Here is a 72,089-nt window from a genome sequence, read left to right on the forward strand (position 1 = left end):
CGTGTGGCGATTGGAAACATTATAACCCACTTGCCACCTGGCCTGTTGAACTGGGATCACCACCTAAAGTATTGAAGCAAATAAGAAGCCTCAGAATGACCATGGATGCCAAGCTATTGATGAATGCCCAAGTGTATAAACAAGCAAGATCACATTTTGTCACTATAAAAACACTGCAATGAATCTTCCCCCATTTGGGATTTCCACACAAGGTCCAAGCTAACATCACCCTTGATCTGTCCAAACACGATTATGCCAATAGCCTCTACCATGGATCACCTTTAACAAGCATGAAAAGACTACAACGGATTCAAAACTCGGCTGCCAGACTACTCTTGCATAGCAAACCGCAAGACCACATCTCACCTGCCTTGAAAGCTCTGCATTGGTTACCGGTTGCCAGAAGATCCACGTTCAAACTGCTTTGTATCCCCCACAAAGCGTTACATGGAATGGGACCGCTTTTCATCAGGAATAAAATCACCAAACACATTCAACAAAGGAACCTCCGCTCTAAAGTGGCACCTCCCAACAAAATCCCAAGTTACAAGAAAAAAACATGGGTGGCACATCCTTCTCTGTTAAAGCAGCCAAACTATGGAACTCTTTACCCCCAACATAAGATCCACGGACAACCACCTTATCTTCAGAAAACTACTCAAAAATTGGCTCTTCCCCACATAAGCACCATAAGCAAAAAGAAAAATACAGCATATCCCTCTGTATATAAGCATTTCTATGTATTACAGATATGTACCTATCTTTGTGTATTGCTTTGTTTAAACATGTAGAATAATTATGTTGTTAAAAATAAATACAATCATTTTTTAAGTACAACACTTGAAAGCCAGAGTTTATCTAATGCATCTTTAATCTACATATACTTACTTCCTTTATGCATCTAAATATCTTCCATGTACTTGGATCTATATATTTATTACTTTTCTCCTAAAGAAGCATATTCAAGGCACTACCCTATTTCTCATCCTATACCTCTATCAATATCTTTAATCTACATATACCTACCTCCGTTATGCATCTATATACTTTCCATGTACTTATGGATCTATATATTTATCACTTCCTTCTAATTCAGCATATCCAATGCACTACCCTATTTCTCACTCTATACCGCTCTCAATATATCTTCTACCCCAGCTTCCTGACTCATCTCAAACTTCTTTCTACTACTCTTTCCAATGCACTACCCTATTTCTCACCCTCTACCTCTATCAATATATCCTCTACATCCACTCTCTCATTAATCCCAAACTCCATACCACTACTATGATCCCCCAAAATATCCCTTTCTATACATCCCCTACTCTACCCCTCCTTGCATCATCTGACACCTCTTTTACTATACCGATCCCCCAAAACAAGCCTTTCTAAATTCTTTCCTCAGACTCTTCCTCTCCGCATCCCTTTTTACTCATCCCAAGACTCCTCCAACTACGACCTCCAAAACGAACAACTACAAAAAGTCTAAATCCTTCAATCTTCTATCCCACCACTATCCTTTTCAATCAAAATAACAGACTAACATGTCCACTTCTCAAATTTCATATTTCACTCTACTAATTCACCACTAATCCTTTATGGGTTCCGGAGTAGTGTGCTACTCACCAAAAATGCGCTTCAACATCCTTTCAGTGGTAACAAGCCCTATATAAATGCAAACCTTTTTCCCTCTTCTATCCCTCCGCTATCCTTTTTACTGAAAATAACTAACTAATATTAGGGTCGGACTGGCCATAGCGGGCACCGGGCGTTTCCCCAGTAGGCCGCTAGGGTGGTGGCCGGTTTTGGGCCCCGAGGGGGGCGTTTTTGTTACCGGGGGTCGGAAATATCAGCCCCCTGTAACAAAATCAGCCGAAACCAACCCTCGCAAACTGCTCAGCTGCACTCCCCCTCACTCCGGGGGGGGGTGGGGGGGGGGGAGGTTGGGCGTGATGGCTGAACAGTTTGCCAGGGCCAGTTTCTGTTCCCAGTCCGGCCCTGACTATTAAACACCACTCAAGTTACTTTCATATTTCACTATACTAATTCATCACAAATCCTTTATGGGTTTCCCGAGTAGCATGCGACTTGCCAAATAAGCGCTTCAACACCCCATCATGGGTAGCAAGCGCTATTTAAATACAAACCTTTGTTTCCCCTCTTCTATCCTTCCGCTATCCTTCTGAATCCTAATAACTGACTAACATATCCACCACTCAAATTAAGAGGCGCTGGGGGGGGCGGCTGAACAGTTTGCCAGGGCCTGATTATTATCCACCACTCAAGTTACTTCCATATTTCACTATACCAATTCAACACTAATCCTTTATGGGTTCCGGCGTAGCATGCTACTCGCCGAAAAACCACTTTGACGCCTTGTCAGGGGAAGTAAGTGCTATGTAAATGCAATTACAATACAATACAATACAATGCATTATACTGTTTTGCCCCTTGCTCGATAGATAAGGGTCCTTCAGGCCAAAAGTTCTAACCCTGATAAGAAAGCTCAGAGACTTAATGCACCTGTTGCAGAGAGTTGTGACATTTTGGTCACAGGTCCAAATTGTAGCTGGATAGGCCAGTAGGGCTAATGCGCCTGCCGAAGAGCTCTGTGTATAACCTCTATATCAGACGTTTCAATCCTAGTAAGATAGGGCCCTCCGAGGAAAGCTCTCATACAGTGAGCCTGTAATCACAATTAAAAAGTGTAGCTGTTTTTTTAACGTTAACATTGTATGCTTTCTAACGAAATAATAATACGTTTAACTGTCAGTAAAGGGTGCAGTTGGACCAAGTGCTTTATATGAAGTTACTTGTAGGATGAAGAACCCCTGAAAATAGTTACAGTACAATTTGTTCGTTGTGGCCTCAGACCTCAGCCGCACGTGCATCGACCCTGCCCCCTCATTGCACTCAGCATCACTACGCGCTTGTGTTTTTCATAAACCACTGGTGTTATTTGCACTTCTGAACGATGACGCTGCGGACTGCTTTGGTAAATTATCCGGCCGGGGGCCTGGGGTAGGGGAACAGGAGCTTGCCATCGAGAGTATGACTACAGGAGAGCACCGTGGAGACAGCCCACCGGAGAACAGGGGTATTCATGTACCTTTCAGCAGGCTTCTGTCAGCGCAATGATGCTGACAGAGAAGGCGCTGGTCTGGAATTACAGGAAACCGACACAGAGCGGCGTAGACCAACGTGACGTGAGGATAGATGTCAACATTGATACCTATGGCCTAACCTTTAGCCCTCCACCGCCCCCTATTGACAGATGGTTGTCTGGCCCTCACTGAGGTCAGTGTCAACCACGCTTTCGGCCAATGGCAGGCGGACCGCAGATTCCTCTGAGACACTTGTGTCCCACCCCTTCCGCTTCCTTGACACCTAGTCCCCTCACGCGGCTCGCGGGGGTCTTTGATGAGCCGCCTGGATGTGCCACGAGTGTGGGGGCGGGGGCTGTGTGCAGCGCACAGTCTCAAGCGGGGGGCGACTCCTCCACCGTATCACCGCGGTTTGTAATTTAGCAGCTGCAGGATGTAAATTACCACTTCATGGGGACAGAGGACTGTGGGATACGAGGAGAAGAGGTGGGGGCCGGAAAGACTGCTAGAAATGGAAACGAGGATAATTGCAAGAGATGAAGAGTGTGAGGCACCATGACACATGTAACACTACTTTACTGAAGCCCCCGAGTCCCGATGAAACCTCCTGCCACTCAAACCGTTCCTTCCTCTATCCTCCTCACACCTGCCACCCAGCTTAACGGCAGCCCTAAGCATCTCAATAGAATTAGAGCAAGAAACCTCAAGGAACTCTAAGGCAAAAGGTCCCAACAACACTACACCCAGCCACCCACATACACACCGACAGCCGGAAGGATGAGAAGTATGATATTATTCTAAGTTCACTTCCTGGGTAGGCTGATTTACAAAAGGACCCTGCACAATGACTCAATGTGCACAAGGACTAACTAATAGCAATGTCTTTATATTGTCAAGGGGAAACCAAGGTGCGTCCAATTCTTTGACATTTATAATTTCGTCATTTTCCTTATTCCTAGTACTCAAGTTCTTCTACAGTTGCCGAGATGGTCGTTCCATTTGTTCTTCCTTTATAGCTCTGTCGATGGATAAACCACCCTCTTCTCCTGGAAATGACTCAGAAGAAACCGTTCCTTCACAACATGTAGCTTCAATACCTTTTGAACTCTGCAAGGACTCCTCACTTTCCAGCGAACTCGTAGCTCCAAACATCCACTTATCTTCTAACCACCATTTATCCTCACACTCTTTGAGGTCATCCTTTTTAGCGCTACCAATGCACCTTTCACTTGGCCTGTAAGCTCATGTTCCACACCTTCCGGTAACTAAGTTCAGTGGATTTGAACACACTACTGCACTTGCAAACTTCTGCACTCTTCTTGACACATACCCACACTCCTTCTCTTAGCACACATTACTTCATACCATGTGTTGCGAAATGGGTTCTGCCATGCAGTATGCCCAGATGTTTTGCCTTTTATCGATCACCATTTTTGGATTTTCTACTGTGGGTGAGTATCACTACATATGTCTCACTCACAGTAATCTAACGGTAAACGGTCTGCTCATGTTTACTGCCATTGTCCGCCTTTTAAGATAAAGCCACTGGGACACAGCTATTGTTATGTTCATTTGCTAGTTGCATGTGAGAAAGTGTGCCCAGACGTGGGCACATGTGTGCTGGCTGTGCATGTAAGATTACTGTCATGTGCAGGCCAATAACTGAGCACAGGTAGCCTGGGGCAGAAGTGATTCTACAGGGTTACCTATTGACCTGGGGTAGGCCTTAAAATGTTAGTGGACACTTATAGAGAAAGTCAGTGTGATATACTGTTTTGTTTACAGTGACACCTTATTATATACATAGAGGAAAATCTGCCTTTAAGTGCAGTTTCGCTTTCCTTTGGCCTACAAAGTCCATCAAGATATCAAATGAAGTGAAACGTGTGTGCCAGATGGATTATGCAGGTCCTAAACAGATATATGTACACCTTATGGGTCATTCAGAATTGTCATATTTCTCTGGCTCAGCTCAGGATCAGAGCCCGGCCTATTATCACCCTGCTGGGCCACCTTAATTACATTTCTCTTCAGCAGAAGCAATAAAGGACTCCCCTCACAAAGGGACCAATTAACAGTGCTTTACTCAGCTTTTGAGGAGGAAGGAGTGGGCAAGAATATCTGCATCCATTAATTGGCTATCACACTGTACTAGTGTTGGGACTAGCCCCAACCCACTTAATAAACAAGGGAACCAAGACCTCTAGAGTCAACATAGGAGGGGGTCATCTTTAAAGTTTTGGTGGGAAATGCCCTTGCAGTGATGTCATTGAGGCCCCCAGAAAAGACGTGACCAGCAACTCCTGGATGGTACAATCTTGAATTGTCCCAGCATGCTGTTCAGGAGAGTTGTTGCAGGGCGGAGATGTGACGTGGCACCCTAGGATCCAGGTGCCTGGATTGTAGAACTTTCAACCCCCACTTAAAAACCTCTTTCACAAGGGGGAGAGAGTGGTTTTCGTTGGAGCTGGACAATGGAACTAGACTGCAGCTGCCATTGACACTGGAAGGAGGAGTCCCAGATGTCCTCTTGGACTAAGCACTGTGCCTACAATGAGCCCCCAGGATGAGTGGGTCTCTCTCCAGGACCAGGAAAGCCAATCTCCTTAACCCCCCCAAGGACCAGTTGGGGGAAGAACTGGAGTTCTGGACCCACACAGGAAGAGAAAAGCGCCAGAGGACAAACATAACGAGAAAGTCTGGCACAGGGAGACAGTGGAACCAACTCCCTCCAAAATATGCCACCATAGAGGTTAGGATGCCTGAGGAAAAGGCTCCAAGTAGTTACGGCTTGCCACTCATAGCAAAATGAGTCAGAGATTGAGAGAATTAACCCAACTGGCCCAAGATATGCAAGAAAGAAGGATCTGGCCTTTGCCCCCCCTTCCCAGTCAAGAATCAGAGGGCCTTGGAGCTCAGCTGCCAAGTCTTCAGACCCCCCCACCCCAGGGTGTTCCATGGCCCGGGGTCTGATGCAAGGATCATCTATATCTTTTTTATTTTTTATTAATGTGTTTTTATTTTAAAAACAATGCCATAAAATACAGCATTTGAATGATAGCATCTTCCTCTGGCAAGTTTCACATATCGCATTGTGTATGTGCAGACAAACAACTTAATTCCTTCCTTCCACTCCCTACCCTCTCCCCTGACACAACAAACACAGCTCACATTGCTTTGTAAGCTTGGCTCCAAACATAGTCCCCCAAACAGCATATATAGATATGTCCCTATCTCTTTGAGGGAAGTCCAATCAGCTTCTTCCATTTTCCTCTTATAACTTTAATGAGTGGTATTGCAGCCATATACCCCATACCTTGTGAAATTTTCTAGGACATCCACTACTGGCTTATGTTATTTTTTTCAGCAATCATATATATCCATTCTCTGCTTCCACTCATACCTTGTTCGGGCAGTTTTGCGACCCCCATTATCTAGCGATATCCCTTTTGGCTGCAACCAAACCAAGGCAACAGAGAAGTAGCTGAGCTCGAGGCATGTCAACATTATTGGGGATCCCTAGGATTAAGAATGTAGGGTCTAATGGGAGTTGGATTGAGAGCACCGTTCCAAGTTCTCCTATGATGCCCACCCAGTTTCCAGGATCAAATGGCAGCTCCATATCGTGTGGAAAAAGGAACCCTCCTCCTCCCGGCATCTTAGGTACTGTGGTGTCTGTGCCCTTCCAATAGCATGCAGACATCACCTATTGTAGTAGACTCTGTGTAGACGCAAGTGAGTTTTAATTGCCACCTCCCTTGGGTGCATCAAGACAGTCTCCCAGTCTATGTCCACCATCTCCCCTACCTCTCCTTCAGAGTCATGTAGATCAGGAATGCCACTCCCTTTCCTAATTCCTCAGTTAGGAGTTGGCCTTCAAGAGGGGACGACACCTGGATACCCTCCTCAGGGAGTCCCTCAGCAGGCCATGCATGTCTTATTTGCGCGTATTATAGAAACTGGTTGGCGTTCATCCTAAATTCCAGCTGGAGAGAGGCAATCAGCATAATGTCACCACCCTCCAGCAAATCTCCACTTTAGATAGGCCAAGCAAGTCACAGGGATTGAATCCTTGCAGCTTCTGCATCTCACGAAGCCATTTCCCCTCTCACAGCGGTGTTTCTCTGGAGGGCTTTCCATGGCACTATCGATTTCAATGCCCTTTCCCATGCCACTACTGTGACCTGCCTTGCTGGGAGAAGGCACCCTGATCCCCTCCCGTACAAATAGTGGCAAAGGGACCCACCCCTCCACTGTGCCCGCTCCAGCCTAAAAGTTGAGTTGCCCTCTGAGACAAATAATCAATCATTGATATTAACAAGGTGTGCTGCCCAATAGTAAGATTGTATATCTGGCAGGGCCATCCTACCATTATACTGGTTACGGTGTAGGGATTTCACGGCAATCCTGTGGTGTCCACCTTCCCACAATAACTTCCGCATGTCTCTGTCAATGAATTGAAAAACCTCAGGGAGATCGTATAATAAGTATTCTGTAGAACGTTGAGCAATTTAGGTAATGAAATCTCCTTAAACATAGCTGGCCTCCCATAAGTTTGAGGGGCAGCCTGCTTCATCTCTTCTTAACAGGATCAAATCACCACCCCGAGGTTCTGTGTATAGCAAGCTTTCTGTTCTAGTGTCATAAATATACCCAAGTACTTGAACCCAAGGGAGGTGTGTGTCAGATCTCGGTGCAGTGGGGGTATCTCCAGTCTACTTTGCAGGAGGAAGAGCACCGATTTATCCCATTTAATACAGTAGCTGGAATGTGTCCTGTATTCCTCACAAACCTAGAAGGTTTCAGGGAGCGACAAGGATGGGTCAGTCAGATACAAAAGGACAGCATCTGCATATGGGAAAAAGAGGAGACAGGACAATGGGCAGCCCTGCCATGTACCTCTACCAATGGGAAATTCCTTGGAGATCACTCCATTGACGCTGACCACCAACGCTAAGGCCTGATATATCAACCGAGCCCACCCCTTATAGCGGGGGCTGATCTGCGTTTCATACAATCTCTCATGCACACCTGCACTATTCATAGGAATGATTATCTGATCTGCGTATTAATCCCCAAAACAGCAACTGATCGCAAGCTTTTTCAAAGCAGATATGTAATTGTCTATAATCTTAGTTTTGCTTTATTTCCGCTTTAAAAAATTGCATAATGGCTATGCACACTCTGGCCGAAAAATACGAGTCTAAGTCTGCAAAGTGTTAAAAATACAGCTCCCTATCTCAACTGTACTTGCTATGTGAATAGTGTTTTTTAAATATAATACGATTAGAAGAAACAAGGACCAATATCTGTGTTCCCATTCCAGGATATCTTGATTTTTTTATCACTGCCATCCCTCCCCTACTCCTCCATTGCGGAAACAAATGGTTTGAAAATGTATATTGCAACACAATTGAATTGTAAAATCGTGGATCTCAAATGTAGGTGTGAGTTTGTGCAAGCACTAGAGTTGACGCTGGTTTTCAGCGATGAAAGAGGATTAGGTGGAATGTTAAGCTAAAGGTTAGCATTACTATTTGGGCGTCACAATCGAAAATACTACGGAACTTTGACCTGATGTGTGATTCAACATGCTCTAAAACAGACGCATGTGTTACTTGGGGTGATCTGACTATTTTGCTTCTGGCATATTTAACAACCAATAACAAATGGGGGAATATTACTCCTAATCTCCGGGAACAAGAATGTCTCTTTGACATGAGAGAATAGAAATCAATAGAGAAATTAGAAGGGTAAAGAAATTGAATTGACTCACATCACATCTAAAATAGGTAAATTATTGAAAAAGAAATATAAAAAAAATCTGGGGTTGTAAATTAAGATTTACGGTAGTCGTAAAATAGGCAACTCTAGATGATTTTGACAACAGATCTATAATCTGAAGGGAAAAGGAAATGGCTCCATCTCCCAAGACGCAATGATTTCATAAGGATTGTATTCTTTCCAGGCCCAGCAGATTAACCCTGCTTGGCCCATCCCTGATTCATGCATTGATGAGTACCCCCTTCCAGTGATTGCCCTCTCCGACCACAGTTTGGAGACCACGCGCCCTTCTGCTCCTCAAGTGCAATGATTGGGCCACTGATGATAACCCGCCCCTCCTCCTCCTACACTCCTGTCCTGAGGAAGACCCCGACGTAAGTGACACACTTACCTACCACTACCATGGGTCGAAAGTTCGACATCTACTACAATAGCCAGTTTGATCAACAGTAATTCATCACTATGACTTTGTTTGGAATCATGGCTATCTAACATTTGTACCTAAGGTGAATAACTTGGCTCTTGTTTGAGCCCCTTTTTGTTTTGTAAAATAACTGGTTACATGAATTGTACACTGTTTCACTCACTTCCTTATCCTCACTTCATTCACCATACCCTCACCCTTCCTTCCTGGGGCACTGCTTTTAATGTGTCAACAAATGCAATGAATTACCGGTTGTTCAGTGTGTTTAAATAACACTGTACATCAAGAAAAATATGTTTTACTCAATTTTTGTTTAACTCATTGTAACTTTGTGGTTCTTTTATACATCCTTGTACTGGGACCATTGTTCTAATGTACTGCAGTTATAGTTTAGGGCATATCACAGAATTCTGTGAAGGAAAAGTATTGCAGCCAAATGCTCTTGCCCATATGAGAGCCAGCAGCTTTGCCAATGTGTTTTAGCTATGTTGTACACCAGCATGACTGTTGTTTAGCATGGCTAAAAGCTAGTGGCATAGAGGAGAGTGGTAGCGAGGAGTAGCATAAAGTGGAGTGTTATAGAGTGGAGTGTTGTAGAGTGGAGAGGCATAGAGTGGAGTAGAGAGTTGTAGAGTGAAGTGGCATAGAGCGGAGTAGTGTCAGAGAGAGGAGTGCCTTAGAGGGTTGTATAGTGGAGTGATGTAGAGTGTCGTAGACTGGAGAATTGTAAACTCAAGTAGAGTTTTGCAGAGTGGAGTGGTGTTGAATGGAATGGCATAGAGTGGAGTGCCTTAGAGTGGAGTAGAGTGTCATAGAGTGGATTGTCATAGAGTGGAGTGACGTAGAGTGGTGTGATGTGGAGTGTTGTACAGTGGCATAGATTGGAGTGCATGGAGTAGAGTGTCACAGAGTGGATAGTGTAGAGTGAAGTAGCGCAGAGTGGAGTGGTGTAGAGTCAAGTCAAGTCAAAGGATCTTTATTCGGTTATAAAAACAATCCATAAAAGTACAGGTACATCACAACAATTCATCCTAATGAACGAATAAAAACAATCATACAAAAAGCTGATAGAAAGTGGCACAATTAGTTACATAAAATAGGCTTCCAGTAACGTTATATTAGGGTACATCGTGTATTATGTTTAACCATGCATATGCTACAATAGAGGCAATACACAAACTAATTAGCTATAATATGTGCAAAAATAATACAACCGCTAGTGCAAATATACAAGAGTGCAAACTATGCAAAAGTAGTGCAAACTTTATCAGACCATGTTCATTGATGCTCGAGAACGAACAGCGGATTGGAAAAAGCGGCTAACTCTGAAGATTACATCATCAGTGCCTAGCATCATTAAATCTCTAAATGCTAAGTTAAATTCCATCAGGGCATTCTCTCTAAAATATGGGATTAGGTAATGCTTAGTATATTTTACATAAAAACCACAGAAAAACATAAAATGTAAAAGGCTTTGTTTACCACCAAAATTACAAGGACAGCTTAAATTTTCCAAGTTTTTATTAAAGCCTAATGGGAAGCAACGTAGATTTTTAATGCTACCGTCCCTGAAGCGAAACAACAAACTCCTATTCCATCTGCCCAACTTTTTCCGCAAGTAGCCCTGGAGCATATTATTAGGCTTACCAAATGTTTCAAAAAGGGAGATGTACTTTATGATAGTAGGCTTTACAAGCTCGGTCCTTTCCCTCTCCTTTCTGTACTGGTCATACAAAGAGTGGTGTAGAGTGGAGAGGCATAGAGTGAAGTGGCATAGAGTGTAGTGGCATTGAGTGGAGAAGAGTGCTATAGAGTGGAGTGGTGTACAGTAGAGTAGAGTGTCATAGCGTGGAGTGGTGTTGAGTGGAGTAAAGTATTATAGAGTGGCCTAGAATGGAGTGGCATAGAGTGGAGTGGCATAGAGTGCAGTAAAGTGGCATGGAGTGACATTGAGTGTTGTAGAGTGGCGCAGCATGGCGTGGAGTGGAGTAAAGGGGCATGGAGTAGCATAGAGTGGAGTAGTGTTGCAAGGAGTAGAGTGTCATTGAGTGGACTATCATAGAGTGGAGTGTTGTAAAGCGGAGTTGTATAGAGTTGAGTAAAGTGGTGTAGAGTGGAATGGCATAGAGTAGCATGGAGTGGATTGATGTAGAGTGGAGTGGCGAAGGGGGAGTGGCTTAGTGTGAAGTGTTGAGGAGTGGCATAAAGCAAAGTAACCTGGTATGGAGTAACATGGAGTATGGTGTTATATAGTGAGCTTAAAGTGGCGTGGAGTAGAATGGTATAGAGTGGAGTAGAGTGTCATAAAATGGAGTGTCGTAGAGTAGATTGGGATAGATGAAGTGGCGTGGAGTGGAATAGAGTGTCATGTGAGTTGAGTAGAGTGGTATACAGTGGAGTGGCGTGGAGCAGATTAGTTTCATAGACTGGAGTGACAAAGAGTGGTGTGGAGTGGAGTACAGTGGAGTGGTGCACAGTGCATTAAAGTCGTGTGGAGTATCGTAGAGTGAAGTGGAGTGTTGTTGTCATTAGGGTGGCATGAAGTAGAATGGAGTGGTGGAAAGTAGAGTAGAGAGTTATAGAGAGGAGTGTAAGCATGGGCGGAATTTGCGGATTCGAAATCCGCGAATTTGCGGATTTGCGTATTTGCGGATTGCGAAAATTCGCAAAATCCGCGATTTCTCGCGGATTTGCGTATTTTTTTTGGGGGGGGGGTGTTCGCACGGGTTTCTGCAAGTTCGCGAGGGTTTTGTACAATTTCGCAAATTGCGAACTTACTTGTCGGGTCGCCAGTTTTGCGAACTTGTTGTTTCTACGAGCCCAGCCTGTTTGCAAGGCTTTCTTCATCACTGCCACCCTCTGTCACCACTGGCACTCTCTTTGGTCACCCATGCCACCCTCTGGCTCACCCATGTCACCCTCTGTGTCATCACAGCACCCTCTGGTTCACCAGTGTACATTATTGGGGCAAAGCAAAGCACTGCCATCCTCTGTCAACACTGGCACTCTGGTTCACCCATGCCACCCTCTGGCTGGCACACCCATGCCACCCTCGGTGTCATCACAGCACCCTCTGATTGACTAGTGAGTGTACATTATTGTGTCAAAGCCAAGCACACCTGCACTAAGTTTTGCAAACAACACCACCTGCCCTGCCCCAACTGACATTAATGAAGGCTGGCACCTGCTTGTCTGCTCCCTTTCCTTTTTGTTGCAATAACAGGATGCAATGGCATACTTGTAACTATTCTGTGACTGTCAGAGCAGGGTCACACAATAGTTGCAAGTAGGCAACCGGATTCTGGAGGGCCCCTTCAGGAAGCACTACAGGTAAATGGTTACAAATGATGAGCTCGAACTTTTGCACCTGCTCGTTGGTTTTGCTTTTGCAAAACTCGTTTTTCGGTAATTTCGCCCTATTCGCGAGGCGCGGCGTCGTGCGAACTCGACCGTGGAAGCCGCGAACTCGTGCGAGTTACCCCAAGGTTGAGTATGGGCGCCACCATTTTGTTTGCGTGACGTATTTCCGTTTCCGCCCGCTATGTGTAATCTCGCGCAATGAGCGCCTTGCAAATGCAAGTTCGCACGAGTTCGCGAGAGAAATTGCGTGCGAACTTACTTACGCGCACGTGATCGGGCCGCCATCTTGTTTTTCATTCATTCCTATGTGTCTGGGTATGATGTTTCTATCCTCTGTATATCTCTGCCATCCTTTGCTTGTTTTAATATTTTTTTGATCTATTTAACTTATTTTCTATCCCTCTATTTTTCTAGATCTATATTTTTGTATTTTAGGCTACTTTTGTTTACTTTTCAACTACTTTTTTAAACTTTTATTTCCTTCTTCCCTACTCTTATTCTTTTTCATTTTGTCTCTTCTTTACTGCTAACACCTGCCCAGAACATGGTCAAGACAGCTGTCAAGCTGCCCAAGACGGGCACCGCAGCCCGTGCCCGGCTCCCGTGTGGTCGCTTGAGGGCGAAATGGTGGTGCCCCGGGAGATCTTCAGCCCTGAGGAGGTGGGCGCACTTGTTTTTTATGTGCAGCGCCGTCTCCCCAGGACCATCGCGGCAGGCGGCAGGATCGCTGCTGGTTACACCAACAGCCAGGAGCGACGGAAGCGGTGGGGGCAGGTGTGCCAGGCCCATTTTAAGATCACGGGGGTCCAGCGCACCTACAATCAAGTCCCCCACCGCTGGACCGATATCCTGGACCGAGAGCGTGACCTGCTAGACGTGCTGGGAGTGGAGGTCCCCGGGCTTGGTGAGTAGTAGTAGCAATTTTTTCATCACTCACTACTCTGTTTTTTCTCCTGCTCTGTGTGACTGTGTTATATTGCAAATGTTTGCTTTAATTTTTTTACGAAGAGAAATAATGCTGCTGATTACATTGATGAGAGGTAAATTAATATTTCAAAATCTTCTGTGCATTTCAGGTGCACTGTTCTCCTTCTCTGTGGCGGTGCCGCTGCTTATTTGTTTTCTATTTTGTGTTCATTTAATTGGGCTGAGTAATGTATGAGTGTATTTTACAGAACTGCGTAATGCTAGACACAAAGGGGCAGATTTACAAGCCCCTTGTTCCACGTTTACGCTGCCTTACCTGACGCACAGCGACGAAAACGTGACGCATCCCTGCGAGTCATGTACAACGTGATCCATCTAAGGAGATGCGCCACGTGAAGGCCTGGGCCTGCGCCACAATGGGTGCGTTCCCACGCAAGGGGGGGGGGGGTGGCGGTCAGGCAGCTGTGCGCCTCGCAAAAGTGCCTGCGTGAAATCTACAAGATTTAACGCAGGCACTTCCGCGACGCTGCTATGTCAATTCTTTATGCCTGCTTGCTTGAAGCAGGCGTAAGGACTGATGCGGTATGTTGAGTATTGGGCAGCCCTGAGCATTGCTATAGTTGCATCGCGCCCGCGACGCGACTCTAGAGATGCGCCCCTCTTTCGTCACGAGATGCATCACGCATCTGCCTACCCTTGCGCCAGGGTTTGCCGCATTGTAATAGCGGCGCATCTGCCGTGACGCAAGGTTAGTTTTGGGTTACGCATTTGTTCTGGTGCACATCTGGAGGTGTCCAGCTCAGAACTCGTAAGTATGCCCCTAAGTGTCAGATTAGCAATTACCTGCGCATCCCTGCAAAGTGTGCGGCACGCCAGCACCACCCATGGTGCGCCGTATTTACAATGCGGCACACCATGGTCCCAAAACATCACCGAAGCGTTACGCATCGGTGCCGTAAAGGCGGCTCATTGATGGAGTTGCGTTGCAGCGATGGCGCAGCTCCAGCAATGCTGCGTCAAGCCGTAAGTCTGCTTCATGCAGGCGCAGGGTTTCAGTGACGCATCATTGTCCTAAATGACTGATTGAAATTTTATATATTCCCCATAGCCACTTTTAGCATGCGTTCCTGCGCAGGAACGCCCTCCCTTGCGCTGGAACGCTCCCTAATGGCGCAGGGCTTTAGAATGGGATGCATCTCCCATATGCGTCACGTTGTTAATATACGCCACACCATGGCGCCTCTCTTGTTGTGGCGCTACGTCACAAAATTGACGCAAGAATGGAGCAAAAGAGCTGCAAGGGGCTTGTAAATCTGCCCCTAGAGTAGAGGCTCAGGTGCAGTCCTTCCTTTGTAGCCCTCATTTTGGATGAAATAGTTGGTTCTTGTTCTTTCTAAATGTTTGATTTGGTTGACAAGGACATCGGCAAGCAGCAATCATCAATGTTTTCTGTTCATTCTTTCATGTTGTACGTCAGGTCCGCCCAGGGGCAAGCGGACCGAAAAATCGGATGCAGTGGCTCCAAAGGAGGAGGATGCAGGCCAGGGCGGCGAGTGCTCCTTTGCTGGCCCCAGTAAGTTTTCATTTAAATATAGAGGACCTATTGTTGTCCAAGCGTTCCTAATTTAATTGTTTCAAAATAGTGTTTAGATAGGAGCAAAATCAATAATCCTACTGTTGCAGGGACAATTCTCCACAAACCGAACTATGGACACCAAAGACCAGAGTAATAATATTTCAGAGTGGCGTGTTTGGCACACTGTATAAACCTGGTAGTGTCAGCGGCACGGACTCCTCCTTGCAAAAATTGCAAAACTTTTCGCTCAGTCACTCTAGTCTGGAGGACCAAAAACCACAGAGTCTATTCAAGTTTAAAAGCTTTATTAAAAGTTTAAGTAAACACATATATTAAAATAAAGTTAGTTGGAAATGGAAAAGTGCTTGGTGCTGAGTTGATGAGTAATGGAACACATTTCTTGTGGTCGAGCCGAGCTTTCACCTGGTTTGAAGTTGATGTTGCTCTTGTCCTTAGAAGTCCAGTTTCTGTCTGTTCAGAGAAAAATGGTGTGTGTTAAAATTAAGCAAGCATTCAACAATTGTGACAAAAAAGTGAAGCAAGACAACAGCCTTCCCTGGAAGGAGGGACATTTTTACTTTAGACTAGAGTAGACAGTCAATTAATTTTTCTGTTGTTTTCACATTTTTTCATTCATAGACCAAATACTAGTGAGTGGTGTAATCTAACATTCTTAAATCTACTTTGTAGGTGGAACATCTGGTGGCGGGGCCAGCTCGGATGTGGTGGTGATCATTGACTCTGAGTCCGAGGATCACTCTGGGGAGGAGGCGGCGCTAGAGGAGTCGGACCAAGAAGTACAGACTGTGAGGAAGGAGACAGTGGCGGTGGCGAGTACAGGTAAGCTGGATCTGACTCTTAGATAGGATATGATGTGTATCCAGTGGTGGCCCAGTGACAAATTACAATATGGTAATTACAGCAGGCTGGGACCGACAGACAGATAGAGGCAGAGACAGAGAGAGAGGAAGACAGAAGGAGAGAGAGAGAGGGAGGGAGCCAGAGGGAGGGTGAGGGAGGGAGCCAGAGGGAGGGTGAGGGAGGGAGACAGAGAGAGAGAGACAGCGAGGTAGAGGGAGACACAGGGAGACATAAAGAGGGAGACAGAGAGAGGGAAACAGACATATCGCCTGGGCTTCTGCCAGATCTCTTTCATATGAAAGAGCATCAAACCAAGGATACAAGTGAGTTGTGGGAAGGGAAATGGTGATTCAAGCGCCCCCCCCTTGCCCCTCCCTGCGGACGCCCATGATACTGGCCTGAATAGTTTTGTACTGCGCTGGCTAGTTGCTAGTTGTACTGTGACACAACTTCCTGCTGAATTATTTTGTGTTAATCATATTCTTAAAGAGCATTGGTTACATATCATGTCTTTCTTTCTTCATATAGTTGGCAATACTAAAACCTCAAAACCGACGAGGAGTATGCTGGCTGTACTGGCCCGGCAATGGAGGCTGGAAGCAACTGTTGCCGAATATCGGCGGCTGGTGGAACTGGAGGGGGACGACACGCACTCCAGTGCATCAAATCTAACATCTACATCCTCCTCCGTGACCCCATGTTCTGCCGGTAAGCGCAGTGCTCCAGCGAACCGGAGCCGTGCTGGAAGACGCCACCGCCGAGCAGCAAAGGCTGCACCTCACAGTACTGTTAAGGCTCGCTTGCGCCGTGCACTCCGCAGAGTGTCCGACCTAGAGGCGGAGGTCCAGAAATGGAACGAGTATCAGAATGTGGTGGAGGGCCTCCGCCTAGATCACGCCACCCTCCAGGAGAAGTATGATGCCCTGGCCCTAAGGCATGATGCCCTGGAGGCCAAACTCAACACCTTGCATCCCTAGAGTGTCCCTTGCCCCTTTTTTAGAGACTTTTGGGGGGTGGGAATTGGGAGTTGGGTTTTTTGGGGACTTTTGAAGGACTATTTATTTGTTGGGGTTAGGGAGGGTCTTGCAGGAGATTATTTTGTTAGGGATATAAATATACTTTTTCAAACTTTATCTGAGCATACCTGTTTTTTTACTACTTTTGAGCTTGGTGGGTGGTGGTTTTGCAGTAAGTTCATTTAACTGAACACTGTCATCGTGTTGGTTCACGTGCAATAGGCCAAATGTTTTCCAAAGTAAATGCCTGTCACAGAGTTTGTTAATTCAAGAGCCCTAGGACTTTACTACTAGTACCACTGTCACTCTCTCGCCTCTCCGAACACTCCATTATATTACCTCCCATCCAAACGCTTATCTTACCTGTAATTTGTGTTTGAGGGCTGGCTCCACCTGGAATTCACAGAGTCCTAAAGCGTTCTGCAGCAGGGCCACAACTGGAGTTTCCCGGCGTGGATTTTCTGCAAAACAAAAGCAATCAACATTAGAAATGTGGCAGCGGTGCTCGCACACCACAAAAACCTAGAAGCCCCACAGACAGCACCCCTAAGACAGGCAAGCGAGCAATAATAACGCCTAAACGTTCACGTGCAATAGGCCAAATGTTTTCCAAAGTAAATGCCTGTCACAGAGTTTGTTAATTCAAGAGCCCTAGGACTTTACTACTAGTACCACTGTCACTCTCTCGCCTCTCCGAACACTCCATTATACTACCTCCCATCCAAACGCTTATCTTACCTGTAATTTGTGTTTGAGGGCTGGCTCCACCTGGAATTCACAGAGTCCTAAAGCGTTCTGCAGCAGGGCCACAACTGGCCAATTTCATCCCTTAATAGACCTTGCCAGCAATGGCCCAGCCAAGACCCGTAAACCCAAGCGCAAACAAGTTTGACAGTTGACACCCCCAAACAGCCAAAAATGCAAATCGGGGAAAAAAAGTCACACTTAGCAAAATGTATTAAATGAGGACTCACTACTTCCAGTCCCTCTTTAGGGGACTCAACGTAAGTTTCTTCATTGTGCAGAATCCAGGCATCAGCATTACGGGAAATGGATAGGATGAGTGGAGGAGGAGGATAGACGACCAGGACTGAGTTCTTGTCAACTAACTGTTGTGAACATGAGGAATGCTGCGGCATCAAAATCAAGACAATTCTGCTGATGGGCTTGTTGTTGCTTGTGATGGGGTGATTACAGTTTTGTTGTGAATGTGATGAAGCACTTGATAAACAAAGAAAGACAGACACACAGGAATAAAAGTGAATAAGGAGGACTAAATTTACAGTTAATGAGTCATTGACTCATTTTCAGAACTCACTGTCAGGGAAGCAGAACTCGTCCTCATACTCTGCTAATTCATCACTCGGTTGTACTTCTGGTAACTGAGGAGAACTTTCCTCAGGTAGGTCGGTGTCCTCTTCTTCCTGCGTGCATTCTCGTACTTTGTAATCTGGTGGTATGAAGTGCTGGTTCATCTTTATCACGGTGAGCCGCTCCACATTTGCGGGCAAGAGGCGGGACCTTTTGCAAGTCACAATGCCACCAGCAGAACTAAAAACACGTTCTGAAGACACGCTTGCGAGTGGGCAAGACAAGTAATTGATAGCCAGGTTGGTAAGCTCTCGCCATATTTTTCTTTTCCCATGCCAATACGCCAATGGGTCCTCAGTAATATTGACCGCTGTGGAGTCATCCAGATAGGCCTGCACCATTGAAATAATGTCCTCCCGCATTCCTGTACTTTGCACTTCTGTGTCCTTTCTGGGACAAGGAAACCCTAGCTCACTTAGCCAATCCGCTTCAGACATATCGCCTGGGCCTGGTGCAGAATCTGATACGGTTGCTGGTGTGGTTAACGGCTTAGTGGAAAAGTCACTCACTTCTGCCAGAGGCACAGATGCAGAAGTGCTTTTTTGGGACGCCTGATGGCCTGCTGATTCACTAGTAGTACTGTCTTCTCGTACAGTTTCCTTCCGCTCTCTTTCAAAACGAATGGCTGACTGAGCTAGCCAACCTTTGTACTCTGTAACATCTGATGTTTCAAAAGGAATTATTACTTTGCCAAACAATGGCTTTTTGTAACGTGGATCCAGAATAGTAGCACAAATGTAGTGCTGTTGTTTCTTGATATTTACAAGCCGTTTATTGCTAACTAGGCGTTGTAATAATCTCTGCGCCAACTCATATGCTTCATTCTTTCCAGCATCTTTTAATTGTGAAGACACCACCTTGACTTGGTGCTCGAGCTTCAGCAACAATGGGATAGCTTTGCTCAAAGAACAGTCCTACCTGCTGACGTCACGCGTGAAGACCTCAAAAGGACGAAGCATGTCTGTCAGGCTTTTAACTAGCTGCCATTGCTCCACCGCTAGCATCATTTCTGTCGTATCACCACCCAGGTTTTAGAAATACTCATTGAGTACTGGAAACAGCTCATGCAGACGCTCAAGCATGTAGAAGGTTGAGTTCCAACGTGTTGCCACCTCCTGGATAAGTGCTTTCACTGGCATACTACGTTCATTTTGCTTGCGCCTCAGCTCCTTCCGGGCCTTAAACGAATGGTTAAAATGTGTGCATATTCTTCTGCAGATGGTCAGTATTTTGTCGACTGCAAGTTCTTTTTTCAAGAACTTTTGCACGACAAGGTTCATACAGTGCGCCAAACACGGCACTCTGAAATAGAAACCGTCCTCCATGGCCCTAACTACATTGCTGCCATTATCAGTAGAAACATAACCAACCTTGCATTTTCTTGGGGGCAGCCATTGCAAGACCTTTTTGTTAAAGTCATCCAAAATGTTGGCTGCAGTATGACTTTTCTCCATGCCAAACATGGCTAATGTTGCATGTTTACGAGCACCCTTAAAAATCTCGACCAAGTCACCACCTGCATTTATCTGTTTTGTAACCCCTGAAAAAGAGACCCAGTGTGCAGTGATGCACATGTAATCAAGGGCTTGGCAACTGGTCCACATGTCGGTTGTCAGGTGTATAGTGTGAACAGCACTCTTCTGCAAAGCGGCCCCAACCAACTCAAGCACCTCTTTATATAGTGCTGGAACAGCAACCCTGGCAAAATAGAACCGGCTAGGAACCTTCCATTTAGGGGCCAGTGTTGCCACGAGTTCAAGGAAACCCACACCTTCGACAAACGAAAAAGGGAGAAGGTCCACCGCTAGCATTTTAGCCAGCTTAGTGTTATACAGGCGTACAATTGGGTGGTTGCGTTGAAATTGCACATCTGAGGAGAACATGGCTGAAATGGTGTGCTGGACAAATTTACGGGATGATGCTGATGCCTTCTTCGACCCACTTCTGATCAGTGTTGACATTTTCCGCATTGGTGTGTCTCCCAGACTCTCAGTGTGCCTCCTATGTGTTCCGGAGGGTGTGGTGCTGCCAGGGGTACAGGGTGCAACCGGACACATGTCTGACGCTTCTTCTACCTCCCCGTCATCTTCAGATGAAACACCTAGTATGGGTATATTTTGGCCACTTGCCCTTTGGGATTGCTTTCCCTTGATGTTTGCTAGGTGCGCAAACCATTCGACAGCGTGCCTTCTTTCAAGATGACCTATCTGGCCTCCGGTTCCATAGTTGGTACCAGTCTTACCACGGCTAACGCTAGTCTTACAAATGCAACAAACGGCTATGTTATCATACTTTGCATGGACACTAAAAAAGTTCCAAACTGGGGACTTGAAACCTCTGGTTTTGGCGCACGAGATGATACTGCCAATGCCAGATGAAGCAGTGGTGGATGAGCCTTGCAGACATCTACTGGGTTGTGCAATTATTTCAGCAACCCTACTTGAGGGAGTCGAGCTGGATGGAGTCCCCCTCTGGGGAGAAAATATGGGAGCTGTAGGTTTTGTTGAACTTTTTGTACTACTTGACTGCATTGGTGGTGCTACCAGTGGCACGTCGCCATGGTCACGCTCAGCCTGACGTCGGGATAGGGTATAAATGTCTGTCTGCTGCATGGCCGGTGTGGCTGGAATGACGTGTGTGATGACTAGGTCATTGCTGTCATCCTGTTCATCAACATCAGAATGAACCACTTCATCAAGTCCGACGTTCGGATCCATAAGTATGAGCTTTCCGGGGCCCTTCCTTTTAACATTTGATACCTTTCGCAGCTCATGGTGTGCCTCCCTCTCAGACGTCGGAGATGGGTGCCAATCTAGATCCAGATCATCATCTGATGGAGCGGGGCTTGAAGAGGAACTTCTACACACACTCCTTGATCTTTTCTTTGGTGGGGAGCTGGGAGAAAATGAATCATCAGGAGGAGTGCCTTCGTCTTCCTGACATGATACCCCGGCTCCAAAGTCAATTTCCTCCTGTGCCCCTACTTCTGGAAGAACAACCATTGTGGGCACTTGCACCGCTCCATGCGCCGCTACATGGGCCTCTTCACTGATCGCTACTTGCAACTCTCCATGGACCTCTCCTTCTCGGCCTTCTCCTTCTCGGCCAGCTCCTTCTCGGCCAGCTCCTTCTCGGACAGCTCCTTCTCGGACAGCTCCTTCTGGGACAGCTCCTTCTCGGACAGCTCCTTCTCGGACAGCTCCTTGCGCATGTACTTGTGCTTGTACTAGTAACCCATACAGTTGTTGTTGCGGCTTTGGTTGTTGAATAGTACTTGTGAGATGAGTTACAACCTGTGTTGATGGTGTGCTGCTACTTTCTTGCGATGAGCCAACATCACTGGTCGTTGGTGATGTAACCACTAAACAGGCTACCTGTGCAGCACTCATGGTGGGCCTTTGTTTTCCCCACAAAAATTTAGTGGTGGTGCCACCAGTCTCCTTGGTAAGTGGTGCCACTTGCTTCTTCTTCTCCTTAGTAGAGACATCTTTCTTGCTAGAGGACCTACGGGCACCTCTTTTTGGAGCCATCTTCTTCAGATGTCGGAACAACAGGCCGCAGCAGGACTTCTTCCTGGCACTGATGCTCAACAATGATGCGGATTTATTGACTTTATGCACCTACAAGCAAACGAAGACAGAGGAACATCAGTAAATATATGTTGCATATGTAGCACTTCAATAAATAGTTTGCAAGTAGGCATTTATGAATACACTCGTGCACACCACACAATATGGAAATTTCAAAATTAAGAATTGCTAAATTTTTGGGAAACAGGAACTTAATATTGATCCAAGAGAGCACACACAGAGAGGGTTATAGTTTCATGTACCACTGACTCCCCCTGGGCACAATGGGTGAAAGCAAGGCAAAATGGGTGCAGGCCTATGGCACAAAGCTCACTGCCTGCCTTCAAAATGGCCGCTTGACCCCCATCCACATGGCCAGGACCATGCCTCAAAATGGCCACCACCAACATAGCCAGCCCCCAACCCCTACTCCAAAAAGTCAAAAAACACAACACAAATCAAATCACCACAATCCAATGCCATCCATGAAGTTTCAGAAGGCTTATGCTGCCTGCTGGTGGTTTTCTGGTGCAAAATTGCAATTTTTACAATTTCGCGAGTGCGAGATTGTTGCTTCTCGGCGCGAACGTGCCGAAAAACCAGCAAAATCCGCGAACAGACCGATTCTGGGCCCCCTGGCCATAATGGATGAAATCAGAGCACACTGGGTGCAGGCCTATGGCACAAAGCACACAAACTGGCTTAAAAATGGCCTATAGACCCCCACCCACACGGGACCAGGCAATAAAATGGCCCCCACCCACATAACAAGCCCCCAACACCACCCCAAAAAGTCGTAAAACACACAAAAATCACCACAATCCAATGCCATCCATGCCCTGGCCAGAATCATGTTAAAAATAAATTTCAACAAAACAGTTGTATCATGCATGCACCCATAACTAAGCCTGGTGGTTTTCAATTCATGTGCAGAATTGTAATTTTTACAATTTCGCGAGTGCGAGATTGTTGCTGCGCGGGACGCGAGCAGTGCGAACACAAGCAAAAAAATCCTCAGCTCGCGTACTTGCAGATTTTCCCCTCCAAAAAGTCGAAAAACAAGCAACACACACAAAAATCACCACAAACAAACAACATCAACTTACTTCCTTGTGAAATAAAATTTCGAATCCAAAAGTAATCCAAAAGGCCTCAAATCCAAATATCCAGCAGCATCCACAAAAAGTAATCCTTCCCAGTCAAGATCGAAATCAAAGTGGCCAGGAAATGGACTAAGCAATGGGAGGAGCTTGCTGGACAGGAACAGGAAGTTGGAGACTGGGGCACTTCCTTCACCCCACCCCTATGGGAGGAGCTTGCTGGACAGGAACAGGAAGTTGGAGACTGGGCCACTTCCTTCACCCCTCCCCAATTGTAATTTTTGTACTTTCGCGAGTGCGAGATTGTTGCTGCCCGCGCCGCGGACCGCGAGCAGTGCGAACACAAGCAAAAAATCCGCTTCGCACGGATTTGCGTATTTTCGCCACATCCGCGAGAGTTCGCGGATTGCGGATTTGCCGAAAATCCGAAAAATCCGCAAGCGGAACGGATTTTGCGCCCATGCTTAGAGGAGTGGAGCATGGAGGGGAGGGGACTGACATTGAGTGGTGTAGAGTGAAGTTGCATAGAGAGGAGGAAGTGTCATGGAGTAGCGTAGAATGGAGTGGCATGGAGTGATGTAGAGTCTTGTAAGGTGGAGGGGTGGAGGGTAGCATAGAGTGGGGTAGAGTGTCATTGAGTAGAGGGACAGGCAGTGTCATAAACTGTTGCAGAGTGGGGTGATGTGGCGTGGAGTAATGTGGAGTAGCACAAAGCAGTGTTGTGTAGAGTTAAGTAAAGTGGCATACAGTGGTGTGGCGTAGAGTTAATTGGTGTAGAGTGGATTGGTGCAAAGTGGAGTGGGGTAGTGTGAAGTATGGTGGAGTGGAGTGGAGTGGAGTGGAATAAAGTGGAGTTAAGTGGCATGGAGTGGCATGAAGTAGAGTGGCATATAGTGTGGTGGCGTACAGTGGAATAGAGTGAAGTGTCGTGGAGTGGAGTGTTGTGGCGTAAAGTGTTGGCATAGAATGGAGTTGAGTAGAGTCTCATAAAGTGGAGAGCTGTAGGGTGGGGTAGAGTGTTGTTGAGTGGAGTGACGGACAGTGTAAGAGATTTTCATAGAGTGGAGTGACATAGACTGGAGAGGTGTAGAGTGCAGTTCGCCACTTATACAATCAAAATACGGGTTAGTAGCGAATAGTCCAAAAGTGACTCTTCCATTTGTTTTTAGTGGTAGCCTCCGAATATGACTGCTAGTATCATTAGGCTAACAGGTATTTTATCATTAGGTTCAAATACATTCCTAGGGCAAATTTTCAAAAATAGTCAAGATTTCGAGAATTGTCATAGGAGATTTGACCATTTTTAACTAGAAATTTCATTATGTGGTGAGATGTTATTAATGGGATATTGATGGTGATTTGAAATAATTAAGACAAAAAAATAATTAACTGAGCCAGGAGGTTAACCTTTAGGTCCACTCCTTCACACATCCCAGGTATATAAATGTGTGCAGTATGGAAACTAATGAATGCTGGAGTGAAAATATACTGGAAGTACTGGAGGCGTTAGTAGGAAGAGTTATCAAAGCAACAAGCAAATTAGCAAGTGGCTAGCAACCCGGTATGCTGAGGAACAGGTAGAACGCAGATCTGAACAGCTGATCTTTGAAGTAAAAAGAGCCCCCACAAACTACTAGCCCCAACATGGCTGCAATGCAAGGCTGTGCAACATTCCTTGCACGATGAGGAAAGCAGAGCATTTAGTGTAATTGGCTCTAAGCAGAGGCTGAGAAGGACATATCTTAGCAGCCAGATGGGTCACAAGCCTTGGAGCGCAATAACAAACAAGGTGTGTATTTGCTTAGGACAGGAACTGAGGAAGCACTTGAAGTGTAAAACGTGAATGAAAAAAGAGGAACTTACAACTGGTCCTTTAGTGATAACCACAAAGCCGTACCCCAAGGCAGGAGCCCCAGTATACATATGGGCAGGGGCGTAGCTGAGCGCTATCCGGTGAGTAAATCATTTCCCAACTAGAAAAGTGGTGAGCTGAAGTGTGGAGGGGTGCGATAACTAAGGTTCAGGATGGACTGTTCCCATGAGGAGTAGTGTCAGTACTGATTTGCATAAGGTGGGCCTCTGTCTACAGAGATTCAGTGGGCGGAAAATGATGAGGTGGATTGCTACCCAGAGCGATTGCCACTGCTTAGACTATTTGCAAACATTCATCCCATTACCTTTAGGGTGCTTGAATGATTGCCATTAGTACACCTGGAAAGCTAATACTGCCGCAGCTTTCTAAGCCTACTACTGCAATGTTTATGATTTCCAAAAAGTGGTAAATCTGCATCTTCCGAGGGGTACTTCTAATGGTGCAGGTTTACTACTTTTTGGGAAACCAGTCACTATATTTATATATATATTTAGGATTCTGCTCCAAAAAAATGATCTAGTTAAAAGCTCTTAGTGAAATGAGAATGATTAGAAAAGCCGACACAGATATAGCAGGCCCGACATAGGGCCCCCTAGACACAACTACCAAGCCGGGAGTGCATCCAGGGAGTGTCACTACCAGTACACCCCTTGAGGCTATGCACTTGCCCATCCCACCTGGGCCTGGTAGTTCACCCCTGGAACTCATGACTACGCACAGCACAACGGCCTGGCGTCACTGCCCTGGGATCAATTATTTTTAATGTATTTTCACCACACACACTTCTTCGTCTCCGCTACAAGAAACCTTGATGACAGTGTTGTCAAATTGGTGCATGTAGGCAGGGATCATTGCTTTCATTCCTTGTCTTTTACAAATCATTTTAGCAATTGGCTGACAGCCCTATGTACTAACCCCGAGTCACAATTAGAGGTGGATGTGCCCAGCGCCATAGTTTGGTAATTTCAACTGGGGGTGTGAACTTCAGATTTTCCAGCACTCACTCTGGCTTGAAATGTTAAAGTACATTATACACAAGCAGGGCGCATGAACAGGGCTGGAGAGGCATTGGAAAGGGAGAAGAATATTTATCTATTTTCTAAAATTTGTAAAGTACATAGCTGGCCCAGTGACTGGACTTCCCAGCGCTACCTAAGCATAAGTGCTGATAGACCACTCCAGCAGATGGAACCACACTATGCTGGGAAAAGCCAGGTCTTTATAGCCTTTCGAAATGCCAAATAGTTCTGAAGGCCTCTAATTGAGATCGGGAGGGAATTCCAAAGGAGAGCCGCCTGGAGCTTGAAAGAACGGCCACCTGCTCTGGCTTTATGAAATCGGAGGGTACAAACCGAACCAGAGTTGGAAGAGCACAGAGGACGATTTGGCACATATTGATCTAGCTGATCCGCTAAAATCGGCGGGCCTTGTTGTGTCAAAATGTTGTGGGCTACACACAAAGACTTAAATGTAATTCTTTTAGCTATTGGCCGCCAATGGAGCTTAGGCAGAAAATTTGAAACCGAACAAGATTTAGGAAGTGCTAGCAGGGCACGAGATGCAGCATTCTGGATTCTTTGGAGGCGAGAGATACAAGATTTATTGGTGCCTAAATAGAGGGATTTAACATAGTCCAACCTCGCTAAAATTGTAGACTGAAGAATAGTTTCATGGACCTTTGATGCAAAGTAGCCAAGTAAAGGTTTCAGCCCCCTTAGGAGACCAATGCAAGATCCCGCCAAGGCCTTGGATTGTGTGTCAAATGAAAGCTCACTATCTATCCAAAAGCCTACGTTCTTTACTGCCTTTTTCGGCAGAGGCGCAGGTTTTAGCTTGACAGCCACCATTGTCCAGACCAGAAAGCCCTGTTTCTCCCCATCACAAGAATTCTGATGGGTGGTGGTGCTGAGTGAGAGAAAACACAATATTTAGTCAAATAACCAATACTGTTGAAGATTTGCAAAACAGAAAGTGTGTGTGTTTTTGCCTGAATGTAAAACAAAATTGTGAAATTTGACAGACAACTCTCCATACCCATCTGAAAGCACCTGTACCAAACTAATTACCAGAAAATACATTTATGAGGGGAGAGTAACACCCTAGACATGCCCCCTAAAGCACAGCAAGTAAAAGGGCAAGCTAAGCCAGAGCAGAGTCAAGGGCATGCCTTGGTTATGAGAGACCATGCATGAGCCATGCCATGAAAAGTTGCCACGTATATTGTGCAATAAGTATTAGGTAAAAATATACTACAGTCTCTTCATAATTTAAAAAAAAGTGTATTTCTTTAAAATGCGAAAGCTTTTCACCTTATTAAATCAGATTATATCTCTGCATAGTCAGACATTTATTAAAACATGAACTTAGAAACATTAATGGCTCACCTTCCAAGACAATGCCTTTAGTGATCTAGGAGGCAAGACAGTACTCATTTAAACCCTAAAGGTGATCTAAATTCATATTATAGATGGAGCAACACTATATTCTGTTAAATTAAAGATGAGGTGTTCTTGAATAGCGCACGTCCTGCACTCAAGTATTTAAATTTGCTCTCCTATTTGATAATATAGAAAAATAAGGCTCTGTGAAATAAAATGTTTGCCTAAGATCACACAATTTGGACAAACAGAGAAGCTGGTATTGATTCCAGGTTATGTAGTTTCACGTTTTGAAAATTGAACCACCAGCTGTATATCCCTGTCACTCTCTCCTTTTTTACATCAAAGGTCACTGCTTTGGCTTTTATTCTAGACTATGCCAAGAAAAATCAACACAGACATAACACACCTGATTCAAGGCCCCCTGACCCAACTAGCAAACCAAGAATGTATAATTTGGGGGGTGTCACGCCTCAAACACTCCCCCTCCCCCCAAAGCTGAGCCCCTGCATATTTATGCCAGTTGTCTGCTGAAACCTCTTGGGGGCACCATGAAGCCAAGAACCCAAAACAGATGGTATTATAGTACGCTATGGTCTGTTAGGCTGGTACCAGGGCTGAAGATGATTTGTCACCAAAATTGTGAAGACAACATAAGTAACAGTTCCAATACTTTACTGCTGCCTTAGTGACACCCCTTGTAAATGCAATCCCTCCTTACTCTGTATCCTTTCTAGGTCGCAGGACTGTCTGATATGCGAAAGACATCTTGGGGAATTTCAGAAAATTAGCCTGGGAATGCATTCTGCCTGTTGCTTAATATTGGTGTTGCGGTTTGTTACTCACATTTTCTTGCTTTCCATTTGCTGGCTTAGGCTTCCCAGGTTCACTGCATCCCTCCCGATGCCAAAACCTCATTTACCAGTTTCCTTCCATGGGGTGCCGCTCGCAGTCGAGGGGTGCCGCTCGCAGTCGAGGCGTGAGGGCAGAGGTGTGACACAGTTTCCCTGGCATTGTGAGGAGACCTGAACAGCGCTTTGTGGGAGATTAACTACGGCCAGTGCAGAAGGCGGGACTGCGTGTCCCAGTGGACAGTGCGGCGCCCAACTGGCCGCACCTGTAGACTCTTCCTGCCCCGCCTCCAGAGCCCTCTTCACGACTCGCGGCCCCTGCACCGCGGGTGCCGCTTGCAGTCGAGGTGTGAGGGCAGAGGTGTGACACTGTTTCCCTGGCATTGTGAGGAGACCTGAACGGCGCTTTGGGGGAGATTAACTACGGCCAGTGCAGAAGGCGGGACTGCGAGTCCCAGTGGACAGTCCGGCGCCCAACCGGCCGCACCTGGAGACTCTTCCCGCCCCACCTACTCCTATATAGTTCCTCCCTACATCGCGCACGCGGGACGCCCGTTGTAGCCCATTCGAGACCGGAAGAGACCGGACCGGGCCACCCCTCTTGGTCCCCCTGTGACTGATCGTGAATGCTTGGGCGGGAATAAGACAGTTTTGCATGAACATGGCAATAAGGGAGACCAGAAACAAACCACTAGGATTATCTACCAAGGCTACAGGTACATTGGATGGTTTTTTCATTCAGCTCAATACAGCAGTAAATAATAGTATGACATCCCCAGAAGATCAGTCTGTGGAAGGGTCTGACTTATCACCCTGTCTAACTATGATTGCCAAAACTCCAGACACTGAGAGCGCCCCCCCATTTTTCTCTTTTGGATAGTATAGACCAAACTATAGAATCTGTTCTACAGCAGCTGCGGACCCCTTCGAACCCACGTAGAGATTCCTGTTCTATACCACCTGAGGTCTACATTTCTCTAACACCCAACCCAGCCACCACCGTGGATGACGGCAGTGACTTAAATGCAGCACATTCACGGGGACTTCGGGATGGTGCAGTTCCAAAGAGAAAAAGAACTAGATAGCCGAAGGGCAAAAAAAGGCCCAAACTGGATCAAATCCCTAACCTTATTGGCACTGGGCCTGAAACGACGGATCATCCTGCTACCATGATGGTTCCTGAAACGGCAAGCTTAATGCACTCTGTTGATGCGCAGACTAACGCATCGGCTGGCCCATTTATATTTGGTGAAGGGTCCTGTGGCGCAAGGGCACAGTCCATTGACTTTATTATAGATGCTGTTAAGAAACTTCTAGATCCCCTGTTGGCCAGGCTTGATTATATTGATATTAGACTACAAGCTCTAGAAGTAGCGACCGGGGGGATGGAGGATCAGTTAAGGACTCTGACAAGCGCCCATGGTACAACCGTGATGAGCATGGGGTCTCTTTCCTCCCTTAGTGCTTCTAGTACTCCAATAGTGAAGAAGACCACGGCCCCCTCCAGTGACAGTGTATCTATGGTGACTACACCCAATTCCAATCCAACATACCCACAAAGGCAACTCCCTCCCGTGCCTTTAGTGCGGAAGTCAAAGTTGCCTATTACAGCGCCCACCCAGAGGAAAGAAAAGACGCCCATTAGGGTGGACGATCGCACGCGATGGGTAGCTAATAGTTCAAAGCGCCCAAATATAGTTAACTTACCTCCAGAGGCGGCAGCTCACACCGTGACCTTGATTGGGGTCCCTGAGCTTCCCGACTTTGTACAGGAACCCTTTGATTCACTTAGAAACAAAGTCACCATCTGGCTGAACATTCATAGGCCACTCCCACCTAACATGAGAGGGGAAATATTGATGGTCAGGAGGGTTCCCTGGGTAGGACATACTGTAAAGAAAATTGGGGGCAATTGTGTTTTGGTAAGTTTTAGGAACCCTAACATTGTTTCTCACATTTGCAATTGGCTGGGGAGCCCAGGAAATTCATCCATACAGCTGGTACCGCTGTCCCTTTTCTACCCAAGAAACAGCAACCCGCATTTGGGAGGGAATGACGGCTGGACTAGGGTGGTCTTTGCCATTGACGGTACAAGATATAGACCCCGACGTCAGGAAACAATAATGCAGAGCAACTTTACCCATGTTAATAGGTATAGCTGCCTCGATCAGGTTGACTGACTTTCATGGTTTGAATCTCCTGGGGAGGGGGCGGTTGTCCACACAGATCGTACATATCTTGCCACCACGTCGGTTGGCACTGATGTACCGGGAATCCTTCCCCTGATCACGCCACGCCCAGATACAATAGATACCGAGCCTCGGGTGGGACCGACATTTGTGGAAGGGGCATTAGTCACCCATCAAGATCTGGGTCGAACGAGTGTCAAGGGAAATCCACCAAGCTCCGGGCCAAAAAGGATGAAGGTACTATCATGGAACCTCGCGGGCATGGCTAATAAAATAGCTCCTGTACCACCACTGAAGAGTTTATTTACCACCAATACCTTGGCCCCTCCCGCCAATTCACCCCCGATGTCATCCCTAGGAGGTCTAACATCTCAAGCCACAACCGATCTGGGGTTTTCAGTGGAGCGAGTAACATCAGATAGGCCGACATCACTACCCACAGACAGCAGTGCTGAGAGGATAAGGAGTATGGAACCCAAGCCACCCCTAAGATCCATGAAAGTCCTTTCCTGGAATGTTGCTGGCATCGCCAACAAAATAGATTCCAATGAATGGTGTTCTCTAGTCGTCAAAAATGATATCTGTCTTTTCCAGGAGCCTTGGGCTAGGGAACCGCTCCCCTGGGTAGGATACGCAACCTTTTACATCCATGCTAGGTGGTGTGGGAAAGGGAGGCCCTCTGGCTCACTCGCGATCTGGGTGACTAGCCACATTGGCTGTAGAGCAGAGATAATACCAACTTTCTCGGAGGACATTCAATGCGTCCTTCTTAAATGGCCAAACGCCTTTAATTTGGCGATCGTCAATGTGTACTCGCGCCCAGTAAGCGTGTCGATGGAATCATCCACTTTGGATGATCTATCTTCATTTTTGGGGCAACTACCCGCCGACTGCAAGATACTGTTGGGCGGTGACCTCAACTGTCATTTTGAACCCTTGCAAGGTCTCAAGGAGGGCGCCCTAACTGCTGAAGATGATCACTTGGGGATCCCACCCTGTCTAGCCCCCAATCCAAAATCTTGGTCGCCTTTAGCAGTCCAGATTATGTCTCTGACCCTGAATTTTGCTCTGAGGGCCTGTAATGGGCGTACTCCATCTGATACTCCCTCGTTGTGCACCTTTAATAGGAAGGGCCACGAATCGCACCTGGACTACATTTGTGTAGATACAAGCTTGTGGTCCAAGGTTCAGGACTTCAGGGTAATCAAAAGGTCAGATAGTGACCATAATGCCCTCTGCCTAGATATGGTACATCCTGCCCCCGAAGAACGGTTGGCAATTGCAGCTCAAAGTGATGAGACAGGGGACTTGGTTCTAACCAATAACAGACGCAGGGTGAGATGGAGGAAACTATTAAGCTCAACTGAGTCTATTGCAAAAATGTATGAGCTGGTACTCCCAAAGTTTGTCGAAGTGGACGAACTAATCAGTAAACCCATAACCACTGACTTTAACCAGAAACTCACCCAAATTAACGCAGACCTAGTGGGGAGCTTAAGAGATGTCCTTTTCCCTGAGGTGGTGACCAATAAGAAGAGGACAGTTACTTCAGCTTGGTACAATGGTACTTGTAAAAAGTTGAAAACCGAGCTGATTTCTATGATAAAGTCTGGTACCAGCAGGGACAATGTAGCCGTTGCGAGACGTAAATATAGGGAAGCAATTGCCCAGGCAAAATCTGAATGGGACTGGGAGAGATGGCAAGACCTATCTCTGGCTTTGGAAACCAGGGATCTAAGAAGATTTTGGGCCCTTGTCACCACAGGTACAGGTGAACCCAAAGCAGCAGTCGAGCCAAACATCGCTGCCTCTGTTTGGGAATCACACTTTAGTAAACTGTACCAAGATACCACTGAATTGGCCAATGAGGCAGTCCTTGCCACCCCACCTGAGCCTGTTGATAAACTAGATTTTACACTGGGGGAAGTACTGAATGCAATGGAGAGGCTGGCGCTGGGGAAGGCCCCTGGTCTCGACAAAATTCCAGGAGATTTGTTCCGATTCCACTCTGAGATTTGGGGCCCGTATTTTTTAATTATATTCAATTCTATCCTGGGAGGGATGGAGATCCCCTGTACTTGGCTGGGGGCAGAGATAGTACCGGTTTTCTAAAAGGGCTCTCCTCTGCTCCCAGCCAACTACAGGCCGATCAGTCTCATAGACGTACCTCAAAAGCTTTTCGCTCGCCTTCTCCTGGATCATCTCCTTGGCTGGATGGAGGACAACGCGATCCTCAGCCCCCTTCAGGCGGGCTTCAGAAAAAACACGTCCACCATGGATCAGATTTTCCGCCTCGTTCTTCTCTACTGGAAAACAGTGGGGATCGAGGGGGGGAGTCTGTACAAGGGGTTTGTGGATCTGAGGTCCGCCTTTGATATGGTGCCCCGAAAGAAGCTCTGGGTGGTTTTAAAGGACTTGGGTGTGCCTCCACAACTGCTCCAGGCCATGATTAGGCTCCATGATGGCAATTTTGCCCAGGTTAGGTGCGGGAGGGATGGAGTGTTGTCCTCTAGGTTTCCGGTTCTCAGGGGGGTAAGACAGGGTTGCGTTCTTGCGCCGACCCTGTTTTGCCTCTTTGTTAACGGCGTCATATCCCATCTTGACAGTGTTAGGGACAACGATGCACCTAGGTTGGCAGGCAGTAGGGTTCCGGCTATTATGTTTGCCGATGATACCCTCCTGCTTTCCAAATCCCCGATGGGGATCCAACGAATACTAGATGGGTTTGGGGATTTCTGCAGGACTCATGGCCTGGAGATTAATGCAGAAAAAACCAAATTCATGGTGTTTAATCCCTCCACAACAACAAGGCCCAACCCAACCCTGGGATCCGAGAGGCTTGAAAGGGTCAGAACGTTTCAGTATCTGGGGGTAACTTTACACAAAAATCTATCCTGGGGTCCACAGATAATAGCCAGATCCCGCTTAAAGTTATCCCAGATGGCGGGAGCAATTCTGAAGGTAACGAACTCATCAACCTTTAAGCCTATCAGCCCAGCCTTAGAAATGTACAAAACACAGGCCAGACCTGCCTCCTCTTATGGTGGTGAGCTGTGGGGCCACAAGGATGGGCCAGATCTTGTTAAGGTAGAAAACAACTTCCTTAGACGCCTGTTGGCCCTTCCCCAAGGCACACCCTTGTTACCCTTGAGACTAGATCTAGGGCTCCCTTCAATAGGGGAGGAATTGGCATTAAAACCACTGAGTTTCTGGCACAGGCTTTGGTCTACTGGTGAACTTTCTCACTACAGGCAAGATCTTAGGCATGTTCTGAACCTTACCTATTCTGATAGAATTCCTTGGCTGGCTTATGTCAAACGAGAATTCTACCGCCTGGGTCTGCCTGAGATGTGGGAGGATCCTGAAAGAAGTTCCATTGGGATAGCTTTTAAAAGGCTTGTCAAGATCTATAAGGACAAAAGACTAGCCTCGCTTGTGTGTGCATCCAGAGTTGGCCCCCTAACTGATCAATTTTTGGACACCAAAAATTCATTTCATTTTGAAGGTTTTATAGACATTATCTACCCTCTTAAGGCAAGGAAACTGTTTATCCAATGGAGGCTGGGTACCTTGCCCCTTAAAACTTTCACTAGCAAATGGTCGACGCTGAACGATAAAATCTGCCCTGGGTGTAGTGAGTATGAGGAGGACCAACCACATGTGTTATTTTTCTGCCCTGCCTACATGAGACCGAGAAAATATTGGCTTTTACCATTATGTAGGAATTTGGGCATTAGAAACTACTTGCACTCACTCAGAATCCTGAAGACAAGTACTCTGGATCACATCGTTTTTTGCAGTTGCTAAATATCTAATGGCTATGTGGCAGATAAGGGGGAAAATGCTAAAGAGTTAATGTTACGCTATATGTACAATGAAATGTAAATGAATCATAGTTAAGCTTTTATTCACATCCAAGATTGTCAGGAAAATGACCACGATGTATGGTGCACCCCGCCCAGTTTTTACTGTATGTTTTATGTCTTTTAAATGTATAAATGAATCTTTTATGGTCTCAAATGGCCGAAATAAAGAATTTTTGGATTGGATTGGATTGGTTTCCTTCCATAGCCCCTTTCTGTAAACAGGTCTTCAAATCTTGTTCTTATTTCATCACATATGCTATGCAGTCAAAGACAGAGGTTAAATGTCAGAGTTGAGTCTTCAACGGAGCTGTGCTTGGTATTTACTTTGCGTTCATCTGACTTCAAAGCGAGAGTGTTTCTAGGAAAGAGGAATGCAGATTAGCCTCCCCATGGAACTTGCTTGTGCCCCCTCCTATGCGCCATTTACTAGGCTGTAACATAACCTTTTTGTGTTTGTATTTTCCTCTCATGTCTGTTGAAACAGACTGACTGTTCTTAATACTGGACTTTTCCACTAGAACCATAGCAAAACTCCATGCATAGATCTGAAGGGTATTAAAGTATTCACCATCTGCAACGATTTCACCGAAAGGTTGGTCGACCCTCAGTTGATAAAGGCACTCTGCTGTGCCAGTCTGTTCCAGCCCTGCCATGTATTTTAAGGTGCATGCCCGTGATGTTGCGTGCACGTTTGTATGTACATGTTCACCCATTGTAAATATGTGAATCATTTGAATATTTGGCCTGTGCATCCCTCGTGTGTCTCGTGAAAGACAGGAATTGTCGGGGAAAAGGCATAGTCATTAGAGGGGCACAGTTCTCATACTTCCATCTTGACTCTATGCCCCTCAGTCTCTCCATGGCACAGACAGGCCGCCACAGCTGACACTCAGGGAAATGCCTGAATGTTTAAATCCATTTCAAGATCTGAGGTGCCGTTTCCTGGTGCTGCAAAAGGTTAGGAGAGGGAAGCGAGAATGAAGAGTATTGCCCCCCTCCCCGTACACTACATCTTACCTCCTCGACCAATCCAGCTGTCAGCTGGGGGTGCTATTACAAACGACAATTTACCAGTGAGCATAAATGCATCACACCACACTGATCCAGCAAGATATCAAAAGCAGGACAAACACGGTATTAAGTAGGTTTGCGTGGCCGACGGCAGAGGCCCGGGCATGCTTTTGAACCCTTACTTCATGATTCCATCACAAATCTCTGAATGATGTCAACTTAAAGCCATCGTCACCTAAAAGATGAATATGTGAAAGACAGACATCTCAAAGCTGTCCAACAACCACAAACACCCCTGCCCCTTCCACAGTCAACAAATACTAAAGCACAACAACGGAGAGTAAAATCGAGGTGTGTGGCTCAAAAGACACAGTCTGCACTGCATAAGAGTGCACACATTCCACAATTATGCATGCTTTTCTGGAGGGGCCCCTCCCTCAAAATCCAAGCGTGTAGACAAGATGCTGGCATGCACCTTTTAAGTGACAAACACCATTTTTATCATTCTGATCTTATTGAAAGTGTATTTTCTTTTAGTAGATGACAGTGCGTAAATGTGCACAAGCATTGTCAAAGTCAAGATGTCTCGACTAAGCGATATTGTATGGCAGCACTTGCTACTGTGCATCATGGCTGAAAGTAAAAAACAAAAGCACTATGACGCAGTCAATGGTGGCCGCATCATGGCAATTTTTGTCTTTACTTTCAGCCATGCTTTAGAGTATCGGCGCTGCAGTGTAACACGGCTACAATACATTGACAAAGCAAATAGATCTCGCATAGACGAGACCTATTGGCTTTGCCAATGCTGTTACAATTGCATCTCGCTGTTCGATTTAGGCGAGATGATGCATTATTGGAAACAGGTAGAAACGTGTGGTTCTGGTGGCCCTCTTTCTGATACACAGAATATGGGCCTCATCCTGGTTTAAAATCATACAGGGCTGCAATAAACTGCCGGGGACGGGCACGCTTGCTACGGGTTAGCCTGGCCCATAATCACCCTATGAGGCATGGGGAGGCGCCCATGCCTAAAGGGGACTCCGTTGCCCATGCTGTCTCCCCTGCGTTACATTTCCCACTTCTTCCTGGTTTTATAACAATATTGTAGTGAAAGGAATTGCACAAATTCAGAACCAAACAAGGAAAGATCAACCAACTGCCGGGGTAGCGCATAGAAACTCAGCTCCTTGAGGCCCTGTGCACGGTCAAGCACCAGTGTGCTCCTGAAAAGCGGCCCAGAAGTTGTAGCGCTGCGCTCTGGGGTGTATGCCCCACCCTGACCAGACGGCGCATTTAACAGCAGCAGGAGTCTTGAGGTGCTCCATCCCTGCCCCATCGCGGGTCTTAAAAGCGTGATTTCAGGACCAAGGACAGGGCTGCGAGTGATACAACCGTCCACGAGACGGCTTCAGCGCTGCACACAGCCGCGAGGCACTGCCAGTGAGGGAACTGTCCACAAGAAGACTACAGCACTTCACACAGCATGAGGCACTGCCAGTGAGGGAACTGTCCACTTGAACATTTGGTTGTGCACACAGCATTTTAAAATGGCCCTTCATTATATTTCCGTAGGCGATGCTTCAGACACCCCTTGAGCCCCTCCCTTCCTTGCCCTCCATTCACCCTCTCACCCGTGCTGACGCACACCAACAGCACCCTCCTCAGCGCGAGGCAGCTCAGCTGCTGTCAGGGGCCATCCACGGCTCAGCCAGGGACCGACCAGTGAACACAAAAGGAGCCCCCTGCCTCCTCCTTTTATTCACTAGCATCAGCAAGGGTGACACTTTTCTCATTTCTCCCTGCCCAGGGCGCTGTCATAGTACGGGCTGGCTCTGCACGCAGCCCCGGAGTAAAGAAAATCAAAGAACCCTGCCCATCTTATATTACTATGGTCCTTCTAGAGGATCCTTCAATTCCAAAATCGGGTGATGATAGACAATATCAGAGCCAAACGCACATATATTTCAATGAATTTATTTTATTTGTATTTCATTTTGGAAAAATAGTTTTTTTTAAACATTTTATATATATAAATACATAGGTGTGTTCTTTTTTAATTCAAAATATTCTATATAAACAAAAGATACACCTAACATAGTTAAAAAAAGACAGAGATATGTTTTCAATATCTATGTCTATAAAAGTCCCTTACCCCAATATACAACATTGTCGCTAAACATTCATAATGTCTACACTATCTAGCATACACATTCATACCGACAACCATACTTCAAAACATCAAAGGTACATCAATTCCTGAGGGCGCAGTCAGAATGGACAATATTTGCTTCACTAAAAGGAGAAAGCAGGGCAGACCAAGGATGCACAAAGTCATCCACAAATTGATGTTATGCTGCCGCAAACTTGGAATACGCCGACGCGCGTTTCAGTGTAGGGCCAGTTTATGGCCACACCTTCATCAGGTGGAGGTTAAGTCGGACAAGCTTCTTCTTGTGCATTCCTAACATCAAGTTTGCAACCACGAGCTTGATGAGACTCGGAGCCTGTGGGTTGGTGGCAGTTCTTAATTTGAGCCTGTGGTTTCCGGTGCGCTCTCAACAGCACTTAATTGTCAACACCAGCGCTTCTGACAGCCTGCCACAAGGTGCCTCTGTCTGGCTAATATGGAAATGACTACAACAACAGTCAGTTATTAATTCAAAATACGTAATGACTATTACCTGCCGCACAACCATTCTTATAGCTTTGGGGGCCTGGAATAGTCAGAATTGTCACACTTGTAAGGGTGTGATGTTAGTATTTGTGTTATTACTATAATTGGCAGCATGGCAGTGGCAATGTGTGGTGCAAGCTGCAGTGGTCCCCTTACTAGAGCCCTGGCACTTTTTTTTACACATTAAGCATTTTTGGTTAGAAAGGCTGGATTCGCAAGGCCGCATAGTAAGGCAAGCAATACAAAGATGGAGGTAACAGTGGTAACCAGTGAGGGCATGAGTGGAGAGCAGCTCTCCTTCCCGCAATCAAACAGGATTTTGCAGCCCAGCAGAGTCCTTTTAATAAGACAGCCCAACTAAAACAAGACCTACTCCCTCCATGCATATATTGCCAATCAGCTTGAAAACGCCTGCCCTAAACAAAATTGCAATCTACTTCAAAAAGGAGTATAAACTTCCAATAGGCAATAGACTTGAGAGACAGCATGAAAGGACGAACAAGAAATAAGTCCAAGGGATCCAGCAGGTAATTGCGAGGCCAGCAAGGCCCTGGAGGGCTCACTAGAGCTGCTGGCACAGGCCGACTCACTAACAGGTCTGTTATGTTGAACAAGTTGTCCTTTTTCAATGTTAAGGACAGCTTGTTATTGTCCGTGTCCCACTTGGGAGCACAAATGTACTCTTTTATATGTATGTCTTGCATTCCGCTTCCTCTGTCCTGGGTGTTCTGATCGAGCAGTTACTGTTGGAGCTGTAGCACAGAGGACCAGCTGGAGTACAAGAAGCATGCAATGCTACATGGAAGCTGTGTCTAGGCTCACAAAGAAGTTCTCTGAAGTGCTATGTATTTTGCTTGAACGTTTTAACTTCTTTAGGAGAAAACAGAACATAGAGGAGTCTTTAGAGGAATACATTTCTACACTTAGACTGTCGGGATCTTCCTGTAACTTTGGTAATGCTCTGGACATATTTATACACAACTTATTTGTATATATTTGTTTCTATAAGAAGATTCAAGAAAGACTATTAAGTTGCAAGATCCTGGTCTTGCAGAAACTATTGAAATTGCTACATGTATAGAGAGGTTAATTGTCCAGCTAGTAACAAGCGTTGCAACAAATGCGGCAAGATTGGCCCATTATGTCTCGTGCAGGAGTTCCAGGAATACAATGAGAATACGTTCTGTTGATTTCAACACTGATTCATGTTACCAAGAGTTGTCAAAAGTCCCCTTAACTATGTCCTCTGATAACATTTCTCAATCTGGAGTAAAAGGACCTTGGTGTAAGGCTACGGTGACTCAAGTGACTATTGACATGACGGCAGACTCTGGCGCTCCAATTATCATTATTTCAAATGTACTTTTCCTGGAGAAATGGGGTATGACATCCCTGGATAACATTGATATTCACCATAAAGCCTTTGGTGAACTAGACACTAACATGATGGGGAACTTTATAGATACCCTGTCTTGTTTAGGAAGGCAACTCACCACAAAGATTCATATTGCAATTAAAGGCAGGAACATCATAGGGTGTCAGGATTTGGCAGACTTGGGACATGTTAATACCTGATACAGAAAATCCCATTGTTTTAGCTGACCATTCCATCTCTTTTATTGAAACTGATGATGATATGAATATGGATAGTGTACTTTAACAAATTTAAAAATATTTTTAGTGATAGGATGGGAAACATTTCAAAGTTCTAGCATTTACTCAAGCTCAAGGAAGGTGCCATCCCGGTGGTGCACAAGGTTAGGTGGGTGCCTTTAAGTAATAGGACAGATCTCAAAAACTCCTTGATAAGCTATGTTGTGACGGAGCCAATCAGCCAACTGATTCATCTGAATGGATCAGTTCAGTTGTTATCATGAAGAAAAAGACAGGTGAGATTTGTCTCTGCGTAGACTTATGCACTCTCAACAAAAATATTATCATTGACTGACACCTATTACCCAAAGTACAGGATCTTTTAGCTAATTTGGAGGGGGGCAAAGTTTTTTCGTTGCTCGACCTCAGATGAGCCTATCATCAAATACCACTTGCTGTGGAGAGCCTGGATCTTATAATAATAATAATAATAAGGGAAGTTTATAAAGTGCCTGGTTACGCTCCAGAGGCGTGTCCCCACGCTGTGGTGAGTGGAATGAGCAGAATCCCAACCGCAAGGACATCCCGATCTACTGCGTGTACAGGTGGGTTTTTAGTTTCTTCCTGAAACCAAGTTCAGATGGCTCCAAGCGAAGGTCCACAGGCAGCGCATTCCATCTTTTCGCGCCCAGATATTTAAAGGACCTGCCCCCCATGCGTACCTTCCTTATCCTTGGGACCTGGAGTAGCCCTGCGCAGGAAGAGAGCAAAGCGCACATTGGTACATACCGGGTGATCAAGCCCTGCAGAGGAGCGGTTGCTTTACCTCCCAAAATGCGATGGCATGTGCAGAAGGCCTTAAATTCGACCCTTTTCCTTACAGGGAGCCAATGAAGGGCCTGGAGGGCTGCTTTAGATGCCGATCTCTTAGGGAATTTCAGGATCAGGCGAGCCGCTGCATTCTGCAGCACCTGAAGGCGGTTGATGGCCTTCCCGGTGGCTCCCAAATAAAGCAGGTTGCCGTAATCCAGGCGCGATGTGACGAGTGCAATCACCAGCGTCCTGCGAGCTGCCGTAGGGAGGAGATCTAAAACCGTCCGCAAGCTTTTCAGGACGCCGAAGCAGACCCCCACCACCCGGCCTATCTGAGGTCCAAAGGAGAGTTCTGCGTCGAACCCCACTCCTAGGTTTTTAGCTTCTTGGCAGGGTGTGGGGACATCCCCCAGACAGGGTGGCCACCATGCCGATGACCAGGCAGTCGGACTCCCCCCCACCACGAGCACCTCGGTCTTGCTGCCATTTAATTTAAGACAATTGGTGGACATCCAAGAGGCCAGTTCCTGCATGCAGTCCCTGAATCTGTCCACCGCAAGACCGGGTACGCGCGATAGGGAGATGACCAACTGCGTGTCATCGGCATAGGACACTATGCGTAGGCCATGACCTTCAGCGATACGTGCCACCGGGGAGACATAAAGATTAAATAAGGTTGGGCTCAGGGACGATCCCTGGGGCACGCCCTGTCCCAAACCAATCTCCCTCGAATAGTAGTCTCCCTGGCGAACCTGAAAGCCTCTCCCAGTCAGGAAAGACTGGATCCAAGCAAGTGCAGCTCCTGTTATCCCTCCATCATTCAGACACTGTAGCAAGGTGGTATGAGCTACAGTGTCGAACGCTGCACTTAGATCCAGTAGGATGAGAGCCATAGTCTGGCCCTCATCCACCCCCTGGCGTAAGGTCTCCACTGCCGTCAATAGCGCTGATTCAGTCGAGTGGCGGGGACGGAAACCAAACTGGGTCTCGTGCAGGAGGGTCGCCTCCTCCACGAAATCCATCAGCTGAGTGTTTACCGTTTTCTCCGCCACTTTAGCCATGTAAGGTAACAAGGAAATATGCCGGAGGTTCTCCAATTTTTCGAAGCTGATGTTTGGCTTCTTTTGGAGTGGTAGCACCACCGCCTGTTTTCAGTCTTTATTTACAACAAGGGGTGGTGATGGACAGAATCTCTGAATTAAGCAGAGTACTCTCACCCAGTCAAGAGATAAGGGCTAGATCCAACACCGTTTTTTAGCTCATTGCACCATCCCAGTTTCAGAACCTGGCTGTATGCAAATTAGTCTGTCCCTGGCCCAGTGCATCATGGGAACAGGGCAGACCAGACTACAAAAGCCAATTCTTACCCTTGTTGTAAATGTTTTCAGTCTTTAGGCACAGTTTCAGTCCTGAAAGAGACATCCAAAAGATGTCTAATGTATGGTTCTAGCACTGGCAAGCTGTCAACCAGCCGTTTAGGCGTAGTGGGATCCCGAGGGGAGCCCGATTTGACTGACCCACAGATCTGCAAGAGAGTCTCACGGGATGGGGTAACGAAGTTGCTTAGCCTGTGTCGTTCCCCCCCCCCTCCCTGGCGGACTCTACGAACGCAGACCCTGCAGTAGGATGGCTAGGGAAGGCCGAGTATATTTTAGCCACTTTGTCAGCAAAGTAGTCCGTAATCCTGTTGCAGGACTCCACTGAGCAGTCTTCTGGCGTAGTGGAGGGCAACCCCCCTGAAAGAGTTTTGTATACTAAAAACAATTCTTTGGTGAAGTTCCCCGCCTCCATGATCCTAGTGGCAAAGTGTGCCTCTTTGGTTTTCCTGATTAACCCGTGATAGGCGCGCCTCTCAATTAAGTAAGCCTCCTTGGCATCCGTAGCGAAAGCCCCCCGCCATTGCCTTTCAGCCCGCTTCATTGTAGTTTTAGCGACACGGAGCTCGTTGCTGTACCACGGGGCCGTTTTTTGAACACAGCCCCCACTTTTGCAAGGGAAAGTGGGGCAGTGCAGTCAAGTGCCTCTGTAATGCGTTTACAGAGGTTGGCATTAGCTGTTTCCACATCTTTCCCCCCTGGGCTTCCTCCTCTAATCAGTGCCGCACTAAACTTAGCCTGGGAGAAAGTGGCCCATCTCCGCCTCGAGTGGTACCGGGTCGCTGGCACTGGTAATCTAACCCACGGGATACGTATGGTGAAGGGTACCAAATAATGGTCCGACCAAGGAATGGGAATCGGGGTCAAGGCATCAACATCCCCCCAGTTAGCAAATATAGGGTCCAGCAAGTGGCCCTGCTGGTGGGTGGGGCCTCTTACTATCTGATTTAGCTGAAGGGCCCCCAATACTTGGCAGAAGTCCATGGCCGCTTTGTCCGTGGAGTCCTCCAGGTGCATATTAAGGTCCCCCAGTACCAGAAACTTGTCCCTGCGCAACGCAGCTTCAATGATGCCTTCTGCCAAACTATCCCCAAACCCGGCCGTGGGGCCCGTGGATCTGTAGATCAGAAGACCCTTCATGGTGTAGCTATCATTTACCTTGATGGTAAAGCTGCCCGCCTCACTGTCCGGGGTAGGGGAATAGTCTAGCTGACAACGTAAGCATTGCTTGGCTACAATAGCTTTACCCCCTCCTCTACCAGTGCGTCTATCCTGCCTTAGCATGGTGTAGCCCTCTGGTAGCGCCTCCGCAACATCAGGGGCTGAGCACTCATCGAGCCAGGTCTCTGTAAGAAACACAAGGTCCCAGTTCTTTTCCATGAGTAGGTCATACATGTCCAGCTTGTGTTTCCGTAGAGAGCGAACATTCAGCAGGCCACAGACCAGGTCGTGGTGCTCAGTTCCCACATCCCTATCCAAGTTGTAGGAAAAATGACAGTGCTTGCAGCCTTCATTCTCCTCCACCCCCATGCTATGCAGACCTGGACAGGAGGTGCCACTGCGGAGGGACATCAACTACCTTCCACTCCATTGTAGTAGGCCACCTGGAGGGACATGGAGTCTGGCCCTGGCCCGCGAACGATCGCGGACGGGCGCAGACGGGCTTGACTTAAGCGCGACTTCGGCGCGCCTTCGTCGCACCCGCTGCGCTCGTCCGCTGCGCTGCTGGGTAGGCATCCGCCTTTTATCTCCCCCCAGCATCAGCAACACTAGAGCGCTGCCCGTCCTCCCCTCTGCACCGGAAGTGGCTTGCTCGGACTTTCCCCGCACTCTGCTCGAACGGTGCTAGTCACCGGCGTCAGAACGAGGCGGGAAGGAGGAAACGAGCCAAGCCCTTCTGTGGGATGTCTCTGCCCCTGCGCCTGCCTACTGGTAAGGTATCAGCAGTGCGCAGTGCCCTCAATCAAAGTTACGAGTCACCGTAGTGACAGTAACCAGAGGAAGCCAGAAGCGCTCACCTCCTAATGCCCCTTGTGCAATTAAAACAAGTTATTTAAAATGCTCGTAATCAGCCTTTTAAAACATGAACAGCCCACACGCTGCAGCTCGCGCCGTCAAAGCAGCAGGGACACTGCCACTGTCCACTCACCGCCACCAGGGCCCGAGGTCCAGTGCCTTTTATCTCTCCCCAGCGTCAGCAACACTAGAGCGCTGCCCGTCCTCCCCTCCGCACCGGAAGTGGCTTGCTCGGACCTTCCCCGCCCTCTGCTCGAACGGTGCTAGTCACCGGCGTCAGAACGAGGCGGGAAGGAGGAAACGAGCCAAGCCCTTCTGCGTGATGTCTCTGCCCCTGCGCCTGCCTACAGGTAAGGTATCAGCAGTGCGCAGTGCCCTCAATCAAAGTTACGAGTCACCGTAGTGACAGTAACCAGAGGAAGCCAGAAACGCTCACCTCCTAATGCCCCTTGTGCAATTAAAACAAGTTATTTAAAATGCTTGTAATCAGCCTTTTAAAACATGAACAGCACACACGCTGCAGCTCGCGCCGTCAAAGCAGCAGGGACACTGCCACTGTCCACTCACCGCCACTTATTACATTTATCACGCCATTCAGGCTGGCCTCTGCAGCAAGTGTATTTCAAATGTTTGTGGATACTGTGTTGGGACGCATACAGGGTGTGCAGGCATTTCAAGATGATGTACCTCTTTTTGCTGAGTGTGCTAGGGAACACAATTTATTTTGGAAAGGGTACTTAGAGTTTTTGAGGATATAGGCATCACGCTCCGGAAGGAAAAGTGTAAATTAATGGTGAATCAGTTGGATTATCTTGGTCTCTGCATCTCAGATCAGGGTATAAAACCAAAGTGTCCCTTGTCTGTGCCATTCAAGCCTCAATAGTACCATGAGGCAAAGAGATATTTTACTAATTGTTTGGCTTGTGTGAATACTACTCAGGCTTCATAAATGGATACACTTTAGTGGTACAACCCATACAAGATCTTTTGAGAAAAGGTCAGGTTTTTGAATGGTCTACTGCAGCCAATGAGGCTTTCTGTAAGATCAAGTCTCCCATTACTTCAGCATCCATTTTATCAGCATTCGCAGCACTCGTGTGCTCTGACTGTTGATGCCAGTCAGTTAGGATTTAGTGCAATTTTGTCTCAATGGGTGGATAAGAAGGAGCACACATGCCATATGCCTCATGGTTGTTAAGTTCAGCTGAATTTAACTGCAACATAATTGAAAAAGAAGCTCTAGTGTGTGCATGGGCAATTGAAAAATTTAAGACGTTTTTGTGGGGTACCCAATTTCAAGTTTTCACAACCACAAATCCCTTATATACCAACTTAATGGCAATGGTACTGGTATGGCCTCAGCCAGGTTAGTTTTCATATTATGTAAGTTACACGAATACAACTTTACAATACACTATTTATCAGGTAAAGAATACCAGGGCTGACTCCCTGTCTAGGCCTGGGCGTAGTTCGCAGAGTTTTGCTATGCGAAACTCCGCAAAGTTACAAAAAACCTCTGTGAAGTTCCATGAGTGGTGGAGTGCAGTGCTAACTGCAGTTTGTGCTGGCATTTCCGCCACTCAGGTAGAAATTCTACCCGAGCGGCAGCTCGCGCTCGCGAACTCACTGTTCACGGTCGCGAACTTACCGTTCGCGATCGCGAGTGGGTAAAAAACTCCACTGCACATCGCGAAGCAGAGTTTTCTGCACTCCGCGAGCTCCGCGGAGTGCAGAAAACTCTGCAAACTCCGCGAAGGGAGCAAAGTTCACCGCCCAGGCCTATCCCTGTCTAGGATGCCTATTTGTGATGATAAGTTGAGTGTATCTGAAGAGGAGGTTGAGCGTGTTGTGGCTTACATTGGAGACTTTGCAGATAAAAAAGATTTTTTTCTAGAAAGGTGTGGTTGAATGCCCTCAATGATGACCTTCGTCTTAAACAGATCATTAAACGTGTCAAGTATGGGTGGCCTCAGGAAAATTATCTGGAGGCTGGGCTCAAAGCGTTTGCACAAGTTTGAGATGTATTTGAGAGATTTTTACTTGGTCACGAGTTGTTGGTATGCCTACAAATTGAGAGAATTGTTGTTTCATGATGCTCATGAAGGTCACTTGAAATCACAGCTACCATCCGAAAGTTGAAGCAATATAATTGGTGGCCCGGACTTGTGCACAAGTAAATAGATGGGTGTCAGGTTGTTGAACAATCTTGGTTTCCGACAAACATTGGAAGACGACTGAATCCAATTTACATATGGTTCCATTACCTAATGCACCTTGGGATACAGTTGAACTTGATTTCGCTGGTCCCTTTGAACGCCTTCCAATGAATAAGAAGTATTTGATAGTTATTGTGGACTATATTTCCAAATGGATTTATTTTAGTTTTGTTTCCACACCTGACACCACATCTGCCATTACTTTTCTTCACAAACTTTTTGAGGTTATGGGGCTACCAAATGACCTTGTAACTGATAATGGTGCCCAGTTCAAGTCTTATCAAATAACACAATTTATTACGAATTTGGGCATTAAATATTTGCAGGTGGCTTTGTATTCTCCAGCTTTTAATGGCTTGGTAGAATGTGTTAACACATTTTGTGAAGGAAGGGGTACGGAATGCCTTATCTCCTGCTCTGCAGGTTGAGAAATGTAAGCATGGGCGGATTTTGCGAATCTGGCGTACGCGAACTTGCGTATTTACGGATTCGCAATCCGCAAAATCCGCGAACTCTCGCGAATTTGCGGATTTTTGTGTTTTTTTGTGTTCGCAAGGGTTTCTGCCAGTTCGCGAGGTTTGTTTACCAGTTCGCAATTGCGAACTTACTTTTCGGCTCGCAACGGCCGCGACTATGATGTTTCTACGTCTGGTTCATCATCACAGGTTCACAGCACCCTCTGTTTCACCACTGCCACCCTCTGGTACACCCATGCCACCCTCTGGTACATCCTCACTGCCACCCTCTGGTTGGTTTATCACTGTAGATTATGGGGGTGAAAAAAAGCAAGCACACCTGCCCTGCTTCAACTGCCATGAATTAATTTGGGGTTGATTAATGTGTCACTGATTTTTAAACTTCCAGTCTGGCTGGCACCTGCTTCCTTCCTTATCTGTAATTTGCTTTCTGTTGCAGTGCAATTTTTTTTCACAGGACCTTTATGGCCTACTTGTAGCTATTCTATGAGCCTGCTGTGAGGGTCAGAGCAGGGTCATAGAATAGTTGCAAATAGGCAACTGAACTCTGGAGGGGCCCCTCAGGAAGCACTAGAGTGAATGGTTACTAATGTTAAGATTGAACTTTTGCACCTGCTGATTGCTTTCAGTTTTGCAAAAATCGTTTTTCTGCAATTTCGCGCGATTTGCGGGGTGCGAATCCGTGCGAGATCGATTTCGGAAGCCGCGAATTTGTGCGAATACACGATTTGTTTTTTGCTGCGTGTTTGTTCGCGTGATTTTTTGCATGTTCGCAAGCCGCTTGTAGCGCAACGTTTGCGAAGTTACCGTAGCGGTCGTACATGGGCGCGGCCATCTTGTTTGCGTGACGTAATTTCGTTTCCGGGCGCTATGTGTAATCTCGCAAAGTGTGCGGCTCGCTCGTACATGTTCGCGTGTGATCGCGAGGAAAATCTCGTGCGAACTTACCCACGCGGTCGTGAACGGGCGCGGCCATCTTGTTTCTCATTCATTGCTATGGTTCTGGGCATGCTCTCTGTATCCTTTCTTAATCTCTGCCATCCTTTGCTTGTTTGAAGTTTTTTTAATCTATTTTACTTATTATCTATCCCTCTATTTTTCTAGCTCTATATTTTTGTGTTTTCTGCTACTTTTTGTTAATTTTAAACTACTTTTTTAAACGCTTTTCTTTTCTTCTTCCCTGTTCTATTTCTTCTTTCTTATTTTGCTTCCTTTCTGCCCAGACCATGGCAAAGGGAGCCGGGTAGAAGCCCGCAAAGGGGAAGGGTCCCGCACCCCGTGCCCGGCTCCCGTGCGGGCGTTTGAGGGGGGAGACAGTTATAGCTCGGGAGATTTTTAGTGCGGAGGAGGTGGCCGCACTAGTCTTTCACGTCCAGCGCCGCCTCCCCAAGACCATCATGGGAGGCGGCAGGATCGCTACCGGCTACGGGATCCGAGAGCGCCGGAAGCGGTGGGAGAAGGTGTGCCGGGTCATGTTTGAACACTCTGGGGTCCGGCGCACCTATAACCAGGCCACCCACCGCTGGATGGATCTCATGGACCGGGAACGCGACTTGCTGGACGTGCTCGGCGTAGAGATCCCCGGGCTTGGTGAGTAGTAGTAGCTATTTCTATCTATTTCATCACTACTCTGTTTTATCCCGCTCTGTGTGTTATTATATTGCAGATTTTTGTTTTTTACCAAGAGCAATAATGCTGCCGATTACATTGTTGGTAAATTATATTTCAAAATCTTCTATGCATTTCAGGTGCACTGCTCTCCTTCTCAGTAGCCTTGCTACTATGCTTATTTGTTTTCTATTTTGTGTTCATTTCATTGGCCTGAGAAATTATGTATGAGTGTAGTGTAAAGAACTGCGTAATGCTAGACACTAAGGGTCAGATTTTCAATTACCGGCGCATCCCTGCAAAGTAGCAGGGATGCGCCAGTAATTGTGCGCCATGCCACCACCACCCATGGTGCGCCGTATTTACAATGTGCCGCACCATGGGCCCAAAACGTCACAGAAGCCTTACGCATCTGTGCCGTAAAGGCGGCGCATTGCTGGAGTTGCGTGCCAACAATGGCGCAGCTCCAGCAATGCTCTGGGGTGCCCTATCTCCCCAATGCTGCATCAAGCCGTACGTCGGCTTCAAGCAGGCGCAGGGTTTGAGTCACGCATCATTGTCCTAAAAGTGACTGATTGACATCTTGTAGATTTCCCTCAGCCACTTTTAGGATTCGTTCCTGCGCAGGAACGCCCTCCCTTGCGCCGGAACGCCCCCTGATGGCGCAGGGCTTTACAACGTGATGCATCTCCCATATGCGTCACTTTGTCAATATATGCCGCACCATTGCGCCTCTTTTGTTCTGCCGCTGCGTCACAAAAGTCACGCAACAATGGAGCAAAAGAGCCGCAAGGGGCTTCTAAATCAGCCCCTACAGACTCAAGTCCAGTCCTTCCTTTAGACACATGGCTATAAGAAGAAATAGTGGTGGTGGTCGGTGGATTGATAGTTTGAGTATTCACTGATCTGCAAGCACGATGGACTTTGTCTGTCACTTTGCGTGCTGCGGACTGCTGCCTGCCAGGCCTAGGCAAACCTTTTTAGTAGTTTGTTTACTGAGTTACATAGGAACTTTCCAAGTCAACGGTCCGCAAATCAAGCAATGCTAATAACGTAGTAGACCACATGAGATCGGTCAATATATCCCATGGAATAGTTGTCTATTTGCTATTTCGCCAAAATATTTTGTTATTGTTCTTTTGAAATGTTTGATTTGGTTGACAAATATCATCCATGTTTTCTGGTCTTTCTTTCTTTCATGTTGTACATCAGCTCCCCCCAGGGGCAAGAGGACACAGGAGGAGGAGGAGGGTGCTGTTCAGGATGCAGGCCAGGATCGGGCAGGCGAGGGCTCCTTTGCTGGCCCCAGTAAGTTTTAATTTTAATATAGAGTACCTATTTTTTCCTAGCGTTCCTCATTCGATTTTTTCTAAATCGTCTTTGATCTTCTTGTAGACTGGATCTAAATTCTTATCCTGCCTCGACTATGACTCCCTGTGGTATTACTAGATTATTCTTATTAGTCTGTCTGTGTAGCTAACTAAGATTGCACATTTGGCAATTCCATTGGACTCCCATTCTAGTCAGCAATAGCTCTATGCACTGAGTGCAGTTCTCTGGGATTGTCCATAATGTCTTTTCAAGTCTTCTAAATGTTTATACTTTGACAATTGCCAACAATAAAAAGGTGACTGACCACCAAGAAAGAATAAGATACTACTTTACTTTGGGTTTGGATAGTAGGACAATCCATTCTACTACTGTTGCAGGGACAAATCTGCACAAACAGAACTATGGACACTAAATAATGCATTGCTTAGCTTATCAATTATAATAGGTGCTGTTAGACTTTCCACATACCTCAGTGATAACAGACTTTGTAGTTGAACCCCCAATCTCCTTACTGACTAGATAGTGTGGCAGAGTCATTTAGCTCCCAAAGTCACCGATGATTGATTCCCAATGATGATTAGATTATCCAACGCAGGACAAGAGTACGTAGTCAGAGTCAAGAAGTGTCAGAGGCACGGACTCATGCTTGCAAAAATTCCAAAACCTTTAGTTCATCCACTCTAGTCTGGAGGACCAAAAACCACAGAGTCTATTTAAGTTTAAAAGCTTTATTAAAAGTAAACACATTTATTAAAATCAACTTTGTCATAAAACTAAACGTTTAACTGAAAATGGAAAAGTGCTTAGTGCTGACGATTAATTGGACACATTTCTTGTGGTCGAGCCGAGCTCTCACCTGGTTTGAACTTGATCCTGCTCGTGTTCTTAGAAGTCAAGCTTCTGTCTGTTAGGAGAAAAAGTGGTGCGTGTTAAAAATAAAAAGCAAGCATTCATCAGCTGTGCCAAAAAGTGCAGCAAGACAACAACCTTTCCTGGAAAAAGGGACATTTTTACTTTAGAGTAGACAGTCACAAATTATTACATTGTATTCTGTTTTTTTCACATTTCTTTATTCCTCCTAGACCAAATATTATATAGTAGTGAGTGGTGTATTCTAACATTCTTAAATGTACTTTGTAGGTGGAACATCTGATGGCGGGGCCAGCGCGGAGGTGGTGGTATTGGACGAGGGGAACAACTCTGGGGAGGAGGCGGTGCAAGTGCCGGACGTGCCTGTGAGGGTTCACACGGTGGTGGCGGGCAGAGGTAAGCTATATATTCCTTACTTATTGAGATTGAAGACTGCATAGTGTGCTTTCTGCACGGGTGTATTATAAATCAACCAGGTAGTAGCCTCCTCTAAATGTACTTCGACTTAGCTGGGAAGTTTTTGGCGAGAAGAATCCCAATAAGATCTGAGATGAACTTGATGGATGGGCTGAACGAAAAGCGAAAGAAGGGTGTAAGTAAGTGTGGAAGGACGAGAAATTTAATGATGACTGGCAAAGAAGAAAGATATGTGTTTGCTTGGTCCCCGAGGTGGCTGGGAAGGAAAGAATATGGTATGGTGCATGGCTGGGTGAATGATGAAGCAAGGATGGGTGGAAGGAGAACAGCCTGGGTGGGTGAAACAGAAACTGTATGTGTGCATATACTTTGAATGGATGGATGCCTGGATCATGGTATTATCTGACTCTTAGATAGCATATGTGTATCTAGAGAGAGTAGACGGTCACTGGATGAACTAAGGGGGTACTTTGAAGAGCATGTAACACCGCACCCGCACGTCCGTTCCAGTGTAGGAAAGGCAAGGAAAAGAAGTTGTAATTTTGTCCAAATACTACCATGAATAGTAGCAGTAGTTTGTATTGCAACTGCAAGCACAGCATATATCCGGTTATTACGGTGGACACTCCCTACCTCTCTTAATAACTTTAGTTTAGTAGTAGTACGTCATTCATGTTTGGGTGTATCACTGTTCACTCAATAATAAGCAAAGCACCTAAAGTCATCCCATATGTCATCAAATACATCCCATGTGAAGTGATAGATAATCAGATTATTTAGCTTCTTCATTTTCCTTTTCTAGTACTCATTTGCACTGTAGGGTGAAAGCTAAATTAATTAAGCAGTAGCCCTTTTAACAGAGTATTCTCAGTGCCACCCGTAAAGTAAGAGCTTCACCACCTGCATGTACTGGACCGGTACAGTAACGCAAGTCTGTCTCACTCATCATGGTGTGCGTCTGTTTTTCTCTGGTGCAAGTTCACTGCGCTGGCATTATGCCGGCTTGCATAAGATAACGTACCAATTTTCCTAAACAAGAGAGAACAAGAAGAATAAGACTGGTGTACTGTCATAGTCGACTGTAATGGAAGTCCATAGTGCTCGTAGAATTTGTTCCTTAAACTCCCACTAATGTTAGAGCAAGGATGAAGAAGTGGGAGGTTAGATAGATACTGTCCTCAATAGTTATGTACCGTGCTTTCAATTTGCTACTTGTACTGTGACACAACTTTCTGCTCAATCATTTTGTGTTCATCTTAAGGAGCATTGGTTACAGACTATGTCTTTCTTTCTTCATATAGTTGCTCCTTCCAAATCAAACAGAACATCAAGGAGGGAGCTGGCTCAAATGGCCCGTCAAGGGAGGCTGGATGCCACTGTCGCCGAATATCGGCGCTGGTGGCCCTGGAGGAGGAGGAGACGCAGTCTACCGGTACAACAACAACATCCACTGGGACAGCTGCATCCTCCTCCGTGCCCCCACGGGCTGCCAGCCAGCGCAGTGCTCCAGCGGTACGGAGCCGAGCTACCAAAGGCAACCGCCACCGCCGAGCAGCAAAGACAGCAGCTGCCCCCCACAGGAGTTGCAAGGCACGCCAGCGCCGCTTATGCCTCAGAGTGTCCTACCTGGAGCAGGAGGTGCATACCTATAAGAACTTGGTGGAGGGCCTCCGCTTCGACCATGCCACCCTCCGCAAGGAGTATGATGCCCTGGCCGCTAAAGTCAACAGCACCCTCCCATAGTGTAGTGTCCCTTGCCCCTTTTTTAGAGACTTTTGGGGGGTGGGAATTGGGAGTTGGGTTGTTTTTGGGACTTTTGAAGGACAATTGTTGGGGTTAGGGAGGGTCTTGCGGGAGATTATTTTGTTAGGGCTACAAAAATATATTTTTTGAAACTTTATCTGACCATACCTGTTTTTTACTGCTTTTGAGTCTGGTGGGTGGGGGTTTAACAGTAAGTTTGTTTTCCTGAAGAGTCCTAGGACTTTAGTAGTACTACTGTCAATCTCTCGTCTATTCCTAATACTCCATTATACTACCTCCCACCAAACACCTATCTTACCTGTAATTTGTGTTTCAAATTTCAAATTTCAATTTTTCTTTATTCGGTACTTAAAAAGATACCATTAAAGAGCATGAAAATACATACAAACAATGTTATTAAAAAACATTTTAAAAACCATTAAAAAAATTCAATTAGAAAGTAAAATTTGTAAGGGGAGAGCAATGCATCGTTCATAATTCATCATTAGAGGTCTCCTACTGTCTTATGTTCATTTTATGAGGTGATGGAGTGGACACTAGTTTCCCTGGTATTCCTGAGTCTTATGGCAACCTTAATGAAGCTTATAACACATAACAGAGTATATGGATCTGGGGCTTTTTGTAAAAAGAGAAGGGCTACTTTCGCATGTTTCAGTCTTTGCTTTTTCAGAATCCTTACTAAAAACTTCCTTCTAGGCTCTGAGTAAAAAGGACATAATAAAACAAAGTGAAGGGTATCCTGCGGAGACCTAGAGTCGCAGCCGCAGGTACCCTTCAGCTCTACAGAGCTTATAAATCCTGTAATTTGTGTTTGAAAGTAGGGCTAGGCCAAGGGTTGGCTCCACGGGAAATGGCGATTAAGGTTGGCAATCCTGGGCGGATGAAATGTCCTCATTGCGGTGGTACTAGTGGTGTGACACAGTGGCAGTTGCATGCCTATGGAAAAAAAGAAAATGAAACCTGGTTTGTCCTTATTGTAGCATTACAACGGTACGATAGAGAATATAGCAGGTGACAGTACACTAGAACAGTGCCACACAGAGCCTAACAAATGGTAAAGTATTGAAAGTATAACTAGTACTTGCGTTGAATTTCTTTGACATTGGCTACTACTACAAGAAATAGTACTGAAGCTGAGTAAGTCTAGAATATATCCTCGGATTCCTTCACCAGCCTGTTGCTATGACCTTATCCTCCCCAGCAAGTGTGTGGAATTATTGATGTCATTTAGTCACACATCAAGCAAAACCACACAGCCCGAGGGAAGAGGGTTAGGCTTTGGAAAATGGATGGGAATGGGGGTTTCTTTTTGGGCAGGTTTTGTTGAGAGAAAAAAAAAGCACAGCATGGACAAACAATAATTGAAGATAAAGAAATCTTTGGGTACAAAGCTAACCATAAATCTTTTAAGTGACATAAAGGAAGTGCATGCCCTACTGCATGCATTGTTACTGAAAAGTAAGTAGTACCAGAATGCGACAGTACAGGGCTGCAGCGTTTTCACTTGCCTATCTCTGCACTCAGAGAAACACTTCTTACATTAAATTAGGTTTAAAAATTAGCCGAAGTAAAACCTATAGAATGGCTGTAGGGATCAATTTAGAAGCAGAGAGAGATCCAAGAAATGCAGTCACACTCATAGAAGAAAACAATGGACACTGTATCTGTATGTTGTTGTAGTTGTCCTGTTGAATTTGGTAAGTAAGTTGCATGCAGCAAACAATTCCTCTTATTAGCGGCACTCCTCCATTCCAGCTGACGCCTCGTCCATCAATGTTGGTGACCAGAAGACACCCTGTCCACTGCCTGCCTGGTGGATGCTGAATTGCGGCTCGCTAATGTGAAGCCTGACTCCATCCTTTTTTCCCCATTGCACAGACTGAAACCCGGCCTGTAATTATTGAACGAAAAACAGGAAGTGCTATTACAACACCACTGATAAATAAATATAAGGTATGTACGCTGTGTAGTGCAAAAAGTCACACTTTGATTTTCCTAATAGACAGTACAATATTTTTGAAAGTGCGTACTCTGTCTGAGTCACCTTTTGAAGGATAAATAAGTATGGGCAAATTAATTTAGCGGATCTTTCCCCTCAAGCTAGGTGTACTGTAAACTGTGTTTTAGAACAAAATTAGACCTTCCCAGCAGTGCTCCCACCCAGACCCTTACTAAAGCCAGTCGCAAAAATGTAGAAGACCCCCAATCAGATCTCAAAAAACGAGGCCTAGCAGAAAACTGGTGACAAAACGTACTTTGAAAGTAAAAGTAGGCCCAAATACCCCCTTACCCACCGTGGATTGTATTCAAACCACTTACAAGCAAGCAAAAGTATCCATAGCCAGCATCGCTCCAAGACTTGAAAACCCCCCCACCCAAACACATGCAATAGAAATACTGCTAACCCTAACGAGCCCTAAGTTAAGAATAGTGGCAAAGGCTTTCTTTAACTATGCCAAATCCCCCCTTTCCCACCATACTACTGCTTTTGAGTCTGGTGGGTGGTGCTTTAACAGTAAGTTTGTTTTCCTGAAACTTAAGTCTGTGTCATTTTCTTCCTTTAAGTCTAAATGGCTAAATGTTTTCAACACTAAGTGCCTCTCACAGAGTAAGTGATCCCGCCTTTCCCACCATGGATTTTCTTCAAATCACTTGCAACAAAAATTACACATTCCCACGAGTGCTCTAAAACCCCAGAACTCAGTTGCAAAAATCAAGAACACCCCGAAACACATGCAATCCTGCTGCTAGGGCTAACCCTAACGAACCCTAAGTTACAAAAAGTGCCAAAACCTTTTTCCTCATGGATGTTGTTTAAACCAGTTTTATCCAGTATTAGACCTTCCCAGCAATGGCCCCAGAGCCGTCAACCCAGGCGAAAACAAGTAGAAGACCCCCAAACAGCCAAAAAGCAAAAGTACAAAAATGTGGACTTAGTCACTTTTCTGAAAATTTCCAAAATCACTCAGCGCGCGCTCTGCAGCTAGGCCCTAACTCCCCTCTGCCTCCATGGATTTCCTTCAAACCTCTTGCTATCTAAACTATCCATACCCAGAAGTGCTCCCAGACCCCGAAACCCACCCACAAACACCAGGAAGCCCCCCAAACAGGCCCCCGAAAACGCTACATTGAGCAAAAAGTCCGAAAATGCAAAACCTTTTTCCTCATGGATGTTGTTTAAACCAGTTTTATCCGGTATTAGACCTTCCCAGCAATGGCCCCAGAGCCGTCAACCCAGGCGAAAACAAGTAGAAGACACCCAAACAGCCAAAAAGCAAAAGTACAGGTGATTAAAGTTTTAATTATATTAACTTGTGCAAAACAAAGAAAGACAGAAACACAGGAATAAAAGTGAATAAGTACGAAAAAGAAAATTTCTGAATTCATTGGCTCATTTTCAGGCCTCGGTGTCAGGGAAGAAGAGTTCGTCCTCATACTCTGCGAATTCAGGCAGGAGTAGGTCAGTGTCACCTAACACAGAAGAAATTCCCTCATCTAAGTTGCTGTCCTCCTTGTCTTCTTCCGTCGTGCGATCTGGTACTTTGAAATCTGGTGGTATGAGGTGCTCATTCATCTTGATCATTGTCAATATCTCCACATTTTTGGCCGAGAGGCGGGTCCGTTTGCAAGTTACAATGCCACCAGCAGCACTGAAAACACGTTCAGAAGACACACTTGCGAGTGGGCAAGACAAGTAATGTATAGTCAGGCGGGTGATCTCTGGCCACAATTCTTTTTTCCCGTGCCAATACGCCAATGGGTCAGCATTAACATAGACCTCTGTTGAGTCATTCAGATAGTCCTGCACCATCGACTCAAAGTTCTCCACGGTTCCTCCACTTTGCTGAATTTTCGCTCTGACCTTTTCAGAACCATAACCAATCTCAGCTAGCCAATCCTCTTCATCACCCGATATTTCTGTTGTGTCTGGTGCAGATGATGCGGTTGCCGGTGTCTTTAACGGCTGAGAGGTCACTACTGCCACAGCCACAGGTGCAGAAGTGGAGTCTTTTGACTGGGGATGGCCTGCTGATGCTGATGTACTGCCTTTTCCTTCAATTTGCTTCCGTTCTCTTTCAAACCTGATGGCTGACCAGGCTAGCCAACGTTTGTACTTTGTAACATCTTCATCACTAAAAGGAAAAAATGCAGAGCCTGCCAGCGCCTTTTTGTAGCGTGGATGCAGAATAGTAGCACAAATGTAATGCTGTTCTGAGTGGATCTTTTGAAGACGTTCATCGCCAAGTAGGCGCTCTAATAATTTCTCCGCCAAAACAAAAGCTTCTTGCTTTTCTTCATCTTTTTTAAACTTTGAAGACACCGCCTTCAGTTTGTGCTCCAGCATGCGCAACAATGGGATAGCTTTTCCCAAATTACAGTCCTCCCTGCTGACTGCACGCGTGAAGACCTCAAAAGGACGAAGCATGTCTGTCAGGCTTTTAACTAGCTCCCATTGCGCCGCATTTAACCTCAGGTCCTCCTTCACAGCTGTACCCATTGTTAAGAAATACTGATTGAGTACCGTAAACTGCTCATACAAACGCTCAAGCATGTAGAAGGTTGAGTTCCAACGTGTTGGCACCTCCTGGATGAGTGCTTTCACTGGCATTCGACGTTCATGTAGCAGGCTCCTCAGATGCTTCCGGGCCTTAAAAGAATGGCTGAAATGGTTGCACATTTTTCGGCAGGTGACCACTAACTGGCATGCTGGACTGTCTTTATCCAAGAATTTTTTAACAACCAGGTTTATACAGTGCGCCAAACACGGCACTCTGAAATAGTCACCCAGTTCCATGGCCTTAACTACATTGGCGCCATTATCCGTGGAAACATAACCAATGCCGCGTTTTTTTGGAGACAGCCAGTGAACGACCTTTGTGTTGAACTCATTCAAAATGTTTTCTGCTGTATGATGTTTCTCCAAGCCAAACATGGCTAGTGTTGCATGTTTCCGAGCAGCTTTAAAAACTTGGTCCAGGTCAGCACCTGCGTTTAGCTTTGCTTTAACCCCTGAAAAAGAGACCCAGTGTGCAGTGATGCACATGTAATCAGTGCCTGCGCCACTGGTCCACATGTCTGTTGTCAGATGTATAGTGTGAACAGCACTCTTCTGCAAAGCTGCCCCAATCACCTCCAGCACATCTTCATGTAATGCTGGAACCGCAACTCGGGCAAAATAGTACCGGCTAGGAACCTTCCATTTAGGGCAGAGCGCTGCCACTAATTCTAGAAAACCAACCCCTTCTACAAAAGAAAAAGGGAGAAGATCCAGCGCTAGCATTTTAGCCAGCTTAGTGTTATACAGACGCACCATTGGGTGGTTGCGGTCATATGGCGCTTCTGAAAACAACATTCTTTTAATGTTGCCCTGGACCATTTTACGGGATGATGATGATGACTTATTCGACCCAGTTACACTCGCTGATTAACTTTTTCGCATTGGTGTCTCACTCTGTCCCACACTCTTAGTGTGGCTCACAGGGGGTGTGCTGACAGGGGTACTGGGTGTAAGTGAAGTGTGTGACACTTCTTCCTCCTCGTCATCATCAGATGTTACATCAACGTTTTCTCGACTTGCAATTCGGGCTTCCTTGATCTCCTTTAGGTGCGCAAGACATTGGACAAGGTGCTGTCTCTTAAGATGACCTCTCTGGCCTCCAGTCCCATAGTTGGTACCAAGCTTACCACGACTAACTGCAAGCTTACAAATGCTACAAATGGCTATGTTTTCCCTTTTTGGGCAAACACTAAAGAAGTCCCAAACTGCGGACTTGAAATGTCTGTGGGGGCCGGAGGAGGCGATACTGGTGGTGGTCGTGCTGCTAATGCCAGATGAAGTGGAGGATGTGTATTGCTGAACTTTACTACGTTGTGCACTTTCACCACCACTAATTGAGGTCGAGGTGGATGGAGGTCCCTTCTGGCGAGTAAGAAATATGGAAGCGGTAGGTTGTGGTGTACTAGTTAACATCAATGATTGTGGTGTTCCCATTGCCTCCTCGTCGGCTTCATCATCACGCTCAGCAGCTTGTCGGGCTAGGGTCAAAATGTCTGTTTGCTGCATGCCCGCTGGGGCTTCAGTGACGTTAGTGATGATGACTGCGTCGTCGTTGTGAGAGTCTTCAGCAGCAGGAGTATACGCCACTTCTTGTTGAGCGTCATCACACTCCATAACTCGGAGAGTTTCGACGACCTTCCTTTTACGCTTAGCTACCTTTGTCAGATCATGGTGTGCCTCCTCAACCTCACTCTCAGACAGCAGTGGTGCTGGTTCCCAAGTAAGATCCATATCATCAGAAGGAGGTGGGCTTGAAGAAGATGTAGACACCAACACCCTTGATCTTTTCCTTGCTCGGATGTGGAAGACAATGAATGATCATCAGGAGGAGTGGCTTCCTCGAATGATACCTCGGCTTGATTGTCGATTTCCAGATGTGCCCCTACTTCTGGAGGAACAACTATTGTGGCCACTTGTTGTGCCCCTCCATGCACCTCTGCTTGCTCCTCTCCTTGCGCCGCCTCTCCTTCCACATGTACTTGGGCTTGTCCTTGCACATGTGATTGTTGTTGCGGCTGTGGCTGTTCAACACTCGTCAGATGAGTTACAACAACCTGTGTTGATTGAGGGACATTGCTGCTACTTTCTTGCGATGAGCCAACATCACTGGTCGATGGTGATTGAACAACTATACTGGCTGCCTCTGCAGCACTCAAGGGCTTGGACCTAAGTTGGCATGGTGGTGGTGGCACTGAGCCCAATGGAGCGGAGGTGCTGCTCCCAGCTTGGTCCCCGGCAGACCCCGCTGCTGCTGCAGTCGTACTTTTTTTTTATCCCAAAAAATGTGGCGGTCGTCATCACACCAGTCTCCTTGGTAAGTGGCGCCACTTGCTTCTTCTGCTCCTTACTGGCAACTTTCTTGCTAGAGGAGCTACGGGCAACTTTTTTGGGGGCCATCTTCTTCAGATGTCACTCTGAACAGCAGGCCGCAGTTGCACAAGTTGCAGAGTTGTCTGTGGCCACACGTGACGTTGTGCTGTACACACCGCAGCAGGACTTCTTCCTGGCACTGGTGGTTCTCTTGTGCACCTACAAGCAATGGAAGACAGAGGAACATCAGTTATACACCCCAAAAAGTCGAAAAAACACACAAAAATCAGCACAAGCCCAGCCCATCCATGGCCTCAATGGTGTTTAAATTCAAGAAAGACACCCCACAGAAAGACTAGGCCCATGCACCACTCACTACCCCTGGGCATAATGGATGAAAGCTAGGCAAAATAAGTGCAGGCCTCAGACACTGCCTCTCTTCAAAATGGCCCCTTGTATCCCAAGCACATGTTGCCTGTACCAGCACTCAAGATGGCCACCACCACCACCCACATGGCCAGTCCACATCAACAGTACACCCCAAAAAGAAACGAAAAACACACAAAAATCACCACAATCCAATGCCATCCAGGATGTTTACATTAAAAAGACCCCACAGGCAGACTCAGTCCATGCACCACTACCCCTGGGCAAAAGGCCCCACCAGCAGCCCCAAAAAAACAACAAAAAACACAAAATTCAGCACAATCCCAGCCCATCCATGGCCTCAATTATGTTTAAATTCAAGCAGACACCCCACAGAAAGACTAGGCCCATGCACCACTCACTACCCCTGGGCAAAAGGCCACACCAGCAGCCCCAAATAAATCGACAAAAACCACAAAATTCAGCACACTCCCAGCCCATCCATGGCCTCAATGGTGTTTAAATCCAAGAAGACACCCCACAGAAAGACTAGGCCCATGCACCACTCACTACCCCTGGGCAAAAGGCCCCACCAGCAGCCCCCAAAAAACGACAAAAAACACAAAATTCAGCACAATCCCAGCCCATCCATGGCCTCAATGGTGTTTAAATTCAAGAAGACACCCCACATAAAGACTAGGCCCATGCACCACTCACTACCCCTGGGCATAATGGATGAAAGATAGGCAAAATAAGTGCAGGCCTCAGACACTGCCTCTCTTCAAAATGGCCCCTTGCACCCCAAGCACATGTTGCCTGTACCAGCACTCAAGATGGCCACCACCACCACCCACATGGCCAGTCCAAATCAAAAGTACACCCCAAAAAAAAGAAAAACACACAGAAATCACCACAATCCAATGCCATCCAGGATGTTTACATTAAAAAGACCCCACAGGCAGACTCAGTCCATGCACCACTCACTACCCCTGGGCAAAAGGCCCCAACAGCAGCCCCAAAAAATCGACAAAAAACACAAAATTAAGCACAATCCCAGCCCATCCATGGCCTCAATGATGTTTAAATTCAAGAAGACAACCCAAAGAAAGACTAGGCCCATGCACCACTCACTACCCCTGGGCAAAAGGCCCCACCAGCAGCCCCAAAAAAACGACAAAAAACACAAAATTCAGCACAAGCCCAGCCCATCCATGGCCTCAATGGTGTTTAAATTCAAGAAAGACACCCCACAGAAAGACTAGGCCCATGCACCACTCACTACCCCTGGGCATAATGGATGAAAGCTAGGCAAAATAAGTGCAGGCCTCAGACACTGCCTCTCTTCAAAATGGCCCCTTGAACCCCAAGCACATGTTGCCTGTACCAGCACTCAAGATGGCCACCACCACCACCCACATGGCCAGTCCACATCAACAGTACACCCCAAAAAGAAACGAAAAACACACAAAAATCACCACAATCCAATGCCATCCAGGATGTTTACATTAAAAAGACCCCACAGGCAGACTTAGTCCATGCACCACTACCCCTGGGCAAAAGGCCCCACCAGCAGCCCCAAAAAAACGACAAAAAACACAAAATTCAGCACAATCCCAGCCCATCCATGGCCTCAATGATGTTTAAATTCAAGAAGACACCCCACATAAAGACTAGGCCCATGCACCACTCACTACCCCTGGGCAAAAGGCCACACCAGCAGCCCCAAAAAAATCGACAAAAACCACAAAATTCAGCACAATCCCAGCCCATCCATGGCCTCAATGGTGTTTAAATCCAAGAAGACACCCCACAGAAAGACTAGGCCCATGCACCACTCACTACCCCTGGGCAAAAGACCCCACCAGCAGCCCCAAAAAAACGACAAAAAACACAAAATTCAGCACAATCCCAGCCCATCCATGGCCTTAATGGTGTTTAAATCCAAGAAGACACCCCACAGAAAGACTAGGCCCATGCACCACTCACTACCCCTGGGCAAAAGGCCCCACCAGCAGCCCCAAAAAAACGACAAAAAACACAAAATTCAGCACAATCCCAGCCCATCCATGGCCTCAATGGTGTTTAAATTCAAGAAGACACCCCACAGAAAGACTAGGCCCATGCACCACTCACTACCCCTGGGCATAATGGATGAAAGCTAGGCAAAATAAGTGCCGGCCTCAGACACTGCCTCTCTTCAAAATGGCCCCTTGTACCCCAAGCACATGTTGCCTGTACCAGCACTCAAGATGGCCACCACCACCACCCACATGGCCAGTCCAAATCAACAGTACACCCCAAAAAAAAAGAAAAACACACAAAAATTACCACAATCCAATGCCATCCAGGATGTTTACATTAAAAAGACGTACAAATTGGGTGTGGCTGGACGCACTGCCTTTTTCGGGAATGGGTTTAATCGGCTGTCTGGTGCTCCGGGGTATCGCCCTCCGACCGAGAGCGTGAGGAATTAACACACAGGTAGCACCCCCCGATTGGGGAGTGTCCCCCGGGCTCCTATAATGTCCTAGTATAAAGGTTTCATCAATGTAAATGAAAGATTGACCTTAAAACGTTTCGTTTTGCAAGATGCTTGTATTTAATCCATTATGTTCAAGTCACATCGATTTTTTCTGTCTTTAACACAATCCTTTTGGTTCAAAATAATGCACTCAAGCAATCCCAATGCATTTCGGCATATCAAAATTGCCTTCATCTGGGGATATACTTTCTGTCAACAAAGAAAACAACTGTTTTACTGATGGTAATATCCTGAAACGTTAAAAAAAGACAGTAAAAACTAAAAGGGTGCTCATTAATTAGCCAGGTCAAGTGCTGTAGAAACGGGTGAGTGAAAGCGATACAAAGTGTGTCACTTCAGTGTATCTAATGTACATATACAGTCGTGTCATATGGAAAATTTGCTATATTAGCTCTCTAGTCGTAGACCGACGTGAACTGGCAGGGTGAAAATGGTGACTGTATCTTGGGTGCCTATATCGACCCGTAATTGCATGGAAACAATGGCGGGTCCGAAGGTAGCGGGACGCGGAACTAGGCGGAAAACGCCGTGACTGCGTTAAAGTGATTAAAGTGATGTTAAAACGTGCTCATATAGGGGAGGGTCTCTGTTAGCGGTAAGTGATGAGGCTTACCGTCTGTGCACGGATGACGGGTTGTATGAGGTTACGGCAGTTTCCATGCCGGGTTAGGGCGTGTCTAGACCCCGGAAGAGGTTTAAAACAGTGGATGTTGCTAAGCAACGCGTCTCAAAACAAAAAACGGACGACTACTACTGAGTTCTTGTGTTACTCGTATGAAACTCTATAACGGAGCGTAGTAGGAAAAGTACATGGTGAAGGTAGATACAGATAACACAGTGTGAATTAAGAAGGATTTCAACAGTGATAGATCTAGCGTTCCGATAATAGTCAATATTTATTCGTGGGAGACACTCAGTATTGTGTAATGCTAAACTATGTTCATAAATCATAAGTGTCAAAAAGCACAACTAAACTTGAATGGGTCACTAAGCATTTCAGAATGAACTAATCATAATAGTGTAGAAATAAACACATTTAACTTCTGGGCTATCCCTTATTTTGCACATGAGAAACTGTCTGTCTATAAGACGTGTATCATAGATAACATGAATATTCCACACGATCATTGAGACCGTGTGGCTTCGAACTAGACAATATGGAAATCCAATAGTTTTCTCTCCTTAAGAGTTCATTGCGGTTATCCTTGCCTTCTTCCTTGACAATTGTTTCCAAAGCGCAGTAGCGCATTTGGCTGATGACATGACCAGCTTCCAAAAAATGTTGGGCAACTGAGGATTTAATCTGTTTAGTTCTGATATTCGATTTGTGTTCATTTAATCGTGTTTTGAGTTTTCTCTCTGTTTGTCCAACATATGTTTTGCCGCAAGGACATTTTAACATATACACTGCATTGGATGTGTCACAAGTCGCCGTGGCTCTGATCTTGATTTGATGTCCTTTCATAGGGTGATTAATAGTAGTTCCTTTGATGACGCTGTGGCAATGATTGCAGTTCCAGCATGGACTTGTACCTTTAAATTCGGTGGTGGTGCGGTTGGAGTGTTTGATAAGCTGGCCTAGGTTTTTGGCTCTAGTGTAAGCGAAGATAGGTTCAGAGTCAAAGATATTGTTGAAATCAGGTTCAACCCTAAGAATGTCCCAATGTCTTTTTATGATCTGTTTGAATTTATTGCTTACTGTCGAATATTTGGAAACTATTGTGATAGAATCCTTTTTGCGAGTCTCTGTGTTAGACAGTAATTCACTTCTTGTTTTGGTTGCACAACGCTGTTTTGCCTGCTCGAGGATCTGGTGTGGGTACCCACGGGACTCGAATCGTGATGTCATAGTTGAAATTTCTTGATTGAATTGATTAATATCGGATGTGATTCTTTTGGCTCTTATGAGTTGGCTGTATGGGAGATGATTTTTAAGTGGTTGCGGATGAAAACTAGAATAATGTAGAGTATTGTTTCTGTCCGTTTCTTTCCTGAATAAACTAGTTTCAAATCCAGTGGTGGTGACGGTGACCCTGACATCCAAAAAAGTTATGGATTTAGGCTGTATTTCATGGGTGAATTGTATTCGTTGATCAATGGAATTAAGAAGTACGAGCTCTGTTTGCAAAATGTTTTCTGGGCCTTGCCATATTAAAAAAATGTCGTCTATGAATCTTACAAACATTTTGAGATGGTCGTTCCATGTTGGCTTGTGGAGAATGTGATCCTCCTCAAATCTGTGCATGAAAATGTTAGCAAAGGCCGGTGCTGCCGAATTGCCCATTGAGGTTCCAGTCATCTGTTGATACCATTCCTCTTTCCATGCAAAATAGCTGTGTGATAAGGTGAATTCTAATAGTTCCATTAGAAAAATTTTGAAGTCGTCGTCTAATTCTGTCCTTAATAAACAGTATTCAATTGCTTCAATGCCCATGGAATGGGGGATGGAAGTGTATAGAGACGAAACGTCTACTGTGCAGAGTAGAAGGTTGCTCTGATCGTCTAATACTATGGAATTGAGTTTATTGAGAAAATCAGTTGTATCTTTTAGGAAAGTGGGTGTGGAGATGACCATGGGTTGAAAATATTTGTCCAGGAATTTGCCCACTGGATCATGTATGCTGCCACATGTTGAAACAATGGGTCTACATGGTGGTGTCTGAAGATTTTTATGAATTTTGGGTACCAAGAAAAACCTGGGACTTTTAGGATGTTGAGTTGTGAGGTACTTTAAAGTTTTGTTATTGATTACTCCGTTTTCGTGTGCCTTATTCAGGATATAATCCAATCTCTCCTTGAATTGTGTGGTAGGGTTAATCTGTAGCTTGAGGTAAGTGTTAGTATCCAAGAGGTGAAGGGATGCCTGGTTGTCATAGTAAGCCGTATTGAGGATGACTAAAGCGCCACCCTTGTCCGCTTTGACGCATGTGATCTCGTTGTTGGTTGACAAGGACTTAAGAATGTTGATTTATTTCTTTGATGGTGTAATTCTTATTCTTGGATCTTGGTTGGCAATTTAATTTGGTTAAATCGTTCTTGACTAGAGTCTCAAATGTGTCTAAACATTTGTGTGTAGTCGGTGCTAGGAAGGTGCTTCTGGGGCGAAGTCCCTTGAGTTGATCAGGTTCAGTGTGAACAGGTGTTTGAACTACATTTTCAAAAAAATGCCTCAAGCGGAGCTTTCTCATGAGCTTAAAGAAAGAAATTTCCAATTCAAGTTTATTTGTCTGAGCCGTTGGAACGAATGAAGTTCCTTTTTGTAGAGTCCTTATTTCTATATTACTGAAATGGAAGTCAGAGATGTTGATGACCAAGTTGTCAGTTATTTCACCTTGGGTTTGTCTTTCTTGCTCGTTGCTGTCCGTGTTTGAGGAGGTTCTTTGGTTTTTTCTTTTTCTTTTGGCCCTCCTGGGTCTTCTTGTATGTCTTGGCCTAACTCTAAAAAAGGCTCGGTAGAAGTAGAAGGAATTTCGGAAGTGGCTGGAGTGCTTTGGATGCTACTGGTGGGTTTCGATGGAGGAAAACGTCTTCTTCTTCCTTGTTGATTCGCTGTATCACCCTCAGATGATGATGTGTCGGTGTTTGCGGTATATGGTTTGTTCTGACGCCGTTTGGCGTAGATGTCAGCCCACGTGTATACTTCTCCCATCTTGTAATCGATGGTATCTCTCCTTAGTTTTCTTACTTTACGCTCGCGCACTTCAGCTGTATGTTTGGTTAGTTGCTGGTTAATGTCATCCATGATTTTAGTTAGTTCCTCCGCGGAGTAACTGTTCTCTAATTCCGTCTTTACTAATGTTATGTCTCTTGCTAGCTCCTCCAAAATGTTAGATAATTCCTCGATTATCAATAAAATTAAGTCTAGGCTACATTTGTTTAAAATGGCGTACCATCGGTCTTTGAATTTTTGAACATTCTTGCAGAGTGAAGGCTTGAGTGGTATCCTAAGGCCCCTTGGAATTCTTTGTGCCTTATGGTACTTGACCATGGTGCTCGCATGCAGGCGTTGATTTATTTGTTTTTTGGACAGGTATAATAATTGTCTTAGGTTCTGTTCCCTTGTGCGGTTTGTGGATAGCTCAGTGGCTTCTTCGTTGATGAGTGCATAAATTCGACTCACTTCCTCATTAAGATAGGCGAATGTTTCCGCTCTTGTATCCGTAAGGTTAAATATCTCATCCATTTTGTAGTGGCGTGCTGTCCAGACGGAGTCAGAACTGAAGACGTACAAATTGGGTGTGGCTGGACGCACTGCCTTTTTCGGGAATGGGTTTAATCGGCTGTCTGGTGCTCCGGGGTATCGCCCTCCGACTGAGAGCGTGAGGATTTAACACACAGGTAGCACCCCCCGATTGGGGAGTGTCCCCCGGGCTCCTATAATGTCCTAGTATAAAGGTTTCATCAATGTAAATGAAAGATTGACCTTAAAACGTTTCGTTTTGCAAGATGCTTGTATTTAATCCATTATGTTCAAGTCACATCGATTTTTTCTGTCTTTAACACAATCCTTTTGGTTCAAAATAATGCACTCAAGCAATCCCAATGCATTTCGGCATATCAAAATTGCCTTCATCTGGGGATATACTTTCTGTCAACAAAGAAAACAACTGTTTTACTGATGGTAATATCCTGAAACGTTAAAAAAAGACAGTAAAAACTAAAAGGGTGCTCATTAATTAGCCAGGTCAAGTGCTGTAGAAACGGGTGAGTGAAAGCGATACAAAGTGTGTCACTTCAGTGTATCTAATGTACATATACAGTCGGGTCATATGGAAAATTTGCTATATTAGCTCTCTAGTCGTAGACCGACGTGAACTGGCAGGGTGAAAATGGTGACTGTATCTTGGGTGCCTATATCGACCCGTAATTACATGGAAACTTCACCATGTACTTTTCCTACTACGCTCCGTTATAGAGTTTCATACGAGTAACACAAGAACTCAGTAGTAGTCGTCCGTTTTTTGTTTTGAGACGCGTTGCTTAGCAACATCCACTGTTTTAAACCTCTTCCGGGGTCTAGACACGCCCTAACCCGGCATGGAAACTGCCGTAACCTCATACAACCGTCATCCGTGCACAGACGGTAAGCCTCATCACTAACCGCTAACAGAGACCCTCCCCTATATGAGCACGTTTTAACATCACTTTAATCACTTTAACGCAGTCACGGCGTTTTCCGCCTAGTTCCGCGTCCCGCTACCTTCGGACCCGCCATTGTTTCCATGCAATTACGGGTCGATATAGGCACCCAAGATACAGTCACCATTTTCACCCTGCCAGTTCACGTCGGTCTACGACTAGAGAGCTAATATAGCAACTTTTCCATATGACACGACTGTATATGTACATTAGATACACTGAAGTGACACACTTTGTATCGCTTTCACTCACCCGTTTCTACAGCACTTGACCTGGCTAATTAATGAGCACCCTTTTAGTTTTTACTGTCTTTTTTTAACGTTTCAGGATATTACCATCAGTAAAACAGTTGTTTTCTTTGTTGACAGAAAGTATATCCCCAGATGAAGGCAATTTTGATATGCCGAAATGCATTGGGATTGCTTGAGTGCATTATTTTGAACCAAAATGATTGTGTTAAAGACAGAAAAAATCGATGTGACTTGAACATAATGGATTAAATACAAGCATCTTGCAAAACGAAACGTTTTAAGGTCAATCTTTCATTTACATTGATGAAACCTTTATACTAAGACATTATAGGAGCCCGGGGGACACTCCCCAATCGGGGGGTGCTACCTGTGTGTTAATTTTTCACGCTCTCAGTCGGAGGGCGATACCCCGGAGCACCAGACAGCCGATTAAACCCATTCCCAAAAAAGGCAGTGCAACCAGCCACACCCAATTTGTACGTCTTCAGTTCTGACTCCGTCTGGACAGCACGCCACTACAAAATGGATGAGATATTTAACCTTACGGATACAAGAGCGGAAACATTTGCCTATACTAATGAGGAAGTGAGTCGAATTTATGCACTCATCAACGAAGAAGCCACTGAGCTATCCACAAACCGCACAAGGGAACAGAACCTAAGACAATTATTATACCTGTCCAAAAAACAAATAAATCAACGCCTGCATGCGAGCACCATGGTCAAGTACCATAAGGCACAAAGAATTCCAAGGGGCCTTAGGATACCACTCAAGCCTTCACTCTGCAAGAATGTTCAAAAATTCAAAGACCGATGGTACGCCATTTTAAACAAATGTAGCCTAGACTTAATTTTATTGATAATCGAGGAATTATCTAACATTTTGGAGGAGCTAGCAAGAGACATAACATTAGTAAAGACGGAATTAGAGAACAGTTACTCCGCGGAGGAACTAACTAAAATCATGGATGACATTAACCAGCAACTAACCAAACATACAGCTGAAGTGCGCGAGCGTAAAGTAAGAAAACTAAGGAGAGATACCATCGATTACAAGATGGGAGAAGTATACACGTGGGCTGACATCTACGCCAAACGGCGTCAGAACAAACCATATACCGCAAACACCGACACATCATCATCTGAGGGTGATACAGCGAATCAACAAGGAAGAAGAGGACGTTTTCCTCCATCGAAACCCACCAGTAGCATCCAAAGCACTCCAGCCACTTCCGAAATTCCTTCTACTTCTACCGAGCCTTTTTTAGAGTTAGGCCAAGACATACAAGAAGACCCAGGAGGGCCAAAAGAAAAAGAAAAGACCAAAGAACCTCCTCAAACACGGACAGCAACGAGCAAGAAAGACAAACCCAAGGTGAAATAACTGACAACTTGGTCATCAACATCTCTGACTTCCATTTCATTAATATAGAAATAAGGACTCTACAAAAAGGAACTTCATTCGTTCCAACGGCTCAGACAAATAAACTTGAATTGGAAATTTCTTTCTTTAAGCTCATGAGAAAGCTCCGCTTGAGGCATTTTTTTGAAAATGTAGTTCAAACACCTGTTCACACTGAACCTGATCAACTCAAGGGACTTCGCCCCAGAAGCACCTTCCTAGCACCGACTACACACTAATGTTTAGACACATTTGAGACTCTAGTCAAGAACGATTTAACCAAATTAAATTGCCAACCAAGATCCAAGAATAAGAATTACACCATCAAAGAAATAAATCAACATTCTTAAGTCCTTGTCAACCAACAACGAGATCACATGCGTCAAAGCGGACAAGGGTGGCGCTTTAGTCATCCTCAATACGGCTTACTATGACAACCAGGCATCCCTTCACCTCTTGGATACTAACACTTACCTCAAGCTACAGATTAACCCTACCACACAATTCAAGGAGAGATTGGATTATATCCTGAATAAGGCACACGAAAACGGAGTAATCAATAACAAAACTTTGAAGTACCTCACAACTCAACATCCTAAAAGTCCCAGGTTTTTCTTGGTACCCAAAATTCATAAAAATCTTCAGACACCACCATGTAGACCCATTGTTTCAACATGTGGCAGCATACATGATCCAGTGGGCAAATTCCTGGACAAATATTTTCAACCCATGGTCATCTCCACACCCACTTTCCTAAAAGATACAACTGATTTTCTCAATAAACTCAATTCAATAGTATTAGATGATCAGAGCAACCTTCTACTCTGCACAGTAGACGTTTCGTCTCTATACACTTCCATCCCCCATTCCATGGGCATTGAAGCAATTGAATACTGTTTATTAAGGACAGAATTAGACGACGACTTCAAAGTTTTTCTAATGGAACTATTAGAATTCACCTTATCACACAGCTATTTTGTATGGAAAGAGGAATGGTATCAACAGATGACTGGAACCTCAATGGGCAATTCGGCAGCACCGGCCTTTGCTAACATTTTCATGCACAGATTTGAGGAGGATCACATTCTCCACAAGCCAACATGGAACGACCATCTCAAAATGTTTGTAAGATTCATAGACGACATTTTTTTAATATGGCAAGGCCCAGAAAACATTTTGCAAACAGAGCTCGTACTTCTTAATTCCATTGATCAACGAATACAATTCACCCATGAAATACAGCCTAAATCCATAACTTTTTTGGATGTCAGGGTCACCGTCACCACCACTGGATTTGAAACTAGTTTATTCAGGAAAGAAACGGACAGAAACAATACTCTACATTATTCTAGTTTTCATCCGCAACCACTTAAAAATCATCTCCCATACAGCCAACTCATAAGAGCCAAAAGAATCACATCCGATATTAATCAATTCAATCAAGAAATTTCAACTATGACATCACGATTCGAGTCCCGTGGGTACCCACACCAGATCCTCGAGCAGGCAAAACAGCGTTGTGCAACCAAAACAAGAAGTGAATTACTGTCTAACACAGAGACTCGCAAAAAGGATTCTATCACAATAGTTTCCAAATATTCGACAGTAAGCAATAAATTTAAACAGATCATAAAAAGACATTGGGACATTCTTAGGGTTGAACCTGATTTCAACAATATCTTTGACTCTGAACCTATCTTCGCTTACACTAGAGCCAAAAACCTAGGCCAGCTTATCAAACACTCCAACCGCACCACCACCGAATTTAAAGGTACAAGTCCATGCTGGAACTGCAATCATTGCCACAGCGTCATCAAAGGAACTACTATTAATCACCCTATGAAAGAACATCAAATCAAGATCAGAGCCACGGCGACTTGTGACACATCCAGTGTATATGTTAAAATGTCCTTGCGGCAAAATATATGTTGGACAAACAGAGAGAAAACTCAAAACACGATTAAATGAACACAAATCGAATATCAGAACTAAACAGATTAAATCCTCAGTTGCCCAACATTTTTTGGTAGCTGGTCATGGCATCAGCCAAATGCGCTACTGCGCTTTGGAAACAATTGTCAAGGAAGAAGGCAAGGATAACCACAATGAACTCTTAAGGAGAGAAAACTATTGGATTTCCATATTGTCTAGTTCGAAGCCACACGGTCTCAATGATCGTGTGGAATATTCATGTTATCTATGATACACGTCTTATAGACAGACAGTTTCTCATGTGCAAAATAAGGGATAGCCCAGAAGTTAAATGTGTTTATTTCTACACTATTATGATTAGTTCATTCTGAAATGCTTAGTGACCCATTCAAGTTTAGTTGTGCTTTTTGACACTTATGATTTATGAACATAGTTTAGCATTACACAATACTGAGTGTCTCCCACGAATAAATATTGACTATTATCGGAACGCTAGATCTATCACTGTTGAAATCCTTCTTAATTCACACTGTGTTATCTGTATCTACCTTCACCATGTACTTTTCCTACTACGCTCCGTTATAGAGTTTCATACGAGTAACACAAGAACTCAGTAGTAGTCGTCCGTTTTTTGTTTTGAGACGCGTTGCTTAGCAACATCCACTGTTTTAAACCTCTTCCGGGGTCTAGACACGCCCTAACCCGGCATGGAAACTGCCGTAACCTCATACAACCCGTCATCCGTGCACAGACGGTAAGCCTCATCACTAACCGCTAACAGAGACCCTCCCCTATATGAGCACGTTTTAACATCACTTTAATCACTTTAACGCAGTCACGGCGTTTTCCGCCTAGTTCCGCGTCCCGCTACCTTCGGACCCGCCATTGTTTCCATGCAATTACGGGTCGATATAGGCACCCAAGATACAGTCACCATTTTCACCCTGCCAGTTCACGTCGGTCTACGACTAGAGAGCTAATATAGCAAATTTTCCATATGACACGACTGTATATGTACATTAGATACACTGAAGTGACACACTTTGTATCGCTTTCACTCACCCGTTTCTACAGCACTTGACCTGGCTAATTAATGAGCACCCTTTTAGTTTTTACTGTCTTTTTTTAACGTTTCAGGATATTACCATCAGTAAAACAGTTGTTTTCTTTGT

This window comes from Lissotriton helveticus, chromosome 5_1, assembly GCF_964261635.1.
Source record: "Lissotriton helveticus chromosome 5_1, aLisHel1.1, whole genome shotgun sequence".
In the NCBI taxonomy this organism is placed as follows: Eukaryota; Metazoa; Chordata; class Amphibia; order Caudata; family Salamandridae; genus Lissotriton; species Lissotriton helveticus.